General features: G+C 33.7%; 5 protein-coding genes across 6 annotated transcripts; all 5 read left to right on the forward strand.

Moving 5' to 3' along the window:
- Positions 1-8,660: 8,660 nt before the first annotated feature.
- LOC127074334 (uncharacterized) lies at positions 8,661-13,161 on the forward strand. The gene is made up of 10 exons (XM_051015642.1): positions 8,661-9,136; positions 9,210-9,396; positions 10,143-10,276; positions 10,387-10,499; positions 10,610-10,733; positions 11,797-11,946; positions 12,084-12,239; positions 12,338-12,417; positions 12,695-12,744; positions 12,828-13,161. The coding sequence occupies exons 1-10, from the start codon at positions 8,744-8,746 to the stop codon at positions 13,022-13,024; spliced, it is 1,584 nt and encodes a 527-aa protein (XP_050871599.1). The 5' UTR covers positions 8,661-8,743; the 3' UTR covers positions 13,025-13,161.
- A 10,612-nt stretch (positions 13,162-23,773) lies between these two features.
- Positions 23,774-24,976, forward strand: LOC127136531 (glutathione S-transferase T2). Its single transcript, XM_051063078.1, has 2 exons — positions 23,774-24,184; positions 24,269-24,976. The coding sequence occupies exons 1-2, from the start codon at positions 23,927-23,929 to the stop codon at positions 24,974-24,976; spliced, it is 966 nt and encodes a 321-aa protein (XP_050919035.1). The 5' UTR covers positions 23,774-23,926.
- Positions 24,977-25,222: 246 nt separating this feature from the next.
- LOC127136532 (uncharacterized) lies at positions 25,223-26,524 on the forward strand. The gene has a single exon (XM_051063079.1). It carries the CDS (start codon positions 25,223-25,225, stop codon positions 26,522-26,524), a length of 1,302 nt encoding a protein of 433 aa, XP_050919036.1.
- A 5,007-nt stretch (positions 26,525-31,531) lies between these two features.
- Positions 31,532-37,522, forward strand: LOC127074335 (protein CROWDED NUCLEI 4). The gene is made up of 9 exons (XM_051015643.1): positions 31,532-31,957; positions 32,926-33,135; positions 33,236-33,489; positions 33,640-33,910; positions 34,006-34,089; positions 34,179-36,028; positions 36,488-36,859; positions 36,947-37,046; positions 37,149-37,522. The coding sequence occupies exons 1-7, from the start codon at positions 31,772-31,774 to the stop codon at positions 36,795-36,797; spliced, it is 3,165 nt and encodes a 1,054-aa protein (XP_050871600.1). The 5' UTR covers positions 31,532-31,771; the 3' UTR covers positions 36,798-36,859; positions 36,947-37,046; positions 37,149-37,522.
- A 13,568-nt stretch (positions 37,523-51,090) lies between these two features.
- On the forward strand, positions 51,091-52,221 carry LOC127135312 (transcription factor RAX3). 2 transcript variants are annotated; one of them, XM_051062054.1, is made up of 3 exons: positions 51,091-51,314; positions 51,386-51,518; positions 51,613-52,221. In XM_051062054.1, exons 1-3 carry the CDS (start codon positions 51,179-51,181, stop codon positions 52,121-52,123), a joined length of 780 nt encoding a protein of 259 aa, XP_050918011.1. In that variant the 5' UTR covers positions 51,091-51,178; the 3' UTR covers positions 52,124-52,221. The 2 variants fall into 2 exon arrangements, with proteins under 2 accessions (XP_050918011.1, XP_050918013.1); XM_051062056.1 differs by having other exon boundaries at positions 51,389-51,518.
- Positions 52,222-72,089: the final 19,868 nt, after the last annotated feature.

A 72,089-nucleotide genomic window follows, 5' to 3' on the forward strand; every position in this document is an offset into this window, starting at 1 on the left:
CTGGCCTTGGTATCCTGTTCAAAAATCCTGCAACAGTCAACCAAATCAGAAAACACTCTAATCCGCTGATATCCAATAGCCTGCTTGATCTCGGGACGCAACCCGTTCTCAAACTTCACACATTTCGAAAATTCCCCAGTAGCCTCATCATACGGAGTGTAATACTTCGACAGCTCTGTGAACTTAGCAGCATACTCCGTAACAGACCTGTTACCCTGCTTCAATTCTAAGAACTCTATCTCTTTCTTTCCTCTGACATCTTCTGGAAAGTACTTCCTCAGGAATCTCTCTCTGAACACAGCCCAAGTGATCTCAGCATCCCCAGCAGCTTCCAACTCAGAGCGGGTAGCAACCCACCAATCATCTGCTTCCTCTGACAGCATATGCGTACCGAACCTGACCTTCTGGTTATCGGCACACTCAGTCACTCGGAAGATCCTCTCGATCTCCTTCAACCACTTCTGAGCACCATCTGGATCGTATGCTCCCTTGAACATTGGAGGATTGTTCTTCTGGAACTCACTCAGTTGACGAGCAGCTCCCATTCCCGCAACATTCGGATTCCCTCCAAGTACTCCAGCTAGCATACCCAGAGCCTCAGCAATCGCAGCATCATCTCTACCTCTTCCAGCCATCTCTATTCTGAAAACCCAACAAGCTAAACAATAAGTACTGATAGGGTTACACAACACCTATCCCGTACAGGGGAAACAGAATAATTACGACTCGACTCGACCGACTATGCTCTAATACCACTAATGTAACACCCTTCTAAAATACCCCAAATATTTAATTAAAATAGCAATATATCAATCAGAGTAATTATGCAATTAAGGGTGTCACACAATCATTTCACACCATTCACCATAATAACTGTCATGCTCTTTTATTAATTCAAAACATAAAGCATTTGCACAATACGCAGCGGATAGAAATCAAATCAATCATGCAAAACATGTAACACATTACATGTAAAATTATTCAACAAGGTAAAACATCCCGTCCCGATGTTACATCTATCAGAGCATGACCCACTAAGGAGACTACACTAGACTCCAAGCACTAGCTTCTACTCAATCACTGCTCGTTACCTGAAAAATAGTTGTAAGGGTGAGTTCCTCAATCGATATAATAAGCATTATAAAATATCATGTAATGCTAAGTAAATAACACATTAATCACCCTAATCATATCACACATTCGGTAACGGCACATCAACTCAAACATCATAATCATGCTCAACATAAACATCAAAACACACGTATAATATTGGAACACATCCATTCATATTATACACAATACATACATTATGCAATGAGACTCCATGCATGCGGTACCGACTATTCGTGAACATATAGTTCACCTCACCGATCAAATCCAGATACGGCTACCAAGCCCACTAGTCCCACTCATTTGAGACCTAGTGACTCACTCACTAATTCCTCACCACAGAAATTAGCTACCACCAACTCACTAATTCCTCACTATGGGAATTAGCTACCACCATACAGACTACAATATGCATGCTAAATCACCTAGCAATGCAAAATCATCAACAATAATCCACAATGATTTACTCACTAATTCCTCACCATGGGAATTAGCTACCACCATAAAGGCCACAATATGCATGCTAATTCACCTAGCAATGCAACATCATTAACAACAATCCACAATGGACATATGCTCACACTCTAAGCCATAAAACAGTCCATTCACCAACACATGCATAATATATACATTCACAACATTATGCATATTTTCACACATCATCAGCACATGTATCAAAACATCATATCATGTCAAATAATTAATCACAGTATTAGCACACTCCACTAATACCTATACTGCTCAAAACAGCGGGAATTAATCCCTATTACATCATACGCCAATATAGGCCAAACACCAATTATGCACACATTATTCAAATATTAACTTTTCCAATTTCCAACAGTGTTAACCGGTTAACGCCCTGGGTTAACCGGTTAACGCAACACAGAACACGCTTTCTGGCAAAACTCAACAGTGTTAACCGGTTAACGCCCTGGGTTAACCGGTTAACGCAGACAGAACAGCAATATTTTCACAACTCACAACAGTGTTAACCGGTTAACGCCCTGGGTTAACCGGTTAACGCAAGCAAAACAGCAATACCTCACAATTCCTAACAGTGTTAACCGGTTAACACCCTGGGTTAACCGGTTAACGCAAGACAGAAAGCTGTTCCTGCGCTAACACGAAGCAGAATGCAGAATTATCCGCATTTTCCGCCGTTGGAGGACTTCCGGACCTCCGATTCCGATTCCGTAAAAAGCTATACGTTCGGGAAATCACAACTCACACAAATACAGATTCAATTACAGTTTTCACATCATCTATTCATCACAATTTTTCAACATTCATAATCCAATTAGGGTCAAATCAACGGCTTATCACTACCCATTACATGTTAACCCATAATATCCATTAAACGACGATAAACCCCCCTTACCTGAGTTAATCCGGCAATCCTTTAGCCTCAAGCTCTTCTCTTCTCCAACCTTCTTCCTCTTGCTCTGCCTCTTTGCCCTTTTCCTCTTTTTGAGCCGCTTCTCTGTTTTCACGTGAAACTCTTTTTACCAAAATGGAACTCTTTTTCCTTATTTCCAACTTATATATTTTCCAATAATTATTATTCCAATAATAATAATAATAATAATAATCCAAAAATTCCAATTATTTAATTAAATTAATAAATATAATATTAACTTAAATTAAATAATTATCTTATTTTTATCGGGGTGTTACATGTGTGACCCTATAGGTTTTCGCGGCATTGGCAATTATATTAAATCATGTATTTAACATAATAAACAGTTAGCGGTATCTAGCAACACATCACTACTACCCAAGACACGAAAATGTCATGTGATCTGACAAATCCTTTTATGATAATACTTATGTGTATAATTACCCTTTTGCCTTTATGTCTATATTGAACACAAGGCATAGACCGTGTCATCCTTGTCCAGTTCAATATTGGGCCCATAGAAATTTATACTGTTACGCAGGATGGGCAAATTCCATCTAGGTCACTCATGTCCCTTAGCATGCTTCGTGGAGTACCCATCAACTGTCTTTATGGTCGTCCAGTTACGGACAATATTTGATCAGCAATAAGGCACTCGACTCTACATCTAGGGTCCATAGTGGTTTCAGGTCGAAGGGTGGTATACACCATTATCACCATGAGAATAACTTATGACACTTTGCATAACATTCTATATAGTATTCTCATAGCGGGTCAATCCAGTATAAATATTACTCTTAATATTCATACATATATTTAAGACTTGATAACTCCTTATCCATGATCCATGAGATGTGACCATCAGTCTATATACATAATAATCTTAATGCTTTAATATTATCCCACTTCACAATAAAGCTCGACTATGGATACTTTAAGAATAGTGTCCTTATGTTTAATGTGATCTCATGATTAAGTCACACTTGATACATTAAATGGATTATCTATTCTAGGGACTTTATTAGACAAACATAATAAAGAAAAAGCCTTTTATTATTAATAAATAATTCGATACAAGTACCAAAAGTATTGGCCTTTAGGGCTTACACCAACATAAAAGTAGTGAGTTTAACTTGCCTATCAGGTGTTTGGGGACTTAGTATATTCTTGAATCCTAGGAGTAGGTGACCTAGAGACATTATGGCACCACACTATAAGATTCGACAAAGAAGCTCTTCGACAAGGGTAGTTAGAATTTGTAAATACATTTTCAATAATAGGAGCAGTTTATAGGCAATTCAACGACCAAAGACATATGGAAACTTATAAGAAAATAAGAGCCCATGTAGTAGGATACATGTCGAGTCCGAGAGAAGTAACCTTTTATCGACGGTTATTGGTGTATTTAGTATATAAGTGTGTTTAATTTATGTAATAAAGGTTCACAATTTTTCATTAGTATTCTCTATAAAACCTGAGTATCCAAGTCACTGAGAGAAAAAAACTTGTGAGAAATGTACGAATTTGCGTCCCTATTCTAATTCTTTAATTCAAGCATTGTATTCAATTGATCTTTATCATTTATTTTCATTTACTTTATTATTTGAGAAATTATGCACTTTAATTTTGAAGCTTCTATCCAATTATCCTTCATCATTCTTGTTGTGATTTCTAACCCATTTCTCTACATCAAAACATCAAACATCCAAGCATAAACACGTTTTATCTAAGTATTTTTTTCGCACAATATGTCCTAGGATTTTTTTGAGTTTAATCCTTTAAGTGAATTAAAACTTGTGATTGTTTACCAAAAAAACAGGTAAACAACAGGGGTGCTCACTTTCATCTATCTTGGCTCCGAGTTAGGTATACGGAACTGGTGGGGCAAGCTATGTATGAGGCAACGACTAGGGTATACATGCTACATCTTGTAGGATTTACAATACTAGCGGATAAATATCACGTATATATTGATTCAAGGTACATGCCTCTGTTTACTAACTTTAACCATGTGAGTTGTTGGGCATGAGGTTGTGTTACATTGACTTTGGTATATTATGCACTTGGAAAGGAGATTATCTTTGAGACGAGGAAACTTGTTGGTTATATGAGACTATTTCATGTATAAAAATTTATCATTTCTTATTAGTTTAGTTCTTATTTACGACATTTGTTGAATTGCCTATGTTCTTGTTGGTGGTGGAGGATATGGGGATTGAAACAATCTAGAGGAGGGTGAATAAACCATTGCCCTAAAATCATTTTCAAAAACATTTCTTTTTATAAAATCAGAGTTTTTCCAACAGATGTGTAGGTTTCTCTGAGGATAATTACTGTTACCATGGGATCATATAACAAACGGAAGCAAAAGATTGCGAAGGTTCTATAAAGCATATGATTAAATGGACATTATAGTTAACGCAGATTATCAAAAATCAAAACAACTGAGAAAATGAATTTGCTTAAATAAACAATTCAAAAACTATCATAATTCAATTTTCATACAAAGCTCAAATCGAATTTGATTAATTGAATGATCAATCTAACAACAAGAGTTCATACAACAATAATCTCAAGAGATAATGTTCAAATGACTAGATCTATCACATATATAAACTTTAATCATGAAATCACTATAAATGGATAAATCCTAACTTGTTATTCTACGAAAGTGATACAAACCAAAGCATGCAAAACTATGAAGAAAACTAGAGAGAGAGAGAGAGAAGAAGAAGAAGAAGAAGAAGAAGAAGAAGAAGAAGAGTACACAAAATATACAATGGTTCAGCTCCTTCGTCCTCCCAGGAGCTTAATCCACTCTTTAATGGCTTCCCATTGGAAATTTGTTAGTCTTCCACTCTAAAACAATATGACAATTGTTTTACATAAATTATACAACCACTTGATACAATATACTCCCCAAAATAACTAGTCTTCTTATCTTGATCCTCTCTTGTTGCATACGGCGTCTGCTTTGCCGATCTTGCAAGATCCACCTGATCTTGATATAAATCTTCCAGAATCACCAACCTGCTCCAAGTATTAGTATGTGGAAATCCTCTGATCTCACTGATTTCTTGAGTGATGACATGTATGAAGAACACAGAAACTACGACTTCGTCTATAGGCTTCTACACAACTATACCAGAGTAATTATGGAGAAAAGACTTCTTATTTTTCCTACTAGATTGCCAAACTCCAACAACAACACACAATCCGAATCTTGACCTACAACTCAAGAACTTCACAAACATCAACATGAATGAACCTCCTCTACAATAGATCTCACATTCCCTAGAATTGAGAAGCAGTAATGATGTTAATCTTACCAGAGGTTGAGGATGAGTTCAAATGCTAAAGATAGATGCGAAAAAGTGTTCTTTTGAAATTGTGTTTCCAAGTTTTTAGAAAGACTTTCAAAGAGATGATTATCATCACAATAAGCATTCTCATTATTATAGTGAGAAATGATAAATGATAATTTAAAAAATTCATGTGAGGGAGAGATAAAAATGATTTATATAGGTGCTTGAGATTATGCACAAAACGAGTGAGAAAAATTATGTCTGATTCAAGTCTAGAACATTTGTTGATTTGAGTCAAGTGAACAAGTAGAGTGGAACAAAATAAACATAAAAGAAGTGACCCAGTTTCCTGTGATTCAAGTAAAGTTAAAACTGTGATTAGAGTTAAGCTAAAACTGTGATTCGAGCCACGAAGGGTCATGATTCAAATCAAGTAGAAATTTTGATTTAAGTTAAATTGGACAGGGATAACGGGAAAATGTGTGAAACTGTGTGATTCGAGTAATGTGTAAGTTGTGATTCGAATCAAACTGAGTAGTGGCTAACATAAGCTTGTGGGGTTAGAATTATGAGTAACTTGTGACATGAGTCACATTGTTGCATGATTCGAATCAAGTGTAAACTGTTATTCAAATCACAGACTTAAGATTCTCATGTTTCCCCTGTTAGATTTGATTTGAATAAGATATTTTGTGTGATTTGAGTCACACATGAAATCTCAAATTTTCAAGTTTTTAAAAATAGTTTGAGATTCCAATTGCTACATGACTTGAACCAACCTCAAATATGATTCTTGTTCCATTAACTCAACCAATTGACTTAAAGTAAAATGATCATGCTCATATACAAAAACTTTGATTTATGCATGCAAAACACAATTTAATGTAAAATACCATTTAAAAATTAATGCACTAAATTCTAAGATATTTGCAAATATCTAACTAAATGAGACTCAATTACAAAAGCAATAAATGATAAACGATAATAAACGAGACAAATAATAAAACCAAATCCCTGTAGGGAAGGGAATTCCATGTTCATTTGTGATAGATGGGTTACTTCTACCATTGTTGGATCCATACGAGCCAAGATATGGAAGGTCAAGCCTTCACACCCAGGTGGTGTTCTGGAGTACATGAAGAGGAATGATATGCTGACTTTAGACGATGTCATAAGGACACCCTACACAAACCATATAGTGCATCAAGAGTTTGATGACACTTCCCTTTTTTCTAGTTATCTATGAAGGGATACCTCAGTGGCTATCCACTTACCTGAGAGATGTCTGCGCCAATTTAAGTATGTCTAAGATATCATATGACCAGTGCCTATTATGCCAGCTGAGGGAATTGGTAGATGTTTTATGTATAATGTTGTTTGTTATGCTCGTGCTATTATAATTCACGCAGGGGAGGTTCAATTCCCGATTAATGTGTGGATGGTTACTTAGAGTGGTACGTTATTGTGTCACACCCTTGCTCATCCTACATGATAAACATGCAAATGATGTCAGGCCTTTCGATGTTGGGGGGAATTATGATGACTTATCACCGCCTCCACTTTGTGTTGGTGACCAGTAACGTCTGTAGATGATAACATTCATTATAGTTAACCTCATGAGTTTGGTAAACTCATATGGTGAGGTTTATACTTTGCCATCACAGACAGCCCACATAGCTCGTCTGGGGCCTTGTAGATTTTATTATTTTTGTATTATTAGTAGATTATTTGTATTATGAGTCAAACATTTGAACCATACAGTTTATTAGATAACACTTCATTGCTTTTATTATTGTGGGATTAACATAACTTAACACATGACAATTAATTTAACTTAACAAAACAATAATAAATAAATAAAACTTAGGCAACACTAGATGATTTTGGATGTTTCAACATCTTAATTGTATCATCAACATATCTAGAAAATGTTGCATCAAACTCGACCATTCCCTTTGTTTGCTCATGGTGATATGTTCTCCACATAACCTTCAAATTTTCTTCAGCTCAACGTTGTTGTATTTCATATTTCCTTATGTCTCAATTTATGGTGCACGAAATTCGATCTTACTCACCTTTTTGTTCTATGTATGGGGCAACAGATTATCCAATAATAATCTTATAACATAGAGACTGTTGTGTCCTTGGGGAGTCAAAAATCAACAGGAGGTTTCACAGTGTTGAAGGACACAACTGCCATAAATGAATATTGAAACATTCTAAGATGTTTTTTTAACAACACATGATCATATTTATACAAGTTTGGATTCACTATGGACTATGCACAATTGTTGGTGCAATCACAATCGTACAAAACTATCGACAAAATCTCAATCGTGGAGATTTAAACTACTACATTTTTTGTAGCCCATCTAAAAGTCTGGTAAATGCACGAGCTTTTAAAAAAAATCGATAATTTTAAACTACCATATTTTTCAACATTTTAGGAAAAATCCGGCAATCCCTAGTGTTTTTTATACAAACGGTATGTTTTTCAACAAACTAATTTTTTAAAAAAAACTGGTAAAATGCTAACCGAACATTTAGAATAGACTATTAGATTTTTTTTATTCCTACTGAATTTTTAAATTGTAATATCAAATTTTTTGTACGCTATTTTATTTAAAGTAAAAATTTGACAAGGATGTCTTGAATATATGGAAAATTGAGGGGTGCTAGGTATGAGTGAAGGGTGGCAGAACAAAATCTCGAATATTGACAATTTCAGATCATAACGGAAATGGATCAAATAAGATACTGGACTCAAAAAGAACATCAAGGCCCAACCAAAAACAAAGCCCGCTGGATCTCTAACCCAACTCGGAATTTAATTAATTAATTGTCAGGAAAATAACGGCTAAGATAAAGTCCACCAAACTTACTCATTTCCATTTCCCAGTGCGACTTTCCTTGACTAAACTTGCCAAAAATGGCAAGAAACAGTTTCACCACTTCACTCCTTCTCACTCTCACCATCTTCATCACCATCACCATCTCTTCTTCACATCAACCTCTAGCATTGAAGCCCAAACCACAATTCTTCGGCAAATTCGCATCTTCAACCAACCACTCTCACTCCCATCAACAATCAAATTTCCACTACGAAACCAGATTCTTCCAACAACAACTCGACCACTTCAGCTTCAAAAAATCCCCCAAATTCCCTCAACGCTACCTCATCAACACCGATAATTGGGTGGCCGGATCGGGTCCCATCTTCCTCTACTGCGGTAATGAAGGTGACATTGTGTGGTTCGCTCAAAACACTGGTTTTGTATGGGAAATCGCGCCTCGGTTTGGAGCTATGGTCGTTTTTCCTGAAGTAAGGGTTATACTTATTCTCTCTGCGTGTGAGTATGAAAGCTATGTTAATTTGTTTGGTTTCTGTTTTGCAGCATCGGTATTATGGTGAGTCTGTTCCTTTTGGAAGTAAAGAAGCAGCGTATAAGAATGCTTCCATGTTAGGGTTTCTTAATGCTGAGCAAGCTCTAGCTGATTTCGCTGTTCTTATTACCGATCTGAAGCAGAATTTGTCTGCCGAAGCTTGTCCTGTTGTTTTATTTGGAGGATCCTACGGTGGAAGTAAGACATTCTTTTGCTTCTTGTTGTTATTTTGATCTCTATATGTGTGAAACACTGTCATTATAGTCTCTATGAATGTATCCAAATTATAAAAACATCTTATGTGTATGTTTGGTTTCACGGTTAGAGCATTTAGAATGGATTCTGGATGTGTAGAATTGATTTTGACTTGTTTGGTTGCTCTAAGGAAGAATTGATTCTAATTGAAGATAGGATATGTAGCTTTTGAATCTAAACGTGATTTTTATATGGAAGTTTACGATTCAACTCACTTTTGCAAGAATTTGTCCAGACATAAATCACTTTACCTTCAACTCACTTTTAACCGGAATCAATTTTACCACATTAATTTACTCAAATTCAATTAAAAATTTCCACTTTTAGGAATGTTATGAACTAAATTGCCTAATGGGACACTCGTTCAAGGCCAAAACTAAGTATTGATAAATACATTCGATGACGGATGTATGTTTTTATAATTTTGATACATTCAAAGACTATTTGAAAATATTGTAATCTATGATCAAAATATTGTGATGAATTATAATACAAATTTAAATATTAAAACGAAAATTGCATACTGAAAAATGCTGTTATTATTATTATAACGGTTTTGATTTGATAATGTGAAATGTTCATAAGAACCTGAAGTTTTTCATAAGGGTAGTTACTACTTAATATGAGGCGTTATGCTGATGAGGGTTTGTTGGTTTATCACCGAGTCGTCTGAACATTCTATGAAACAGTGTTAGCAGCATGGATGAGACTAAAGTATCCTAATATTGCTATTGGAGCACTAGCATCTTCAGCTCCAATTCTTCAGTTTGAAGACATTGTGCCACTAGAAACTTTCTATGACATTGTTTCCAATGGTTTTAAGGTTAGTTAGTCTGCAAGTGAGATTGTCGTTGTTCATTGTTCTGTTAGATGTACATGCTATAAATTTATTTATTGAACTAACGATTTTAGTCTCTTTGTTTTTATCAATAGCGCGAAAGTTCCACTTGCTTTAACTATATAAAACAGTCATGGGATGAAATAGAATCTAAGGGTCAAACAACTGATGGCCTAGATTTTCTGACCAAAACATTCAACTTTTGTCAGTAAGCCATTTTTTCTAAGAATTGTGTCTCTATTTCTGCATTACATGACTGTGAATTGTAATAATATCTAAATTGTTTCAAGTGTGTTGATTTGGTTAAATTGCTTGTAGGAAACTAAAGAGCACTGGAGATTTATGGGGTTGGTTGGAGTCTGCATACAGTTATTTGGCAATGGTTAACTACCCTTACCCTTCTGAGTTTTTGATGCCTTTGCCTGGAAACCCTATCAAGGAGGTTCGATTGATTTCATCCCAACTTCCTTGTCTGATTTTTATGATGCTACTGATAAATTGACTTGACTAGTGGATGTTTCTAGGAATATGGTTAATCTTATAGCTTGGTTAAAGGAATTAATTTGTGTTATGAACTTTGTGTGATATCGAGTCATAGCTCTAGGTGTGGTGGAATCTTTCTTTTGATCTTTTGTGAAAGTAGGAAGCGGATTTGTCCTTGACAAACCTTGATAAATGACTACCGCAGTTTTTTTTTCTTCATAAAATGACTTGCGTGTTTATTCCAATACCAGACTACCTTATTAGAGGCTACCAACAATGAAGTGGTCCTAATCAAAACTACTAAGTGTTATGCAGAATTTTATCAAGATAATGAAATTAAAATCAAAACTACTAGTCGTAAGAATTCTTTTATGCGGAATTTTATCAAGATAAAGAAATAAAAATCAAAGCTAGTACTGATAATGATTCTGTAATGCAGAATCTTATCAAGATAAAAATACTTTAAATTCAAAATTTGAAAGAGATATATAATCCTTATAAGCAAATTCTAATTAACAAAAATTTATAAAGATGAAATAATTCTAACTTTTAATTCAAATTTATTTATGTTGTTTTCTTCTTCTTTCGATGGTGCTAGTCTCATATCAGTTTGTTTCCTATTCTAAGGCTCTATTTGGTAAAGAGTAGCACACGGTGAAAATTTTAACGTATGTCAGGTAACTAGCTGATTGAACTTGAAGTGTTTGTTAATATTAACAGTTGAACTAACTGACTAATAAAAAATGACAAAAGAATATATTTTTAATTAATATTTAAAAATTTTCAATTAATATAATGAAGGTAAAAACAAGAGAAACTATGACATGATATAATCTCAAATGCTACTTGAAGTAGCATCTCAAAAAATGCTTTAAGCTTGTGAAAAAACGCTGTAAACTCATGAGAGAAGACTGTTAGCTTATACGCTATAAGCTAGCAGCTTAGCTTTACCAAACATTGCCCAAGTCCAGAAAGGAACCTGACTATCTATGCTAATCAATATCATATATATTCTTTTACAGGTTTGCAGAAGGATAGATGGAGGCCCGACTGGGACTAGCATTCTGGAGCGCATATATGAAGGAGTGAATGTCTACTACAATTATACTGGAGAAATTAAGTGTTTTGAACTGGATGATGATCCTCATGGCTTAAGTGGTTGGGACTGGCAGGTTTACAATAGTTAACTGTTGTTTTTTCATTAGTTGTTGGATAAGTATTTATTTTCAATAGCATAAAATGCCTTGACCTATAAGTTCTTGTACTAATCTTTGGTTCATTCCATCTTTTCTTGTTCATGATGATGTAGGCATGTACTGAAATGGTTATGCCAATGTCTTGTAGCAAAGAGTCCAGCATGTATCCACCATATGAGTATAATTACTCTTCTTTCGAGGAGGATTGCTTCAAGAAGTTTGGAGTGAAGCCAAGGCCACGTTGGATTACTACAGAATTTGGAGGGCATGTAAGAGAATATTTACTCTTGAACCTTACTTCCATTTCCATTATTGTAATATTTCTTTCTTTTACCTGATATTTATGTTTGGAAATCTTGTTTTGAAGAATATCCATAAAGTTTTGAAACACTTTGGAAGCAATATAATTTTCTCAAATGGCCTCTTGGATCCATGGAGTGGCGGCAGGTGATATATTATTTATTCTCCAAATATCTTCCTTAGTTTCGGTGAAACACAGACACTCTTTATTGAATGTGTCTGGCTGGTGTCCTTTATGTGTCAATATCCGACACCAACACATGTAAATCTATTCAATTAACTAACTTTTTAAAATTATTATCGGTATTGACGTGTCAGTGTCGTAATTGTGTCTCTTCGCGGTTATATGTTTTATATTTTTCAAACAAGCGTATAATCTAGGTAATGTAAAATTCTGATAATCAAATTGTTCCATCCGTTGCAGTGTTTTGCAGGATATTTCAGAAAGTATTGTTTCTCTGGTCACTAAAGAAGGTAAAACATTTTATTATTTAGAATTTGTTACATGTATGCTGCATGAATTCTGTACTGATTTTGTTCCCTCCTTATATTCTCAGGTGCACACCACATAGATTTACGTGCTTCAACTAAAAATGATCCTGATTGGTTGGTTAATCAAAGGGCCACTGAGATCAAACTAATACAAGGGTGGATCAATGACTATTACCAGGAAAGTCAAGCTGTTTATGAAGTTAAGATCCCATCCTCGCTAAGCAAAATCTTATCCTCACTTAGCAAAATCATAGGTTTTTAAGTTTGAACAACTGTTATGAAGTTAATATCTCATCCTCACTAAGCAAAATCATAGGTTGTTCGATGATTTGCAGGAAACGTAACAAGTAACAAATGCTGGTGTTGAGTATATATATATAAATTCCTGAATTTTAGTTATTATTTTCTTAACTTTGACAGAGAATTCATATAGGGTATAGTTCTGAGATTAATTATCTGACTGGGAAAATTGGTAAAAGATGAGACGAAAACCAACAAGCCATGTTAGGGGACTTCGTAGAAGGAGAAACAGGATCTTAGGTAAGTAGTGAAGATCATGGTCACAATCCAACTAAAGCACAGCGCATAGCAAAAGCACCTTTTTTTCTTTTCTACGTGTATTTATTTATCCATATAACTTACCAAACACTTAAATATTAACATTGTTCACTATGAGCGATTAAAACAACCATTTATATACTTGATAAATAAAGTCCTATGAGGAATAACAAAATATGGTCTCTATCATAACTCTACAGGATTCTAGCAAATCATATAATAATAAATAGTTCTGGTCAGATATGCAAGTTAAATTGGAACTTAAAAAGAGATTTAGTAAATATATAGGTAAGATTTTTTTCTTTAAAACAGAACTGAACTTTCATATTTCAATTAAGGTTACATAGAAATAACATATATATTATGATAAATGATTTTTATATGTTTTGTTCTCTTGTGAAAAGTTAAATTGGAAGAAAGGTATAAAATTGTGTTGTGAAAATGATAAAGGAACGATAAAAGTACAATCGGTTTTTTGATCGGCAAAAAATTTATAAGGATAGGAAAAGGAAAGCAAGAAGAACACAACAAGTTGGTTATAAATTGTTATTATTTACTTTCTCTTTGAAACAATATTACAAGTGTTATAGAATAGCAAATAACCTCTCTCGTCCTAATTAGGATTTGCGTTATACAATGATGAAAGACTAGTATGCTATTTGTAAGAAAACTAACATACTATACTAATAGGATTTTACACACAGACTCATTACACAAGTTAACATAATCAATTGAGCATAACAAACATGTCCAATTCAACATGTTAATAATCCTAGCATACTTCAACTACAACATGTGAGCAGACTTCGACGACATGCTAATGATCTTGTCGGATTATCGAACCAAAAAGTAACCCTTCGAACATACTAGAGTTCGATTCAATATCTCACAAATCTCCACCTTGGAACAAACTCTATAACACCGAGGGAACAAACTAGCTTTCTTCATGCAGCTTTAACAACTGCATGCAGTGGAAAAACTTACAACTTGATAATGTCTTGGTGATCATATCAGCAACATTGTGATATGTCGAAACCTTCAACACTTGGACTTCTCCACGTTCGATTATCCCTTTGAAGAAATGCAGCCTCACATCGATGTGTTTGGTTCGCTCATGATAAGCTGAATTCTTCGACAAGTGTATAGCACTTTGACTATCACATTTAACAGTGATAACTCGACCTTGAAGTTTCAGCTCCTTAGCAAAACCTTTAAGCCACAATGCTTCTTTCAGAGCTTCAGTGAGGGCGATATATTCCGCTTCAATGATCGATAAGGCATCAACCTTCTGTAGTGTTGTTTTCCATCTGATTGTTGTGCCAAACATAGTGAACACATATCCAGAAATAGATTTTTTGGAATCCATTCAACCTGCATAATTAGAGTCGACATACCCTTCGATTTCTGCTTTACTATTTGCACCACATGCTCCACCATAAATCAGGACTCTGTTCAGAGACCCATTTATGTACCTTAGAATCCTCTTCAGTGCTTTCCAGTGAGCCTTTACAGAATTCGACACGTACCTGCTTACAAGACTTACTACATATGTTATGTCGGGTCTAGTACAAACCATAACATACATCAAAGAACCTACTGTATTAGCGTATGGGATGTTATTCATATAAGCTCTTTCAACCTCAGTACTAGGACACTAATTTGTACTCAGCTTGAATTGAGGATTTGTCGGAGTCACAACAGGCTTTGATTCGATATACCAAATTTATCGAGAATCTTCCGTAGGCGTGTTTCTTGAGATAAGCATAATTTCGACTGCTTTCCGTCTCTTTAGATGTCAATCCCAAGAATCCTGAATGCAGCTCTTAGATCCTTCATATCGAACTCCTTATTTAGTCCAGCCTTCACCTTCATTACATCCTCGACATTTTTGCTTACTATGAGAATATCATCCACATAAAACAACAAAGTAACAAATGAATTTTCAGGTTGAAATCTGAAGTAAACACAATGGTCGAACTAACTTCTAATAAAACATATGTGTGCCATGAACTTGTCGAAGCTCCTATTCCACTGTTGAGGAGATTGTTTCAGTCCATATAAATATCTATTTAACTTGTACACGTAATCTTCCTTTCCGTTTTCTGCATACCCTTCAAGTTGCCTCATCAGGATTGTTTCATCTAGATCTCCATACAAGAAAGCAATCTTCACATCCATTTGTTCCAGTTCTAGGTCGAATTGTGCCACCATGGCAAGTAGCATTCGAATGGACATGTGCTTCGCAATATGAGAGAACACATCATTGAAGTCGGCACCTTCTTTTTGAGTGAAACCCCTTGCGACCAATCTTTCCTTGTATGTCTTCGATGTCACTCCTTCGATTCCTTAAATATGAAAACACTTGGGAACTGATTTTATTGATTCCTTCCTTAACTTCGACAACATACTAATGATCCTGTCGGATTGTCGAACCAAGAAACTACTCTTCGATCATACTAGAGTTCAATCCAATATCTCACAAGTTGATTGTTGATCACATACATATTATCACTACTACGGAAAATACTTCTCACAATGGTTGGTAAAGGGATACAATTACGGTTGACCAACCGTTGTGAGGTTGGGCGTGATTATAAGTGTATAGTTTACAACAACGACCTATTGTCTGTTGTAATGAATAGGATAACATGCTACATATAGCAACGGTTGTTATAAATAACCATTGTGACATAATTTATAGGTCCTGGGTTCGATACCCAACAATGTCATTTTTAGAGTTTATTATTTTGGATAACACGCTGCTTATAACAACGATTTTATTAAACAACCGTTGTGAAATTTTTGTTTTTTGTATACTACATCATAGCCAAAATTACATTAAGAATCCAAAATAGTATATTACATCAAAACCAAATTGTCTCAAAACAACCTACAATATACACATCATTACATCAAATAATAGTACCTTGGTGTCTTGGTGAATTGACTTTAAACACCTATAATTTCAAATGATAATACTTGTTAGTAAATAACCTTAGAAATTATAACTTACAATAAATTATGAATGAAGAATATAAAATACTTACTTGTTAATTTTCCCATATGTCTTCATGATGATCGTTACAAATAACATGCACATCATCTTTATCAACATCTTCATATGAAGTAGGCACTTGTGTTGCATAAGAATACGTGTAATGAATATCCAAATTTTCATCACTATGAGGAATGTATTTTCCTTGAAGAATAATTGACTATCTCCTCAATAAGTCTACAGGGTCTGTCACATAAAAAATTTGTTTTGCTTGAGTAGCCATGATGAATGGTTCAATCATATAAGTTGTCTTGCCAAAGTCAATCCATGTGAATCCTAAATCATCAGTTTATACACCATTGTTATAGGGAATACACTTGCATTTAAATAAATAAACTTTAAAAATAACATAATCAATCTCCAAAATCTCCTTAATGACACCATAGAACGCGCTAGTTGCCAAAATAGAAATCTTATCTTTCGAACTAGAGAAATACATGGATTCGACCTCAACCATAACCCCACTATTTTGCATTGTACTACAATCATCTTTTTATTTTGTATAAAAGGAAAAATTAGAAATGTTGTATGTTATCCAAGTTATCACATTAAATTTTGGCAAGTACGACAACCATTTAATTATCTCTGATGCATTTTCATCATTAGAAATCCTCTTATTAAAGCAACTTATGAATTTCTTGTTATGCCCTATCAACAAACACTTGTCATTCATCCGGGGATATTTTTTCCTTTATAATTGTTTTGTGAGTAGCTATGTAAGGTTAAACTTCACTAAAATTATTCAATATATAGAAATGTGCTTCAAGAACTACATCTCGAGCCGTTGACTTAACATTTAAACTTTGAGTACCTTTACCTCCAAATATGTTAACATGATGAGACTTTGGAATTCCTATAGACTCTGTTTCCGAAAAATAGTTTGAGCAAAACTCAATAACTTCTTATGTGATATATCTTTCAACAATCGAGGCTTCCGGTTGGTGATGATTCTTCGTATATCCTTTAAAGATCTACATCCACCTTAAATAAACTGGACCATAAAATCTGATTTTTCTGACTAGATGAACAAGTAAGTGAACCATAATGTCAAAAAATGATGGAGAAAATACATCTCTAATTGACACAAGATTATTGCAGTTTCGTCTTCTAATTCATCTAATATTTTGAAATCAATAACTTTATTACATATAACATTGAAGAATAAGCACAATCTGGTTATAGTTACTCTTGCATTTTTTGGAAGGATGCCATAGGTAGCCACAAATAGAAGTTGTTGCATCAAGACATGACAATCATGAGATCTTAAGCCAATTAAATTGAGATCTTTAATTAATATAATTTTCTTTATGTTTGATGAGTAATCTTGGGGAACTTTGATACCATACAAACACTCACAAAAACTTTTTTTTTCCTTTTTAGATAGAGTGTGACATGCCAAAGGCAAATAAGTTCTTTTTCCTCTATCTTTTGGAGTCAACAGTTTCGTATAGCCATCTCCACCATATATAAACGAAATTATTATTATCTTTAGTCTTGCTTGGAATGTTAAGAAGTGTTCATATCAAACTATCACACACATTTTTCTCCACATGCATCACATCAAGACAACGTCTTATATCGAGGCTAGATCAATATGGAAGATTAAAGAACATCAATCTCTTTTTCCAAATATTTCTCTCAACATGACATTTTTTATTCTTTCCAAATACAACAATAAGGTATTCTTATAGTTGATAAACTTCATCGTCAATTAAAGGTTTATGAGCGATTTCAAACTCCAGCTCTCCGTTAAAAGCCTTCCGCAATCTACAATAAGGATGATTGAGTTTTAGAAATTTTCGATGCCCGAGGTAAACGGTCTTTTTCCAAACTCAAGCTGGTGAAAACATGTATTAGATTCACATATAGGACATGTTTTATGTCCTTTAACATTGTATCCAACCAAATTACCATATGCAGGAAAGTCTTTGATAGTGCAAAATAATATTGCACGCGTCTTAAACTTTTTACCAAAATATGCATCATCAACATCAACACCTTCCTCCCAAAAAATTCTTAAACTTTCAATTAATGGACTTAGATAAACATCTATGTCATTTTCAGGTTGTCTTGGTCTAGTAGTCATCATACTTAACAACATATACTTGCGATTCATGTTCAACCATGGAGATAGGTTGTAAATCGTGAGAAGAATGGTTAGTACTCCGATTACTAAAGGGGGTTCATTCCATCTGTGGCAAGCCCAAACCTAAGGTTTCTTGGCTCATGATCAAAATTCAGAAACAACGAATCAATTTTTCTCCATTGCAAAGAATCACCTACATGGTGAATGTTTCCATCATATTTTCTTTCATATGCATGTCATCTAATATTCTTTGCATCATTCGCATTAGCAAAAAGTCTCTTGAACCTTGAAATATTGGCAAGTACCATAACATTTTAGCAGAAGGACCCTTCTTACTAACATTGTTATTGTCATCATCATTGTTGTCCTTCAACTTGTAGCGCGACTCACCATATTCCGGACATTTATCCAAATTTTCATACTATTTTCTGTATAATATACAATCATTAAGGCATGCATGTATTTTGAAACACTCCAAACCAATTGGACACAATATCAGCTTGGCCTCATAACAAAAATCCGAAAAATTGTTATCTTTTTGGTAGAATTTGTTTAAACAAATCAAACAATTATATGAAACTTTTACCTAACCATCCACTTTTTGCCTCCAGATTAAATGATTTTAACATAAGAAGACAATTGTGTAAAACATGTGCACCCCTTATATAAAGGTACATCTTTATCACTACATAAAGTATCACAAATATGAATTTTCATATAAGACGATTCTCAAATATCATGAATCATATCTTCTAGTCGATCATCCATATATTCATCATCTTCATCCATTTGTGACGTCACATTTTGATTTTTATCCTCTTCTTCATGCCATGTCCATGTTGTATAATTTTAGCACATTCCATCACAATATAGGTGATGTAATATTTCTTTATTTGAACATTTTTTTTATATTCCAGAATTAACACAAGGACAATAAAAGACACCATTATTATCGAGAATATTTTCTTCGACGAATTCAAGGAATTCAAGAACTCTTTTCTCATACATCGGACCTAATCTATCAACTTTCATCCAATTTTGATCCATAATAAATTTTGAAATTTATATCAAAAGACTAATGTGAATGGCACACTAATGCTATACACATAACATCCATCACAACAATATAACACCAAAACCTAAAGCATATTCATAAGCATATTTATTTCTTCATTTACAATAGAGTTATAACACCAAAACGAAAACAACAAAAACATCACAAAATCATTACAATAAAAACATCACAATGCTAGAACAAGACATATGACAACAAAACATAGCTTTGAAACAATGAAAACATCATAAAATTTGAATAAACACAAAATACAAAGTAATCAAATTGCAATAAAACAAAAATCCACACCACAACGCACGAGAGAGACCAAGAAATGAACAATGACCAATGACCAATGAACAATGAACACAGAAAGATAACTTACCTTACTTCGTAGAGGAGAAAGAGATCAAGAAATGATATTCGTTCTAAGAAATGAATGAAGATCGTGAAGATTTCGCTATCGTTGTCGTCTCGTTCGCTAGGGCACCCTTGTGTGTTATGAACGAAATAAAAAACCTGTTATATTTTAACTTTGTAGAAAAGTATTTCACAACGGTTGCAAACATCAACCGTAGTGAAGTATGAAAAATATAACCACAGTTAATTGACATAACCGTTGTTATTCTACTTTCAATTTTTATATGACAATAAATGTTAAGGAACACCGGCTTATTTTATTAGAAAAATAGAAAATATTTATACTGAAATTCCAAATTTGTTACATATACTCTATGATCACATATGATACTGAGAATCATAATAAAAAGTATTTTACTAAAATAAATAAAGAAACATACGCATTAAAAATGAGATATTACTACGATTTACAAAATAAATATAATAATAGTGTGTTGCTATAAATATATTTTATAGTAGTGTATTTGTGATGAATATCACAAAATGTGGGTTTCTGTCTGCAGTAAATATGAATATTTCAAACACATGAGCCATGAGTCATAGTTCTATACTCGATCGGGCAACAGCGAAATATTTTTCGGTATCAGTGAAATGTAAATAACCTTTTATATACATGAAAGATATAATCTAAATAGAAATACAATCCTATCATAATTTTAAAGGATCCTAACAAATCATATAATAATAATTAATATCTCAAATTAAAGTGGGGCATATTTAGCATATGCATTCATCTTATGTGAGAATTACAAAGAGATTTAATAAAAATATCAACAAGTTGGACTGTGTTAGTGACTCTAGTGGGAATATTTTCCCTAATGCAAAGACAAACAAAATCTATGGATTTTATCCTCATGAAAAATTGGATTCAAAGATATGAATAAAGTTGGTTGATTATAATATCACAAAAAATTTGTTTTAATAAATGTTGCAATCCCATAAAAAGTTTGTATTGGAAAAAACAATTAAAAAATTAATTTTATATTTTTATTAAAATCAATACACAATTTTCAAGATAATATTTCTTCATTTGATTCTTAACTTGTGCCTCTAGAGCACAAATTAACATTAACCATATATTATTTCCACCTTCATCCAGTATACTTTTATTATTAGTTATTTTGATGCGGTGAAAATATTTGTGTACTAATTAAATAGAGAATGAAAAAAATGTGAATTAAAATAGATTTTTTTTTAAATAACCATGTTTTTAAAAAAAAAACGAAAATAACCAACTTTTCAATTTTTTTTACAAAATAACCATGTTTGGGGAGGATGCGTCGGGGGAGTTGGCGCACCCAAAAAAATAAAAGGAGACGCCAGATGCATTGGCGCACATGCATTGGGCCTCATGAAGAGGCGCCAATACAGCTGGCGCCTATGTGTTTCTTTTGAAAAAAAAACACAACATTTGGATCAATAGTGAAACACGTTACCATTGCACCAGAGACCCTTCATGTTAATTTGTTTCATCATATATTTAATATACCGTGTATAATTACAATAGATTAATAAATTAATTAAACTTAGATGGACCACGTGCATGAAAATCTGAAACAAGACAAACAACAAGTAATTATTTTTATTAACTTCCAATATTCCAATACTATCTCATACAAATTGCTATTTCCATTTTAAATTATATGTTACTCCTATTTTGTAAAATATTTTGTTTTATATTTTAAGTTGTTTTGCAATATAAATTAAATATTAATAAGTTTTTCTTATCATACTATCTACTATTTATATTATTCTTTTATTTCATCATCTTTTCATATCATTAATAAATGATATATAATTTATTTATTTATTTAGGACGAAGAAAGTATCTCATTTAAGTTATGCACGATTTTTAAAAAATAATTGATAGTATTTATTTTATTATTAAAATAAATCTGATTTATTATAATGTTTTATTTTTAAAAATATGTTGTTCTTTTTTTATTTTATTAAATTTTATCTCTATTCTTTAATTTTTAAAAATATTATATATTAATATATTCAAATTAATATTCAATTATTTTGTGTTTTATTTTATAATGTATTTATATTTTATTAATTTTTTATATATTAAATATTTAAGTATTATTTTATATAACTTAGACATGTATTAATATATTATATTATTTATAAAAAGTAATATAATATTTAAAAATATATTATATTTAAAATAATATAATTTTTCAATTGTATTTATAATAAATATTATGAAGTTTTATTTGAATTTTTGTGTAAAAATTAATATAAAAAATAATATGTTTAAGGTTGAATAATTCAAAAAATTTAAAGAGGGGTAATAATTTTTAAACGCATAATACAATGTAAACAACCCTATAAAATCCAAGATAGTTTGAATTGGTGTATTTAATATCGAATAATTTATTTTTGATGTATTTAATATCGATTAATCCGTTTTATCAGCTATACATACTCGGTCGAAAGGTGTTGGATAGTTTTATATTGATTATAAATAAATTATATAAATATTGAAGAATATAATTCATATATTTAAGATATTAAAATTTAAAATAAAAATTTAGTGTCTTTCTCTTATGATCTAAGAACAATGGCTCATTAAATATATGATGAAACAAATTAACATGAAGAGTTTGTGGTGCAGTGGTAGCGTGTTTCACTATTGATCCAAAGGTTGTGTGTTTGTTTCTTGGTGGCTGCATTGGCGCCTCCTCTTATTTTTTTGGGGTGCGCCAACTCCCCCGGCGCATCCTCTCCCAAACATGATTATTTTGGAAAAAAAATTCCCCCGGCGCATCCTCTCCCAAACATGGTTATTTTGGAAAAAAATTGAAAAGTTGATTATTTTCGTATTTTTTTTGAAAAATATGATTATTTTAAAAAAAAAAATCATTAAAATAATTGTCATTCATTTGGTATTTTTTTAAATGATAAATTATAATTTAGTTGAAATTTGGTATTTCTTACAAAATAATTGTTTTTATCTTGGTAAGTCCCAGTTATTGTGACACTATAACCATGTAAAACATAGTTTTATTTTATTGCGGAAGTTATAAGAGATATAATTTTTAAATATAAAAAAATAAAAAATAATAATAAAAGAGATAAAAAAATTTAAAAAAATTTAGATTCATAAATCTATCATGTATCTTGAATGTTTATGTTATCTTTCTCTTCTTTAGTGTCATAAATTAAGAAATTCTTTCTTTCTACTACTAAAACACCATCACTATCCATCTTTCTTCATAATCCTAAAATTAAAAAATAATAATAAGTTTCAAACTGTAAGAGAGAAAAAAAAAATTCAAATGCATGTTAACCACACAATACATAAAACATATGATAAACAACTGCTTAGAAGAAATTGGATAACAAGTAAAAGAAAAACAATATGAATCATTGAAACTTTAGAAGCATTAAAAAAAAGAGTTAGATTTAATCTTTACATCAATAATGAAAAATTATATTGTTGTTGTCTGATAAGTACTTTGTGATTATGAAAAAATCTAACTTTTTTTTTTTAATGCTTCTAAGAGCATCTCCAGCGGCAGCAGTACTATGGTTTTTCAGCCAGTTTGTCAAGTGGAAGCGGTTCTTTTACTTTTCAACGAATGGAGTTCGCCATGTTGGCAAGACCGATGCTTCATGAAGCAACGGTTACTTTTTTTTTCTTCTATTTTTTTATTTAAAAAGTAGTCTGCCATGCAACGGTTACTTCTTTTATTTATTTATTTATTATTTAGAAAGTAGCATTCAACGGCTACTTATTTTTCTTTTTATTTATTTTAACATATTTTTTATTATAAATATAATTTTGGTTTCCAAAAATTTACCAACACAAATTTCTCTCACTTTTATTTTCTCTTCAATTTGAAATTTCTCTCTCACAATTTCATCATTTTATTCCTATACTTTTAATTTTTTTACAACAATTTTTTCTCATTAGCATTTTTTTTACAAAATATTTAATTCAAAATTTCATCTTTTTACTTCAAATTACAATTGTTTAGGCCAAATGGATCCTAATCATTTTCATTATCAACAAGCTTTTTTCAATTACATGCAAAATTATCAAAATCATAATCCTCAAAATTCTCAAATTCCACCGGTGCCAACAAACCCCGCCATATTTCTTCCGTCACCAAACAATCCAAATATGTATCCTATACCTCAAATGAATTCTAATAGTATGGAATTCTCTACTCAAGTTCCACCATTTTCTACTCAAGTCCCACCATTTTCTACTCAAGTTGGTACTGAAAAAGAAGAAAGGGTTGTCGTTAAAAAAAGATCTCGAGAGCAATTTACAAGGGAAGAGGATATACTACTTATCCAATCATGACTCAATGTTTCAAAGGATCCAATTGTGGGAGTTGATCAAAAGGCTGAGAGTTTTTGGTTAAGAATTGCTGCTAGTTATAACCAATATCGTGGGCAATTGCGGGAAAAGTTAGGGGGACAGTTAAAATGTCGATGGCATAGAATAAATGGCATGGTTCAAAAATTTGTTGGGTGTTACAAAATTGCTCTTAAAGAAAAGAAAAGTGGGACATCCGAGACCGATGTCATGGCAGATGCACATGCTATTTTTGCTCAGGATCAAGGTACAACATTCAATCTTGAGTATGCATGGCGATTGTTAAAAGATGAAGCTAAATGGCGCATCGTCGAAGAATCGATTGGAAGTTCTGCAAAAATAACAAAGACTTATGCTAGTGGGGCATCATCGGAGAACCCAGATACAACTTCAAGTTATGAGTTTAACTCATCATCACCAATGGAGCATCCAATGGGACAAAAAGCAGCAAAAAGGAAGGGTAAGGCATCCGAAATTCCAAATGCAACGCAAGATGCAAAGAATAAAAGAGCAATAACAATGGACAGACTTGCGCAAGCTAAGGAGGACGAGCTAGAATTAAGGGTAGTGCAAATGGTGATGAAAGACACTTCTACTATGAACGATAGTCAACGAGATATTCATGAAAAATATTGTAATAAGATGAAGAAAAAAATATGGAATGTAGTTAGTATCACTTATGTAAAATGGTCATTAGTACCACTTTAATTTATCAACACCTATGTAAAATGGTCATTAGTACCACTTTAATTTAAACTAGCCGTTATTCAAACTACCACTTTAATTTAAACTAGCCGTTATTCAAACTAGCCGTTATTCAAACTAGTCGTTATTCAAACTAGCCGTTATTTAAACTAGCCGTTATTTAAACCATTATATATACTACCACTTATGTCATTGTTCTCTCATTCTCATCTTATTCTTCTCATTTTTCTCTCATTCTTTACTCACTAAATGGATTCAGACAATTCAGATAATTACGATCAAGAATTTTGGGAGTTGGTTGAAGAAGAATTTATGGACGACAGTGATGAAGAAGAACAACTTCAGAATGAACGTCGATCTGGAAGTTCCTCTAGGCCAAAGAGAAGAACAATGGTAGATCGAGGTCGTGAAGAAGGGCACAATCGATTATTCAATGACTACTTCTCGGAAAACCCAGTATACACAGATGTTCAATTCCGAAGAAGGTTCAGAATGCATAGGCATGTATTTCTTCGAATTGTAGATGCCCTTGGAAATCATGATGAATATTTCCAAATGAGGGTCGATGCAACTGGTAAAATGGGTCTTTCACCATTGCAGAAATGTACATCTGCTATTCGTATGCTGGCGTATGGGTCTCCTGCTGACCTTGTAGACGAATATGTTCGAATCGGTGAAAGCACTTCAATTGAGTGCTTAGAAAGATTTGTTAAGGGTGTCAATGTTGTATTTGGCGCTGAGTATTTGAGAAAGCCTAACAACAATGATGTTGAACATCTTTTACAAATGGGAGAGTCACGTGGCTTTCCAGGTATGTTGGGTTCCATCGATTGTATGCATTGGGTATGGAAAAATTGTCCTGTTGCATGGAAAGGACAATTTTGTCGAGGTGATCATGGTAAGCCCACAATCATGCTTGAAGCAGTGGCATCACAAGACTTATGGATTTGGCATGCTTTTTTTGGTATTACAGGTTCAAACAATGACATTAATGTGCTAAACCAATCCAACGTGTTTAACGATATTTTGGAAGGACGTGCTCCCAATGTGCAATATACAATCAATGGGACACCATATAATATGGGGTATTATTTAGCAGATGGTATATATCCCGAGTGGGCTACATTTGTCAATACTATTTCAATGCCACAGGGAGAAAAGAAAAAATTATTTGCTCAACATCAAGAATCGGCTAGAAAAGATGTGGAGCGAGCATTTGGAGTGCTTCAATCTCGATTTGCAATTATACGTGGCCCAGCGCGTGCCTGGCACATGGACACTCTCAAGCATACCATATATGCCTGCATCATATTGCACAACATGATTGTGGAAGATGAACGCCATACATATGGAGGTAATTTTGATTACTCTTATGATAATGTGGATATCAATAACTCAACAACTGAAACATTTAGCGGTCCTCATCCGAATCTTGCAACAAGACTACAAAGAAGAGCAAGTATTCAAGAAAAACAAGTTCATCGTAAACTTCAAGGAGATCTAGTCGAATATATTTGGGAACGCTTTGGACATGAAGATGATGAAATTTAAGTTTGATTAATTATGTGATGTTATTTATTTTTATTGTTTTTAATTATATATCATGTATTTGAGATTAATTTTAATTATCATTTTAAATTATAAGTTTAATTTAATTTTTTTTTATATCAAATTTAATTTAAAACACTAAAATTATTATTTTAATTAATATAAAATTTAATATGAATAAAATATTAATATATAAAATAAAATTATGAGATTCAATCTGAGTTCTTCAGAGTTGCACCATTGGAGTGAAAAAGTAGTTGAGTTACTTCAAGCTGACGTGGCTTAATAGGTCCCACAAAGAACCCAAAAATGGGTTCACGGTTGGAGATGCTCTTATATACATGAAAGATATAGTTTAAATAAGAATGTAACTTAAGCTTTTATATATTAGATCGTTTGGAGTGAATCAGGATTGGATTTGGCCTTTGACTTTTTTGGGCCACGCACTAAAGCTTGAGGGGTGAAATTATTACCACTTAGAAAAAAAGGATTTTGTTTATATACTTTACATACTAATTATATATAAGCACATTTGACTATATAAAAATAAATTAATACTAATTTACTATTACCTTATTATTAGTATTAACACATTAATAATAAATTAAAATTATTAATATTAATACATTATCAATGTAAAAATATATTACACATATATCGATCAAAATAGTTTAAAATATTAAATCATATAAGTAAGCGGAATATATAATTGACATTGGTTGATAGTATAAAAATAATTTCCACCGTCAGTGCACCATCATTTTTCTCTAATAATAAACTGAAATTATTAATATTAACACATTAAAAGTAAAATATAATTTACATATATATTTACATAGTATATATTAATAATAAACTAAATTTTTTAAATAAAACATTTTTAGTTTATTAATTATTTTAAATTAATAAATGAAAATATTAAATAGAAATTCTTATTTAATAATTTTAGTTTATTAAATAATATATTTATATTAATAAATTAAAATCTTTTAGTTTATTAATTAATTTAAATTAATAAACCAAATTATATATAGAAATTTTTATTTAATAATTTCAGTTTATTAATTTATATATTTATATTAATAAACTGAAATTTTTTAGGTTATTAATTATTTTAAATTAATAAACTAAATTATTATATAGAAATTTTTATTCAATCATTTCAGTTTATTAATTTAATATATTTTATTTAATAATTTCAGTTTATTAATTTATATATTTATATTAATAAACTGAAATTCTTTAGTTTATTAATTATTTTTAATTAATATACTAAATTATTATATAGAAATTTTTATTTAACAATTTCATTTTATTAATTTAATAATTTTTATTTTAAAATTTCAGTTTATTAGTTTATATATTTATATTAATAAACTGAAATTTTTTAGGTTATTAATTATTTTAAATTAATAAACTAAATTTAAGAGTGAAAGGGTTTGGTTGGAAATTTAATTATTTTAATTTAATAAACTAGAAGCCATGATTGGAAATGGAGTTTTGTTGAAAAGGAAAAGAGTGAAAGAGTTTGGTTGCTCTGCGCGAGAAAATAAAAATTGTAAGAAAAGTTGAAAGGAGGATGAAAAAGAGAGGAAATGAAAAATGTTATTTATAAGTTTCTCAATGCATGTAATGGATCAGACACATGGCGTCCATGTAGGGGAGATTGAAGCATTTTTGGGGTTTACAAAGCACAACATTGATGTGAGTGTGAGCAATTATGGACGACGTGCAAATCCACGACTTTCTAGGAAGTAAGAGTAATGATGAGATTCTAAGCGGATCTCATGGAAAATGACAATGCGCCGTAAAAAGGGTAATGATGACGATGACATCAGAAAAAGCAAAAACATCGTCGAAAAATGTGATAAAAAGGCCACGTCTCTTTTCTTTGATTCAGATCGAAACATTACCTTTTGGGGGGCAATTTGTTACCTTGAATTTTTTGACTTGGCTATAAGTAGCAAGTATTAATGGGACAATAATGAATATGCTAGGTTGAAGGACAAGGTAAGCGAAGTCGAAGGGGAACCGAGTTGATGCCAGGTCAGAAGTCACATATAGTGGTGCCGGTCGAAGTAATTACACGTCAAAGGACATTGTAAGAGTTCTGGGACTTAGTGAAATTGAATACTATGCTATGTTGGCTAAGGTTGGAATTCATCATTACAATGGAAACAATGTCAAATTGGGCATTGCATGTGGAAAATGATGGAGTGGGTTGTCGTAGCATGGTTGACATTAAAGACTTCGATGAGGGAAGTCAGTTCCTGACGACCAGTAAAGGTAGTTAAGATATTTGAATGGTGTTACAAGAGCGGGAACTGGTTTGATATGGGCGGTTACTCGAAGATACGTGGAGGCTCATCAGATAGAACCATGCACGGGGATGAAATGTGTCGTGATATGGTTAGTCGACCGTTCTTAGGTAGTTATTTTATAGTAGTATATAAATGGACTTATGTTCATTTGGGAAGGGGCCCACAATTGTACACATATTCTGTAAACTCAAAGTATCTGTACGTTTGAGAAACAAGTGAGAAAAATGTATGTATGCGTTCCATAATTTATAAATTTCGTCTTTTCACATTTAAGTATCTTTTATGCATTGAACTATCTTTCAATTTCACTTTACAGTTCATGCTTCTACTTCACCTTGCATTTTGTTTTTCAATCTTTATTTTGAAAATATTTTATTCCGAATCTTGTTTCAAACATTGAAATAAATCGAAGAAGTTATCCTTCGATTTCAACACAATGTTGTTCAAAATCATAAATGCACACAAATATGTTCCGGAAGATTTTCAAGTTTGACCCCTTAAGTATTAATAGAAACTTGTATTTGTTTACCAAATTTCACAGTAAATAGAGGGAACCAAGCACATTGATGTTAGGTTTCATTTTGTTAGAGAGAAAATCGAGAAAGGAGAAGTGAAAGTGCTTAAGGTTTCGACTGAAGATAATATGACTGATATGACCACCAAGTTATTGCCTAATAACAAGTTCTTTCAGCGTATGTAGCTGAATGATGGTAACTAACTTGTTCCCTTGATGTTTTAGAGTTTATTTCAAGGTGGAGATTGTGGTATTTTGGATCAAACTCTAGTCTCGACAAGGTATCCTCTTGGTTCGACTGGGTTGTGGCATGTTGTAGTCGAAGTCTGATCTAACATGCAGTAGTCGAAAAAATGCATGCAATAGTCGAAGTCTGATATAACATGTAGTGACTTAAGTTAGTTATGGTCTATTGTTATGTATGTCATGTATGAGTGTTATCGTCATAGATGACATACACATACTAGGAGTTTATATATAGATTGTACTCTAGTTTGTTAGATAAGGAGGTTAAGTTTTTATTCATTTGTAATCTTTTAACCCTAATTGAGAAAGTTAATAGAAAAACCATTTTAACCAACCCTGTTTCTCAGTATTCTCTCTCTCTCTCTCTCTCTCTCTCTCTCTCTCTCTCTCTCTCTCTCTCTCTCTCTCTTCGTAGCTGAATCTTTTTCTTATGTTTGTTCAAGAAAATCTATCTTTATAATAGTATTGCTTCGTTCTTGGTGCGATGATAGTCACAACACAAATCATCATTGAAAGAATGTTTTTTCTAACATTATGAAAGGTTGAAATATGAAAACTATTTATAGGTGCTGGAGATGAAGCACAAAAAGAAGTGAAGAAATCATGTTTGATTCAAGTCAAGAGCATTTGGTGATTTGAGTAAAGTTAGCAAAGTAATGAGAAACAAGATCAACACTTAAAAGAGAGACACATTCCTCTGTGATTCGACTCAAGGCTTAATGCACGATTCAACTCACAATGTCATGATTTGAGTCAAGACATGACCATGATTCAACTCAAACTAGACAATGGATGGAAAATGATACGTGATTCAACTCAAGCATAGACTATGATTCGACTCACAGGTGCATGATTCAAATCAGAAGCTGGTTGTGATTTGACTCACAAGCTTCAACCAAAATCATATTCCTCTCTGCCTCGTTTGATTCGACTCATGGGAATGTGTGATTTGAATCACACGTCAAAAACCTAAAAAATCAAGTTTTCAACTATGTTTTGAGATTCTACCTTTAACATGACTTTAATCAATCTCAATTAAGGTTCTTGTTCAACAAAACCCGACTAATTAACCTAAAAACATAATGTTCCAACTCAAACACAAATACTTTGAATTATGCATTCTAAAATACAGATCCAAAAACCGATCTTAAAAGATATGCAATTGAAGAGGAGACTCAAATATAAACTGAATTCAAAGCAAAGCTTAAAAACCAAGTAACAAAATCGTATGAGATTCTCCCTCTCAATGTAATAGAGACATGAAACTTCATATAAACTGCATGAATATGGGTGCATGAGTTCGACTTAGATGAGTAGACTTTAAGTTAGACTCTAAAAGTGTAACAACTAATGTGAATAACCAACAATTGAGTTTATTAGAGTTTGGTGAAGTTATCAAAGAATGTAAATATTTACTAGCTTATTATTTTATAAAATTTCAAATTAAGTTCCTTAAAAAATAAACTAATATAGTTGCTCATATCTATTTTTTTTCCTCTCTAGTTTTCACAATTTTTTTTCGATAACTCAACAAGTATTCAAATATTTCTTATTAATGATATGAATAAAGTATATTCTACTTAAAAATAAATAATACTAAGTATCTAATTAATTCCATCAATTTTTAAAATGTGTGAATTTATATAATTTATATAGTATAAATATCTAATTAATTTCATCAATTTTTAAAATCTGTGCATTTATATCATTTATTCCCACCAAAGTTATAATAATAACTTGAAACTTTTTGGGCGTCATATTTAGATATTTTTGATTTAGTTTACCTTGTTCCGCCGCTATAAAATTTCCAACTCACTAGATTCAACAAACTATAAACAAATTTTAACAATATACATTAAATTTCCTTTGTTAGAATTAAAAAAAAGAGCCTATAAGATTCGAAATTTGTTTTCTCATATAAATCGATAAAGTCAAAACGAGGTCGTCACGTCCCAAAAAAAAGTGTCGCTGTATACCCTGTGATTTGAGCAGTAAACAGCGCACTCACCGCATCCACTTCTCATAACCAAAAAGCAAAAGAGAAAGAAAAGAACAAAGTGAGAACAAAAACACACACTCAAAAGAAGCGATTCCAAGAAGCTAATATTCAACGCAGAGAGTATCGAAATTTTAGAAGCGCTTTTAGGAAAATCGATTCTGGAGTCGGAGATGGAGATTTCGACTCCCACCTCTTCCAAGCCGCTGTCCATTACGCCGCGGTCTAGGGTTTTGAGAAGCCCGCTCTCCGATGATCAGATCTGGAAACGCTTGAGGGACGCTGGTTTTGACGAAGAATCGATTAAACATAAAGATAAGTCTGCACTTGTAGCTTACATCGCAAAGCTTGAAGCTGAGGTTCGTAAATTTCTTCTTCTCTATATGCCTTCCTTTTTCACTGTAATTTTTCTGGTTTTTGAATTGGGGAAATAGGGTTTTTAATTAATGTGTTCTCTGTGAGATGGATTATTGATGGCTCCTATGAATAATTTGAGATGGCTTAGTGGATATTGTATAGATCATTGATAGTGATTAGCTTCTTGTATTGCTATGATCGAATAAAATCATTGTTTGAAACTTTAGAGTATTGATGGGAGCATAGCCATTTGTCCCTTTATAGAATGGTTTGAATTGTGTGTTTAAACTGATAGTGGTTGGTTTTAGTGGAATGGAACCACAGCCATTTGTCCCTTTAGAATTGTTTGAATTGTGTGTTTAAAGGTTTAATTTGATTTGACAAATCAGCACTGCAGTGCATCAAATTCAGCTTAGGTGGTTTGGACACGTAGAGAGAAGACATGTAGATCATGTAGTAAAGAGAGTAGATTCATGTTTATTTGATAGAATAGAACATAATGAAACAGAGGAAAACCTAGAAAAACTATAAGAAGAACTATTAAGAATTTCTAGAGATAAATGAGTTGGATAGAGAAACATGTTATTTGATAGAATAGAACATTAGGACGACGTTTGATCCATGTAGCTGACCTCACTTAGTGGGTAAGGCCGGGTTGTTGCCGTTGTTGTTGATTCATGTTTATTCAGCTTAATTTTGCTTTGCCTCTATATATGACTCACATGTATCGGAAGAATAACCATGATTTAGTTTTTGTGGTCAGTTCACTTGCAAGGTCAGGTGAGAAAGTTGAGTTTGATACTGGATTTGCTAGAATTGTTAAATAGTTTGTTATAATACAAACTTATAATTTTCTTCCATCAATCAAATTGCATTTTCAACTGAATACTCTGAAAGGTTTATGTGTTTCAGCAAAATTTATTTTTAATTTCTTGCTTTACTTTGTTTCTGACTTAAACGTTTTATGTAGATATATGATCATCAGCATCACATGGGCCTTCTCATATTGGAGAGAAAGGAACTGGCTTCCAAGTATGAACAAGTTAAAACCATGGTTGAATCATCTGAGTTAATGCATAACCATGATTCGTCCATGAATAAATCTGCATTAGCTGAATCAAGAAAACGGGAAGAATCTTTGAAGAAAACAATAGGCGTGAAAGATGCATGCATAGGAAGTGTAAGCTTGAATAATATCTACCCTTGCAAAACCATATATTCCATTTTCCATTCCATTTTTTATTCAAAGTTTGAGATAGCATTTTTATTGCTTTTTGTAGCTTGAGAAGGCCTTGCATGAGATGCGTACTGAATGTGCTGAAACAAAGGTTGCAGCTGAGAGTAAATTAGCTGAAGCACACCAATTGATAGAAGAAGCACAAAAAAAGTTTACGGAGGCTGAAGCCAAAGTGTGTACTGTAGAATCTTTGCAAGCAGATGCTACTCGATATAACAATGTTGCAGAAAGGAAGCTTCGTGATGTTGAAGCACGGGAAGACAACCTCAGGCGGCAAATTATATCTTTCAAGTCAGAGTATGTGATTCTTATAATATAATTAATAAGTGAATTCATGTGATCTTGAGCAAGCAGGTGATCTTAATCGACCTGTAATGATATAAAATTTTGATAGGTCGATGTTTTCAGAATGTATGTTGATATCTCTTTCTTTCCCTTCTCTCACAGTTGTGATGAAAAAGATAAGGAGCTGAATCTTGAGAGGCAGTCCCTCTCTGAAAGGCAGAAGGTTTTGCAGCAAGAACAGGAAAGGTTACTTCAATCGCAGTCCTTGCTCAACCAGAGAGAGGATCATCTTTTTAGTAGATCTCAGGAACTAAATCGTCTTCAAAAAGAGTTGGAGGACACAAAGTTTAAAACTGAAAAGGAACATGAGGCCCTCCATGACAAGAAAACCAGCCTAAAACTACTGGAGGCCACCCTTATACAACGAGAAGAGGTTTGGATTTTCTCAGTTGGGTCAAGATGAAACTGTTACTAAGTAGTTTTTAATTTCTGTCTTGTTCACCTGTGGATATGTGTTTGTCAAAACAGGCACTCACCAAATGGAAAACCGAGCTTGACAAGAAAGAGAAAGTGTTGCTTGAATTTGAAGTGAAACTTTCTAATAGAGAATCTGTATGTTCTCTTCTTATGCTCAATGGTTCATTTTAATTTTTCAGTCTTTCTTTGTATCGTTATTATTTTAACTTTGTTGAATAATGTAGGATGAAACTCAGAAGGTTATGGCAGATCAGGAAGCCACATTGAGAGCAAGAAAACATGATTTGGAAGTTGAGCTACAAATGCAGCGCAAATCGGTTGAAAATGAAATTGAGACAAAGAGACGGGCTTGGGAATTAAAGGAGGTTGATCTTAAACAACGGGAGGACCAAATCCTTGAAAGGGAACATGAGTTGGAAGTCCTGGCAAGATCACTGACCGAAAAGGAGAAAGACCTAGTGGAACTGTCAACTTCTCTTAAAGATAAAGATCATAGCCTTAGATCTGCTGAGAAGGAGTTTGAATTAAACAAAAACATTTTGCAAAAGGAGAAAGATGATATTGAACAAGCTAAGCAAGATCTGCAGGAGTCTTTGATATCTTTGGAAAATGAAAAAAGACAAGTTGATAACGCAAAGAAGAGATTGGAGGTCATCCAAAGTGAAACAGGTGACTTGTCAGTTTTTGAAGTGAAACTAAAGGAAGAGATTGATCTTGTAAGATCTCAGAATTTGGAGCTTTTGGCTGAGGCTGATAAGTTGAAAGCTGAAAAGGCCAAGTTTGAAGCTGAGTGGGAGCTTCTTGATGAAAAAAAAGAAGAGTTGCGAAAAGAAGCAGAATTTATAGAAAATGAAAGGAAGGCGGTTTCCACTTTTATTAAAAATGAGCGTGATAAGCTAAGAGAAGAGAAAGAAAATTTGCGTAATCAGTACACCCATGACTTGGGGTCACTTGCTAATGAACGGGAAAGTTTCATGAAGAAGATGGCAGATGAACATGCTGAGTGGTTTGGCAAGATGCAGCAGGAGCGAGCAGATTTTCAGCGGGATATTGAGATGCAAAAAAGGGAGTTGAATAACCTCATTGAGAAGAGACGGGAAGAAGTTGAAAGTTATTTGAAGGAAAAAGAAAAGGCTTTTGAGGAAGAGAAGGATAGGGAGCTCCGGTGTGTTGATGCTCTTAAAGAGAAAGCGGCAAAGGAATTGGAACAAGTTTCCTTGGAGATGAAAAGGCTTCAAACTGAGCGTACTGAGATAAGTTTGGATCGTGAACTAAGAAACAAAGAATGGGCTGAATTAACTGATTGTATTAAAGAACTTGAGGTTCAAAGGGATAAACTACAAAAACAGAGAGAACTGTTGCACGCAGATAGAATTAAAATTTATTCTCAGACTGAAGAACTGAAAAAGCTAGAAGACTCCAAAGTTGTCTCTGATGACCTTGCTATTGTTGAAATGCTGAAATCTGATATGGAGTATAACCTACAGAAAATGTCTTCAAGGAAAAATTTGAAGCATCAGGCTCTTACACAAAGCCGTCTGAGCAAGGACTTGGATGTTGATAACATCAGCAATGAGTTTGGTACTCCATTTGTGCAGAATTCATCAGCTGTTTCTCCTCCTAGTGCGGCTCGATTCTCATGGATAAAACGATGCACAGAACTAATATTCCGAAATTCTCCTGATACGCCACTCATGAAAAAAGAAAATTCGCCTCTGCTTTCTGATAAAAATAATGTTAGTAATGGGCAAACACACTTGGATAATGACAAACCACTTGGTAATTTTAGCAATGGACAGCAAATGGAATTTTCTTTTGGAGAACCAAAAGTAATTGTTGAAGTACCATCTCGAGATGGAAATGCTAGTAGGACAAGTGAGTTTGAATCTGTAACTAAAGATGTTAATGGGAAAACTGCTTTTTCAGATGAACGCCAAATGGGCAGAGGAAAAAGAAGCAGGGGGAACTTGATTAATAAAGTTGGTGATCCACTTGTAGATGTTGTGCAGAATAAGAAACCAAGAGCATTAGAACAGATGGCCAAAAATCCTTTAGATCAGGGCACTACCTACTGGTACAAATTTGCCCTCTGAAACACATTTTTAGCAGGATTTTTATGGATTTGATTCATAAGCACGGACTGTGTAAATGTTTTTTACACTGTCAGTCAATCATCACCGTTCAATTACTAAAAAAATTTGACTTTCATCATATTTTCTTAATGATCACGGATTGTGTAAATATTTTTTACACTGTCAGTCAATCATCACCGTTCAATTACTAAATTTTTTTGACTTTCATCATATTTTCTTAATGATGAATTGTGATTGATTGACTGTAAAAAGTTTTACACCGACAATACATCAATTTATTTTTCTTAATTTATTAAAAAGGCCAAGTTTATTGGTATAATCCAAAGAAAGAACAAGTGTTGCTACATTTATTTTTGAGCATATAGGTAGTTTTACTTTAGTAATATATGATTCATAGGTGGTTTATTGATTCACAAGTTTTTTATTGATTTTGTTTTCAGTGTGCTTTCAACCCAGTCAGATATATCAGAGATTCAGCAGGTGTCAACGACTTCAAATCATAAACACGGGAACACTGAAGAAACTCGTGTAGTAACGATTGACAAGGTGATTCATGTTTCAGAAGTGGTTTCTGAGAAAGTTGATACTCTCAGCATTCCCAATCAAGAACCTGGAGATAATTTGCAGAGTCCTACGTTGGGAGTGTGTCAATATAATCTTCATAGAGAAACAATTGATCAGTCAAATTCTAGTGTATTGGAAAACAAAGAAGGAATATGCAAAGAAAACAATGAACATGTTTCTTTCTGAATACTGTTAGGTATTCACAATTAGTTCTGCTTCTACTTATTGGTATTTCATTTCTAGACTAGGTAACCTCAAAACTTGTTGTCTTTTGTTTCTTTTTCTGCTTAAACTCCTCTCAGTTCTTAATGCAGGTTTTGTTTGGCTGTGTACAGGGACTATGGACGTGTGCATTGGTACTGAAAATTAGTTGGTTAAGACATAAATATATATTAGGAGTGTGTGGTGTGTGTCAATACTAAATCATGTCTAGCCGTAAATTCCTCTATACTTTTTCTCACATTCAATTTTACTTAAATAATGTTACATTCGGAAATATAACGCATTGATTTGGCTTTGTTTCTTCTTGCAATGCAGGATATCATATGTCGGTTTGTTGGAGCCTGGTTATTTGTCTATACTATAGATAATTGGCTATATCTGTTTTGTATATACATCTCATGGATGCAGTTGCAAATTGCATTTAGGATGAGGGTAGAGTGCTTATATAATGTTTTCATGAAATCAAAATGTTTCGTACTTCTAAAAGAATGGAGAGATAGCTAGAAACATCATATCAGTTTTCTGATTTGATGAGTTCTTTCTCTATGGTATTTTTTGGTCGCTTTCAATTCAAATTTGCTTTTGGCGCAATGTTGGGTTCCGTTGTGTACATTGATAGTAAATTTGTCTCTCGGAATAGTCTTTGATTGTTTTGTTAAAGAGTCATAAGTATCTGAAGCTCTTATTTACATTTTGCTGGTTCTTACTATGCGTTTGTATTATGTTAATGGTTAGATCACTAAATGTTAATTTGATAGTCTTTAAGGGTTAAATCTACTTTTGATCTGTGAAAAATCTTGTTTACGCTGCATTGATTAGTACTATACGAATCATTCCAGACTCAGAAACTGTACATTGTATTTTGATAAAAAAAAAGCTCATTGAACTTTTCATGATTTGAGGGAAAATAGTTGCGGGAAGAGTTAGGGTTTCGTTAGTAAAAGGTAGGGGATAGTCGGTCGATATTTATTGAGGATCAATAATCTAATTGAGTTTATAGTATTTATTAAAAATAATGGTTAAAATAGTTTATAAATACTATAAGATAAAGTTAAGAAAATGTATTTAATTGTAAGTTTATTCTTCATATTTGATGTTTTGATGATGGGACCATTTTAGGAGGGATTTAGAGGAGATGGTTAAAGTTCTTGACATCATTTGCGAGACTAGTCTAGGATTAGGTATTGAGTTAAATATTTATAAAATTGAGATTTTTTGATTTTCGAGTGATGATAGTAAAATTTGTGGGGAGTTGTTTTCATCAGACATTTGGAGATTGATGTTAGGGATGGAGTTGTTTGGAGGGGCTGTTAGTCGAGATGAAGACTTTATTGAGGAGTTGTCCATGAAGAGAGCGATCAAGGCAGTTGAGCTAATGTAACTTTTGTCATAATTAATGAATTCTCATAGTGGACTTCTTCTATTTCGTTCTTGCATGGGTGTTACCAAACTCTTTTTTGACCTTAGAACGTGTCGACCTCATATGGAGAAAACATTTATTTGGTTTGATAAAGAGTTTCAAATGGCGGGTGAAGACATCGTGGTTGGTGGAGGTCCTTTCTTCGGAGACCTTCAATGGATGACGACTTTTTTACATATTAGAGTTGGGGATTTGAGTTTGTACTTGGCAGCAGATGCTGCATCATATGTGTTTGTGCCTTCTAAGGTCCAATATTAGGTATAAGATCATATATGGAGAGACAATGAGATACATACTATGGTCCTTGATTTCGACATAACTTTGGATGATATTAGTGTTGTGATTCCAAATTTTGACCCTAACAGTTTTACTAGAAAAGACACCGTCCCTCCTAAAGCACGACGTGTTTTGGCGAGTGCCTTTTTAATAAAAGTGTTCATGATATGGATATAAAGTTTGACATGATCACAATGAAGCAGAAGGGCGATCCAAAACACAGCGGAATTTAAACTTTCTCCTTTAATGATCCTTACGAATGGGCATGATCAGTGATAGAATCGTTACCTCTTGTGGCGATCACGAGCGTTGAACGATGACAACGCCTCTACTCAGTCCAAACGAACGGATTCCTTCAATCTCAGTGCTAGCTGCTACGAATGAAGGCTTTGAGTGTGAGAGAGAGAGAAGCGAAATTGCAAGTGTCACAATGCTTCTACACAAGGGTTCTATTTATAGAACCACTTGTGTGGGCTGCAAGCTAAAAATCCCACTCAAGTGTATATGACCCATATCTTATAATATGCCAAAATCACTTAAGCGCGTGGTACCTTACCATATTTCGTATTCTACTTAAGTACACCGTACCTTACGATGTTCTATAATTCACTTAAGGGCACCGTACATTACAGTATTCCTTAATTACTCTATCTCTTATCAATCCGTTCTTTGTGTGTGACCCTATAGGTTTTCGCGACATTGACAACTATATTAAATCACGTATTTAACATAATAAACAGTGAGCGGTATCTAGCAACACATCACTGCTACCCAAGACCCGAAAATATCATGTGATCTGATAAATCCTTCTGTGATAATAATTATGTGTATAATTACCCTTTTGCCCTTATGTCTATATTGAACACAAGACATAGACTGTGTCATCCTTGTCCAGTTCAATATTGGGCCCATAGACATTTATCTTGTTACGCAGGATGGTCAAATTCCATCTAGGTCACTCATGTCCCTTAGCATGCTTCGTGGAGTACCCATCAACTGTCTTTATGGTCATCCAATTACGGACAACGTTTGATCAGCAATAAGGCACTCGACTCTACATCTAGGATCCACTATATCAGCAATAAGGCACTCGACTCTACATCTAGGGTCCATAGTGGTTTCAGGTCGAAGGGTGGACACCATTATCACCATGAGAATAATGACACTTTGCATAACATTCTATATAGTATTCTCATAACGGGTCAATCCAGTATAAATATTACTCTTAATATTCATACCTATGTTTAAGACTTGATAACTCTTTATCCATGATCCATGAGATGTGATCATCAGTCTATAAACATAATAGTCTTCATGCTTTAATGTTATCCCACTTCACATTAAAGCTTGACTACAGATACTTTAAGAATAGTGTCCTTATGTTTAATGTGATCTCATGATTAAGTCATACTTGATACATTAAACGGACTAGCTATTCTAGGGACTTTATTAAACAAACATAATAAAGAAAAAGCCTTTTATTATTAATAAATAATTCGATACAAGTACCAAAAGTATTGACCTCTAGGGCTTACACCAACAATCTCCCACTAGCACTAGAGCCAATCAGGCATACCCCTAATTCCCATAGATCTAGTATGGCCATCATGCTTCTGCTGCGCAAGAGGCTTTGTCAGTGGGTCAGCAATATTGTCAAGTGTAGGTACTCTGCATATTTTCATATCTCCTCTATCTATTATCTCTCGAATGAGGTGATAACGCCTAAGTATGTGTTTGGATCGTTGGTGAGATCTAGGCTCCTTAGCTTGTGCGATAGCACCATTGTTATCACAATAGAGACCAATGGGATCCACAATGCTAGGAACTATGTCAAGTTCACTAATGAACTTTTTGATCCAAACAACTTCCTTTGCTGCACTTGAGGCAGCAATGTACTCGACCTCGGTTGTAGAATCAACAACTGTATCTTGCTTTGAACTTTTCCAGCTCACAGCACCACCGTTTAAGCAAAACACATAACCAGATTGCGATCTAAAGTCATCCTTATCTGTCTGGAAGCTAGCATCGGTGTATCCAATTACAGCCAGTTCTTCCTGACCTCCATATATCAAGAATGAGTCCTTAGTCCTTCTTAAATACTTAAGGATATTCTTGACAGCTACCCAGTGAGCATCACCAGGATCAGATTGGTACCTACTCGTTGCACTTAAAGCATATGAGACATCTGGTCGAGTGCATAACATGGCATACATGATAAATCCTATTGCAGATGCATATGGAATCTTATTCATGCGATCCCTTTCTTCCTTAGTTGAAGGGGATTACGTTTTTGATAGACACAGACCATGTTGCATAGGTATGAATCCTTTCTTGGAATCATGCATATTAAAGCGTCTTAGCACTTTGTCTATGTATGTACTCTGACTTAGGCCAAGCAGTTTTTGTGATCTATCTCTATAGATTATGATTCCTAATATATAGGCTGCTTCACCTAGGTCCTTCATAGAAAAGCATTTCCCTAACCAAGACTTTACTTGTTGCAGGGTATGGACATCGTTTCCAATGAGTAATATGTCATCTACATATAATACTAGGAAACCGATCATGCTCCCACTAACCTTCTTGTAGACACAAGGCTCATCTCCGTTCTTGATGATTCCATATTGTTTTACGGTTTCATCAAAACGAAGATTCCAGCTTCTGGAAGCTTGCTTCAATCCATAGATTGATCTTTGTAACTTACATATCTTTTGGGCTTCTTCTGGTATGTCAAATCCTTCAGGCTGTGTCATGTACACATCCTCAAGAAGATTTCCATTAAGGAAAGCAGTTTTGACATCCATCTGCCATATTTCATAATCATGATATGCAGCGATAGCAAGTAAAATCCGAACAGATTTAAGCATTGCAACTGGTGAAAAGGTTTCATCATAGTCAACCTCATGAATTTGTTTATATCCTTTTGCAACCAGTCTTGCCTTATAGGTATGTACCTTACCATCCATGTCAATCTTCTTTTTGAAGACCCACTTGCATCCTATAGGGTTAACTCCTACATGAGGCTCTACCAAGGTCCAAACCTGGTTTGTGTACATGGAATCCATTTCAGATTTCATGGCTTCTAGCCACTTCTCAGACTCGGGACCAGTTATGGCCTCTTGTTAGGTCACAAGCTCATCTTGATCCATGAGTAATACATCACCTTGATCAGTTATGAGATATCCATATCTCTCAGGTATGTGACGTATCCTGCTTGACCTACGCTGGTCTTGTTCTACTTGAGCAGGTTGCTCTTCCACAACTACTTGTGTTTCCTGCTCTAATTCCTCCATAGATGTATCGATGCTTTGTGATTCTTGAATTTCTTCAAGCTCTACTTTCCTCCCACTGATTCCTTTCGAAATAAAATCCTTTACTAGGAAAACTCCAGTTCGAGCGACAAACACTTTGCCCTTAGAAGGATTGTAGAAGTAATACCCTCTTGTTTCTTTAGGATACCCCACAAATAAGCATTTGTCAGATTTGGGCTCAAGCTTAGTTGAAATTTGTCGTTTCACATAAACTTCGCAACCCCAAATCTTCATGTAAGACATATGCGGTTTCTTACCACTCCATATCTCATATGGTGTCTTCTCAATCTTTTTGGATGGAACACGGTTAAGTGTGTAAGCTGCTGTCAATAGTGCATGTCCCCAAAAGTAGTTTGGAAGATCGGCGTGACTCATCATGGATCGGACCATGTCTAACAAGGTTCAATTTCTTCTCTCAGATACACCATTCCATTGAGGTGTTCTAGGAGGAGTAAGTTGGGATATGATCCCACACTCTTTCAGATGGTCATCAAACTCTAGGCTTAAATACTCACTGTGACACCCCGATAATAATATGGTAATTATTTAAATTAAGTTAATAATATATTTATTAATTTAATTAGATAATTGGATTATTATTATTATTATTTTGGAATTATTGAATTATTATTATTATTGGAATAATAATTATTTGAAAATATATATAAGCTGGAATAAGTAAAAAGAGTTCATTTTTGGAAAATAAGGTTTTCACGTGAAACTCAGAGAAGCGGCTGAAAGAGGCAGAGCAAGAGGAAGAGCTAGAGAGCAAGGGTTGGAGAACGGAGAAGCTTGAAAGCTCAAAGTTGCCGGATTAACTCAGGTAAGGGGGGTTTATCGTCGTTTAATGGGCATTATAGGTTAGCATGTAATGGGTAGTGATAAACCGTTGAATTGACCCTAATTGGGATTGTTGAATGCTGAAAATTGTGATGGATATGTTGTGTAAAAACTGGAATTGAACCTGTAATTGAGTGTGTTGTAATTTCCCTAACGTATAGCTTTTTACGGAATTGGAATCGGAGGTCCGGAAGTCCTCCAACGGCGGAAAATGCGGAGAATTCTGCATTCTGCTTTGTGTTAGCGCAGGAACTGCTGTTTTGTCTGCGTTAACCGGTTAACCCAGGGTGTTAACCGGTTAACACTGTTGCGAATTGTGAAATTAGTGCTGTTTTGCCTGCGTTAACCGGTTAACCCCGGGTGTTAACCGATTAACACTGTTGCGTTTTGCCAGAAAGTGTGTTTATGCTGCGTTAACCGGTTAACCCAGGGCGTTAACCGGTTAACACTGTTGAAAAGTGAGAAAATTGACATTTTAATGTTGTGTACATAATTGATGTTTGGCCTATGGTAGCGTATGATGTGATAAGGATTAATTCTCGCTATTTTGAGCAGTATAGGTATTAGTAGAGTGTGCTAATACTGTGGTTAATTATTTAACATGATATGATGTTTTGATACATATTTTGATGATGTTGATAGTATGCATAATGTTGTGAATGTACATGTTATGTATGCATTGTGAATGGACTGTTGTATGGCTTAGAGTGTGAGCATATGTCCATTGTGGATTTTGTTGTTGATGTTGCATTGCTAGATGATTAGCATGCATATTGTGGCCTTTAGGGTGGTAGCTAATTCCCATGGTGAGGAATTAGTGAGTTAGTCATTTTGGACTGTTGTTGATGTTTGCATGCTAGGTGATTAGCGTGCATAGCATGGCCCATTTGGGGTGGTAGCTAATTCCCATGGTGAGGAATTAGTGAGTGAGTCACTAGGTCTCAAATGAGTGGGACTAGTGGGCTTGGTAGCCGTGCCTGGATTTGGACGGTGAGGTGAACTATATGTTCACAAAGAGTCGGTACCGCATGCATGGAGTCTCATTGCATAATTGATATATGGCGTATAATATGAATGGATGTATTCCAGTATTATATGTGTGTTGTGTGTTGTGTGTTGTGTGTTGTGTTGATGCTGAGTATGATTGAGTTGACATTGCTGTTACTGAATGTGTAATCTGATTTGGGTGATGAAATGTGTTATTTACTTAGCATTACATGATGTTTTATAATGCTTATTATATCGATTGAGGAACTCACCCTTACAACTATTTTTCAGGTAACGAGCAATGAGTTGAGTAGAAGCTAATGCTTGGAGTCTAGTGTAGTCTCCTTAGTGGGTCGTGCTCTGATAGATGTAACATCGGGATGAGATGTTTTATTTTGTTGAATAATTTCACATGTAATATGTTACATGTTTTACATGATTGATGAGATTTCTATCCGCTGCGGTTTATGCAAATGTTTATGTTTGGATTAATAAAAGAGCATGACAGTTATTGTGTTGAACTGTGTGACACCCTTGATTGCATATTACTCTGATTTACGTATTGTTATTTTAATTAAATAATTGAGGTATTTAGAAGGGTGTTACACTCACCACCTCGATCTGATCGAAGAGTTTTAATATTCTTACCTAGTTGGTTTTATACTTCATTCTTAAATTCCTTGAACTTTTCAAAGGAAACTGATTTGTGTTTCATTAAATACACATAACCATTGCCAACTCGTAGGTCAACTTCACATTTTTCCAAATCTCTACTCCTTTTTATCCCCTGCATATTGGTACAAATGTGAGAATCACATCCAATATCTAATACCCATGATGCAGAAGTAGATAGATTAATTTCAATAACAAAAATACCTGAAGTTGAAGTCTCTACTCCATTCTTCTTATCTTCCAGGTACTTTGGGCAGTTTCTCTTCCAGTGTCCGTCTTACCGCAATGGACGCGAGTGCCATCCTTTTTTATGCCTCCACTAGGCTTCGAAGATGGAGCAGTGGGTTTGAGTTTGACAACTTCCTTGCCTTTCCCTTTACCACCCTGCTTGGTGGGCCTTTTGTTTTGTTTCTTTCCATTTCCGATCATCATAATGGACTTCCCTTTTGACTTCAAATTCTGCTCAACATTTCTTAACATGCCTAGCAGTTCAGGAAGAGTTTTGTCCATATCATTCATGTTGAAATTAAGGACAAAGGACAAATTGACTGAAGCTCACTGGCAACGATTGCAAGATCAAATCAGTCACAAGTTCCTTTTCGAGGGGAAAACCCAACCTCTCAAGGTTCTCCACATGCCCAATCATCTTGAGCACATGTGGACCTACAGGGACTCCCTCAACTAACTTGCCTTGAAAAAGGGAACTTCAAATATTTCATGCCTTGCCTTCTCTTGATAGAGCATCTTCAGGTGTCCGATCATATGAACGCTGCCATGTTCTCATATTGCTTTTGCAACTCCGAGTTTGTGGTAGGTAGCATGAAGCAAGCAACTTCATTGGCATCATCGACATGCTTCTTATAAGCATCTCTTTCTGCCTTAGGTGCAAAACTAGGAAGTTCCTCTTCAGGAACAAGTTCCTCCAAGACATACAACTTTTTATCATGCTTGAGGATAATCCTCAGATTTCGATGCCAATCTAGGAAATTGTCCTAGACAATTTTTCCTTATCAATGATTGATCGTAAAATATTGTTAGATGTGTTTGTTGTAATGGTAATCTACATGAAAAATATGAAAATATAAGTATCATTAAAATAACATATTCAATTAGACCTTTAATTAAATATGCTCCCACTATTTTACTCAAAACAAATGACCCTCACCATTTGATTTTGAAAATCCCGTTGGAAGATTTTCTAGTGGGTTGAGATCCATATTTCACTTTGTTTTAAGTCCGCTTAGACAGATTACACAAAACTAGGTTATTTAGGTAGGAACTCATTTCAATTGTATCTAATACAACTCTCGAATATTTTAGTTGGATGAATAACTCCTTATTGCAATCCATCATATGGATCATTTCCAACTCTTGCTTCTAAATGTATATAATCTTATTATAATTTGTTTAGTTAAGTTTGACCAATTATTTTAGCAATTGGATATTACAATTATCCCATCGCACCTTACTAATATAGAACATGCACCTCGTGTAGGCGAAACCTACATTGTTCGATACTAGTTTTGATGAGTGCTAAAACTTGGAAAGCATAAACTTAATATTTAATTTGAGGTAATTTTCAATTATTTTGATCTCACCGGCTTATTTATCATATAAATCGTCTCTCACATGCATCAACATACATTCACATGCATCAACATACATACAAAATGAAACAGTTATAGCCCCTAGCGCAATTGTTCTCCCAATGAGAGAACCTAAGCTAACCTAATAACGATCTAAGCTTTTCCAAGAAAGATCTTCAAAGTTGTCCTCCTTTGATATTGTATCCTTCTCTTTCTTCATAACATTACATTACATAAAATAAACTCGTTTTACATACAAGGGAGTGAGATGAGAAAATAAGTTACATCAAGAGATTAAAAGAGAGGCACGACACGCAGACCGTATTTTAAAATCCTAAAAACAAAATAAAGGAAAACTAAGGCCATAGATGATCACCACACGACAATAATAATAAACACATTATTATTATTAATTTAAATTCTGTTAATTAAATAAACCAAATTAAATTTTGGCGATTGATCACACTACGCAGAGTTAGCCGGGGGTTCCGCTGCCCATTCAGCGGACGGTGGTTCCGCTGACCGTTCAGTGGACGAGGGTCAATGGGGCAGCGCCCCGAAGCAAAATTTTAATGAATAATTCATTTGAAACCGATGTCATTTTTCACATCAACACATGATACTTTAAAGCACAACTCTTGTGCAGTCACAACCCTTGTACCGTCACGAACCCTAATGCATCAATTTCATACCGTCAAACACACCTAGATTGATAATTCAATGTGATTGATCAGCACATCATTGCTTCACCATACTAATGTCGGATTTCGAAGCAAATGGCCATTGATTGCTCAAAGGAATAACAATCATTAAGTGTCTGAGTGAACAAAATAGAAACATTATATCATATATACCATATTTTGCATCATAATTACTTATATCATATATAGAAATTGATCGATCTCATTTGTGTAACCTATGGACGATCGATGTATCGCTGCTTCACCATACTAACATCGGATTCCGAAGCATAGTCAACATCAATCATCCAAATCATACACACATGATACCAAATTTAATTACTCGTTTATTATTTAATTCATTATGTCTTTTAATCGTATTAATAAAGAAAATAAACACCTATAAGATGCATGGTTTTGTAAGTGGCTCTGATACCACTTAAGGAAAATTGCGATCCAAAACACAACGAAAATTAAATTTTTTCCTTTAGTGATCCTTACGAATGGGCATGATCAGTGATAGTTATCGTTACCTCTTGCGGAGATTGAAACCTTTGATGCAGATCTAAAGAGTGATCACGAGCGTTGAATGGTGACAACACCTCTACTCAGTCTATATGAACGGATTTCTTCAGTCTCAGTGCTAGCTGCTATGATGAAGGCTTTGAGTGTGTGTGTGAGAGAGAGAAACGAAATTTCATCAAGTCAAATGCTTCCGCACAAGGGTTCTATTTATAGAACCACTTGTGTGGGCTGCAAGCTAAAAAGCCCACTTAAGTGTATGTGGCCCATATCTTATGGTATATCGAAAATCACTTAAGCGCGTGATACCTTACCATATTTCGTATTCTACTTAAGTGCACCACACCTTACGATGTTCTACAATTCACTTAAGTGCACCGTACCTTACGATGTTCCTTATTTACTCTATCTCTCATCAATCCGTCCTTTTGTGTGTGACCCTGTAGGTTTTCGCGACATTGACAATTATATTGAATCACGTATTTAACATAATAAACAGTGAACGGTATCTAGCAACATATCGTTGCTACCCAAAACATGAAAATCTCATGTGATATGATAAATACATTTTTTTGTGATAATACTTATGTGTACAATTACCCTTTTTTGTCCTTATGTCTATATTGAACGTAAGGCATAGACCATGGCATCCTTGTCTAATTCAATATTGGACCCTTAGACATTTATCCTGTTACGCGGGATGAGAAAGTTACATCTAGGTCACTCATGTTCCTCAACATGCTTCCTGGAGTACCCATCAACTGTCTTTATGGTCATCCAGTTACGAAAAATATTTGATCAACAATAAAACACTCGACTCTACATCTAGGGTCCATAGTGGTTTCAGGTCGAAGGGTGGTATACACCACTATCACCATGAGAATAACTTATGACACTTTGCATAACATTATATGTAGTATTCTCATAGCGGGTCAATCCAGAATGAATATTACTCATGATATTCATACCTATGTTTAAGACTTGATAACTCCTTATCCATGATCCATGAGATGTGATCATCAATTTATATACATAATAGCCTTAATACTTGAATATTATCCCACTTCACAATAAAACTCGACTACAGATACTTTAAGAATAATGTCCTTATATTTAATGGGATCTCATGATTAAGTCACACTTGATACATTAAACGGACTAACTATTCTAGGACTTTATTAAACAAACATAATCAAGAAAAAACCTTTTATTATTAATAAATAATTCGATACAAGTATCAAAAGTATTGGCCTCTAGGGCTTACACCAACAAAAATACCCCCAAATATAGAGGCCCTCACTCTCGTGATCTTGTACTCACCTCATAGAAAACACCATCAAAATAGGGTTCCTCATAACCGTGAACTTTCCCCTAAACTACCATAAACTCTAATGTCTCTTGCCACCCCTACATGCATAGAGGTGCCACACATATGTACTTTTTTAGCTAGTACACACACACACACACACACACACACACACACACACACACACACACACACACACACACACACACACACACACACACACGCACACACACACACGCACACACAACACACACACATACGCGCACACACACACACACACACACACACACACACATATATATATATATATATATATGAAAGAAACCAAGTAACTAACGTACATATATGATAACATGCTCTGATATCATGTTAAGAGTGATGCAATTTCATGTATTTCATATCTTAAAACTATAACATAATTGGAAATGAAGTATAGAAATGCTCACTTGAGTAAATTGATGATAACTAACATGAATATATACAAATATTGGGAGTGTATTATAGGTAGCATGGTTACTCAAATTAGTTAATAAGGATATCAAATAAAAACTGAAGAAAATTAAAGATTGACTATTAATTATAATATTGACAATGAAATGCATGTAATGTTAGAAAATTTTATATTTAGGATGTTGATATCATAATTTTTACGGTGCTCTAATTTATATGAAAAACATTAGAAACATCCCGAATCCATGACGTCGATTCTTGTCCAGTTCTTAGTTTTTGATCCGAATTGTTTCCTCCTCTCTTCCTTCTTCCTCATGTATCTTTGATGATTAAGATAATTTCATTTCTTTATTTGTGGGATAACCAGAAAGAATGAGAACAATTGTTGTTGCTTTCCTAATGGTGCCTATTTATAGGCATCTTATTCCAACAATCACATCTCATCCTAACAGTCATGTCCCAATAGCCATGAAGAAAGAGAAGAAGGATTTAAATTTTATTTTGAAATTCAAAATAAAAACCCCATTGAATTAAGTATCCATCAACCTAAACAATCATCACATTAAGATATATTTTATTTAAGTCAATATTTAATTTACATGAGTCATATTTAATGGATTAATAATTAATCCAACAATCTTCCACTTGACTCACGTGACAACTTGATGTTTAAATCTTATACCATAATTATGCACCATTCATTATAAGCATCAAGTCATTATCTTTAATGAATTAAAATGACCAGATCATGGCGGTCACAAGTTATTCATCAACTTGATTCCTTCCATGTACCACAAATCAATCTAATTCAAATATTTAAGGGATCGAATTATGTGTCTTTCATATCTCTTCAAAGACACCCTTGCCATTAAATATTAACAATAACATATACAACATAATATGGATAACAAACTAAGAAGAAACATATCCTTAATTGAATTCACAAGTGTGATAAAATATGAACATTAAATTATACATGTATATATACCAATTATATTATAATATTAACAAGTATTTTTACACAATACCCATCTTTTCTACATGGCCAACAAATCTCTTGGGCGGTAAACCTTTAGTTAATAGATCCATTATCATTAAACATTTACCAATATGTTCAAATGACACTTTTTGTTTCTTCACTTATTCTTTCACTAACAAGTACTTCAATTTCATGTGTTTAACATCCTTTAAATACTTATCATTCTTAGAGAAGAAGACACTTGCAGAATTATCACAATAAATTCTTAGCGGCCTAACTATATTGTCGACAATATCAAACCCCAAGGTAAAATTCTGCAACCACAATAATTGAATTTTGGCCTCAAAGTATGCCACAAATTCAAATTTTCCATAATATTTCTCCTCCAGTAAGGAGAAAACATTCTTAAATGTGGATTTCCTTGAGTCCGTACATCCTACAAAGTTTAAATCTGAATAGTCAACCACTTCAAGGTAATCTGACCATTTATATGTGAGCTTGTAATCTTTGACGCCTTGTAAGTACCTAAGAGCCTTCTTTGCAGCTTTTCATGTGATCCATTCCAAAACTACTATGATGTCGACCCAACATACCAACGACAAAACTGATATCTGATCGAGCACATGTTTAGGCATACATTAAGCTCACAACCACTGATGCATAGAGAATAAACTCCATTTCTTTTTTGTTCTAATTATTTTTTGGGGACATTGCATTTGACTAATCTTGTCCCCTTTTTGAATAAGAACTATCCTAACAGAGCATTTATCCATTATCGATCTCTCTAATATTTTACGAATGCTTATATGAAAGAAACCAAGTAACTAACGTACAATATTATTTCATTCTTTAATTTATTGGACATTGCATTTGACTAATCTTATCCCCTTTTTGAATAGGAACTATCCCAACATATGTGATAGGAATAGAAATATTTCGTAGTAGATCATAAGCATTGTTGGGATTGTCTCAAAAAGGCTATATAAATAAAATATCTTAAACGACATTTCATCTTAAAACGGAGAGAATTGTTTATAACAACATCCCATAAATATCGAAGAAAGTTAAAGATAGACTATTAACTATAATATTGACAATGAAATGCATGCAATACTTAAAATATATTATTTATTTGACTGAGGAAAGAGTTAAAGACAAAAAAATAAAATATAAAGGAAAACATGGAATTCCTTTTTCAATTGATTATTCCAGTCAATTGTCTATCTTATTCTATTTGTTCATACATCATTCTCTCCTTTCCCTTTAAATAATCATTCTCATCAAAATCTAATAAGCATTGCCTTTACGAAGAAAACATGGGAAGAGCACCTTGCTGTGACAAAGCCAATGTTAAAAGAGGTCCATGGTCGCCAGAAGAAGACTCTAAACTCAAAGCTTATATCCAACAGCATGGTATTGCTGGCAACTGGATAGCTCTTCCCAAGAAAATAGGTACATATTGTTATCATATACTAACACTCTTATATATGTTGCTGAAGCACTAATTAATTTCTCTTTTGTAGTAGGCCTTAAAAGGTGCGGAAAAAGTTGTCGTCTTCGATGGCTAAATTATCTTCGTCCAAATCTTAAACACGGAAGATTCTCCGAAGAAGAAGATAACATTATTTGCAGCCTCTATGCCAATATTGGAAGCAGGTAATTTTTATTTTTTTTCAATTTTAAGATTATATATAATAAATTTTATACAGGAATAAAAGACTAACGAAACAATATGTTTTTATACGGGCAGGTGGTCTGTTATAGCAGCGCAGTTACCAGGACGAACAGATAACGATATAAAGAACCACTGGAACACAAGGTTGAAGAAGAAACTTTTAACAAAGCAAAGGAATGAGGAAGAATCTCAAACTCGCCAAGTTTTCAGCATAAATCAAAAGATCAAGAGAGAGAATGGTTCTTCTCTCCAAGAATATAATAGCCTTAAGGAACTTGAGTTCTATGATGATAACAATCAACTGCAGCCAGTGAATACTAACATTTACTTCCCACAAGATCAACTATGTTATCCATCCACAATGAATAACATAACCTCTGCAGGGTTGACCTACGTGAACCAGCAAGAAAAAGACAATGGATCAACGAGGATTAGTGGTAGCACGGACTTGAGTTCAATAGAAAGCACTGGTTGGGGGGATATGAGGTCTTTGATTTGCTCACCTTTGGTTTCTGATTATGAAGCTTGTCAACAAGATGTTACTTTCGATGAGTCTATGTTCTATGGAATGATTCAAACGCAATAACAGGACTTTGACTGTATATATGTTGTTTAAAGAGTTCAGTTTTGATTAGAGTTGTTTTCCTTTACATGCTATGGGGAAGGTTTTTGTAATTTACATGAATAGCTTATTGAAAATATAAATATGAAAATTTGATTTCTCCTACTTCAAAAAAAAATCGCAATATAATTTGATGTTTCTAAAAAAAATTGATTGATAGTATTATTTTTTAAAATAAAATCTATGTTCATTTTCAAAGGAATACACATTCCCCACCTTTTTACTTAAATGGTTAAACACATGTATAATTAAAACTTAAGTATGCTAAAGAGACTTTTATGAGTATTGTCTTGGGTTTGAATTCAATTCTTATGGAGAAATATTTAAATAAGATTAATTTATTTATTTTATTTATTTAAGTGGAGAAGATTAATTTAGGATCGAGAGATAGACCGAAAATAAAGATTAAAAAGAGATAAAAAAAGGAGAGAAATTTATTATCGTTTGTTGATATATATATATATATATATATATATATATATATATATATATATATATATATATATATATATATATATATATATATATATATATATATATATATATATATATATATATATATATATATATATATATATATATAAAACATTTTGTCCAATATAAATGTGAACTTAACTATTGATACTTAAATCCAATAAATTCTAACTCAAGTGCGAGTCTCCTTCCTCCTATATCAAGATTCAATACTAGAATCTAACTCACATTCTCCACCAAACCGAATCAGGATATAAATACCATTTGTTGGGGAGTCTAAGGGTGAGTCAGGAACAACAAAGTGTCTATAGTATCCCAATTTTGTTTTGATATAAAATTCTCTTTCAAAAAATATTTAGATAGGTTTTTAATTTTTATTGTTAGCATTTTTAGAAAATAAAAAAATTTAATAACAAATAAAGAGGTTTATTCTGTTTTTATCATTGATTAAGAAAATTTCCAAAAAAATATGTAACATTAAGTTTTAATTTATTTTATCATTTTTATTTTCATTTCAATTTTGAATATCCAATTCATTTTTAGTTTTTTTAAATTTTTTTAAAAAAAGCACAACAAATATCATTTTTATTTACTAGCATTATGTTAGTTTTAATAATCAATTTGATACAAAGGAAAAGTATAATTCAGTAAATAATGGTGAAAATCTCACCTTTTTCCTCTTTGGAGTAAGACTCATCTTCTCCTTGCTCTATGTCTCTTTGGAGATACTATCATTTTTGTGATTCAAGCTACAAATATTTCCACACAACAAAATCTAGAAGCTGCATTTTTCAAAAAAATGAGAAGTCTATTTCTCCTAACTTTGAACCAAGCAAAAAACCCTAGTTTTGTGGGTGTCAAAGAGAACTTTGTCATTCTTGAGAATGAGACTTTTGGAGAGGGTTAGAGGCTAGAAAAGAATCAATAGAAAACATAGAGAAAAAAGAACACAAAACCACCACTATTCATCATCTTCAACCTCACAACAACCACCATTTTTCATACAGTTAAACCATCACCTTCATAATACATAAAACCTTCATTCTTGTCTTCTTCACCAACAACAAAAATACCATATTCAACTTCTTATCATTCATCTTCAACTCCATCTCGCCTAGGCAGTGTGTTTTCCTATCATCCAGTGTAATTACAGTCACATGAGTTTGCTCTCTGACGATCTTATTATCACTCAGTGTGACAATCGTCACTCGTCTTCATGTCAGAAGGTTACCCGTCATGCACCCATGACGACTGTCATTTGGGTAGCTATAGTGGTGGTTTGTCCGTCACCCACGATGATGATCGTCACGTGGACAGATTCCGCCCCTTTCTTGTTTTTCCTTAGAAATTAAAAAGAATGCTTCTTGTTTTTTTTAAATATTTAGTGTTGATCTTTACTACCTTACCCATAATGGATGATTTTTATGTGATTTTTATTAATAATTAAGTCTCAAAAATAATTTAGTGTATATGTAAACTTTTCTCCGCCAGATTAAAAAGGGATTAAATGAGTGCACATTCATCTATCCTTGAGTAAACGACCACAAGACGCACATCATGTTTGAATTCGAATACTCGTCTTCCTCATAAAAATTGATAACTCGTATCGGGTACCACTTAGTCGTGTTAAGATTTGTTTGATATTTTTTAATAAATTAAAAATTAAATTGCAAAGAATAAAAAACGGTAGATAAATGTACATCTATTTTAATCGTTGAGTTTACGAGACGGGAGTTTCACAACTTAGTAATTTCAATTCTCATTTTTTATAAACCAATCAAAATTGGATTAAAAGGGAATATTTGGATGTGCATCATTTTATCCTCGAGTAAGCGAACACAAGTCGTATAATTTGTTCTAGTTCAGTTGCTCGTCTTCCTTCAAAAAATAGCAACAACCAACAATGTTTTATTTTCTACCTTAGCGCGAGTAAATGCCTTTTATTTTCAATCAACAAACTTTTTTCCATCTCTACGCGAACAATTTTTTATTATCTAAAATCAACCAACGCACAAGTTTTTTCTACCCAGAACTATGTATCTTTTAATTCTCCATCGCACCTGAGAATACGCAGAAGCAAGATTAGCACCCTAATAAAAAACTTTTTTCTCTTTCCTGTAAATATGTCATAGTTATTATGAGAAATCAAACACCTTAGACTAACACTTTTATTCCCAAAAATCAATTAAAGGTAACTGTTATTTACAACAGATATCGATGGGTGCTAATAGCTTCTTCACACGTAACCGACTCCTGAACCTGAATTTGGTTACGATGACCATATTTTATTCTTTAAGAGTTTTATCGATGCTTCTCTTTTAAAAAATAAACTTTGGTGGCGACTTTATTGCTTTCGAGCATTTTTTATGCTCAGGTATTTTTCGTGCATCGACAACTGGCAACTTCATTAGGGACAACGAAAGGGTCAAGCCTAGTTTAATTAGTTCTGCAAACAGCGTAGGCCTTTGTTTATGCTTTCTTCTATTGTCTTTATATTTTATTATACTATTTATTTTATTATTTGTTTTCGTTGATGATATTTTGTCTATATATTTATGTATTTTGATTGCTTTATGGGTTTAGGATTGACATTTGCTTTCATGCATGCATGATTTCGAGTGAGGCTTTATACTCGAGTCTAAAGAAACCTAAGTTTAAGTGTGGAAGTTGCGTAATGTTAGCCTTCGGGATGCACATCTCTCCTGGTTAGCATGAAGAATCCATCTAGAGTAAATCCTTTTGAGATATTGTCGTAAAATAGCTATCCTGTTTTTATGGAAAAATTTCAAATAGGGTATGTGACTCTAGGAACCTTGTCTAAAACCTTTGTCAAGTATGGTGTTTCCTAGTGTTGGCCCTCGAGATGCACATCTTGCCTTGTAAGAGCAAAGACCCTACCTATGGGAGATCCTTTTGAGAACACTGTCGTATAACGACTAGCCCATTAGAGTCCGTGACTCTAGCAACCTTACCAAAACCCTAGAGCCATCCCTTATGAGTTTCACTATTTAGAAAGTACTTAGAACCTTTTCCATCATAATAAACCTCCATATAGGTTGTTGGGAACCCAATTACCTATACCCTCCTAAATCCATACATGACATGTCATTGCATTCATTTTCATAAAAATTCTTTTAGCATATCACATTCACATAATATCGAACAAAAAACTAAAATTTCAAATTTAGCATATTCCATTCATACTTAACATATTGCATTCCTAAAACAAAAAAAAAAAGCATGCATCACCATTCACCCACATTCTCATCATCACCCGCATGTATCCATGTTTTCATTCACAAACTCATTTCATTTTCATCATCAAAAAATTAACTAAACAAAGCTGATCCCCTGAAACTTACCTGGAAGTCGAAATACCTCCAGGAGAATTATTAATGAACTTGAAGGAGGCCAATAAAAATTGAGAGAGGATGTCAACAATTTGAAAATCAAGATGGATCAAGTATTGGAAACTTGTAAACTTTAGTAAGGAGATAAGACAACCCTCCACCAACCGTTACAACAGAAATGGATACCCCTCTATATTCACCCGGTTTCACCCCAAATCCACGACATACCCATATGACAACCTCCCATTTCCAAATGTATGTTTTTCCTTCTGGATATCCTCCATCACAAGCTAACTTCACTGGAAGATCTTACCGTTCATTGTCAATATCGTTATGTCCCCCGATTTCCAGCAACCATCATCTCTTATGTCATATTATTCATACTCGTATGTGGCAGCGACATCACTAACTCAATATCCAACACCTTTGCCTCCAAGGCCTCCTTACCAGTGACCATTGTCTATCCCTCAACAAATTCAATGGAACTAGGCACAAAACCAAATTGGTACAAACCAAGGAGTAACCAGAAAATAAGGAGTCACCATTAATCTATAATTGAGAGTATCATGTTGGGACAGTGTGGCACTCGATTGAAGATTGTAGAGCTTTTAAGATCAAAGTCAAGAGCTGATTGATGTAAAGTCAATGATCTTAAGGAAGATGGCCCAAATGTAGATGTTTTGACTCTGGAGGCATGTAATGAAGAAATAAAGGGATTCCTAAAACCCCTTGATATCCTTTATCACAGGGAAAATATATCACCGATTTTCATCTTAATCCCGTCACCATTTCCTTGTGAGAGCACTAGGGAAGTGCCAAGGAATTAAAGCATCACAACCCACACAAGTGATAGTAAGGAAGGCGTGGAAGATGATCCTGCCTAAATCTTTGATACCAACGCCATCGATATCCCGGGAGCCAGTTGGTTGAGCCAGAGTGGTCAAGTTTTTGCTCCAGAATAACTTAGAGAGAGAATTGATGAGGCAGTAGTGGGATTCTCGAGTGGAAAAGAGATTATGAATCCTAGCGAGGGGGAAGACCTATCCAAAAAGGTCATGTTTAATAAGGAGTCTGAAGAAGAAAACTTAGATGATCATGTTGAAACCTGAAACTTTGTGTCAGCTTGGACAAACACGTCGACCTCAACCTTTGAGTGAGTAAAAGAAAAAAGATAAGAGTTTCCCTCAAAGCTGATGATCATTTGGCTTTGTAATTTCCTTATTTTGTAAGTACTCGTTTGATTTTAAACATATTTTTCTTCTAAATGGTAAGATTAATGAAATGATCATGCATCTTTTTGAACTAGTCCTTCGTGTTTACTCTTTTTATTCATTCTTTCCTTTTTTTGCAAAATAATAATATCAATGTTCCTCAATTTACTTTTTATTCGTAAAAGTTTTGTTTTAACAAAGATTAGATAGAGGATGATGTAAACAAAAGTGCTAAAATATGCTTTTTAATAAAACTTGGCTGATGATGTAAGATATTGTTTCACTTCCCAAATACGTAAGTCCTAATTAAGTGCAATCCCTAATCACCCCCTTTGATCCTAGAAGTTGGGTTTCTTTATGTATTAAACCTTTAATCTTGACCCGAGGCAGAGTAGTTTTTCAATTAGATTGGATATTTATTCAATTTCAAGAGAATCATTCCATTTATACACTCTAAACACCTTTTAATAAAAGGTTCAACCACATGTTCTTCCTCACACACATAATATAGTGTCAAAGTAGCCATGGAAAATAAAAAAGTTTATAGTGGTTGTTCCTCACTAAACATCGTCGTGGATATCACCACCCTTTCAAAAATCAAACCAAAAGAACAAATTTCATAAAAAAATTGTTCCACAAAAAAAAAGAAGAGAAAAAAAAGAGATATGGAAAAGTTAAAAAAAAGAGATAATCAAAATACTTAATAAAAATAGCTGACCACCATAAAAAAATCTCACTAGTTATTAAGCCATTATATCTCCCCATTCTTAAAACTTCATCTCACCTTTATAACCTTCATAATTCTCTTGAAAATTGAATGCATGTGTTGAGTTAATTGAGTGTAGGAATGGAGATAACTAGAGGGAGAAATGAGAGGTTAAAATTGAAATTTGAGCTTTATAATCTTTTTATTCAAAAATCGTGAACGAAGCCACGTTACAATCCTTAAAAGACCTAATTGAAGCAAATTTTACGTGAAGCATATTATGAAAAAATTGTGGTAGAATAAGTTGACTCCAAAGATACTTGCTAGTCATCTTCAAAGTTTATCGTGCTCTCGCATAATCATCTTTTTCCACTTTAAATGACTAAACTAACATTGTATTCTGATATTGATTCATTCTTCATATATCACAATATTATCCCAATAACAACTTTGATTTCAAAACATGCATGGACATTGCATTAGAATTACCATCTTGAAGAGACAAATTTATTTTGCAAGTCAACATTTGGGGACAATCGATTCAAGATTCAATAGATTAGGGAAAACCGCTTCAAGAATCAATAGATTGGGGCAAACTGCTTCAAGAATCAATAGATCGGGGAAAATTACTTAAAGGATAAAAAGTACTAGGGCAAGATAAGCTGCATAAATGATGGGGGCACGCTTTTCCATACCTCTAGGTGCTTAGGAAATTCCTACAATATATCAACAACCATTGACTTATATTAATTCAAAGCGAGTGCTGGAAGTTTGAGGTAACATAATATTGTGATGTGTACCTTCTCTCTAGGTGCAAAAATTTTGCAAAAGAAAATGTATTGGTTTTATCCATCCATTACACGACATATGTAACCTTCTTGGAGTATTCAAGTCATTGTATAAATAAACGAGGGTACATTCAAATCATCATCATGCATTAATCATGTTCGCATCAGCCTACATCGACTGTGTTTGCATTAGCTTGCATTTTCGATTTTTACATTGCTCTAGCTTTAAAACCATGCATCTCATAACATGAAAACATGCATGAATATGACATCATGATTGTTATAAGATCCAAAAAATCTTATAATACAAGCTGAAAAAATTAAACACCCGAAAGCCTAATTTCCATTGGCACCCAATCATTTAAATATCAAAGCTCAATTTCCATGAGCACCCGATCATTTAAATTCCAAAGCCTAATCTTCATTGGCCCCTACCTGAAAGCCCAATTTTCATTAGCATCATTTAAAGTCAAATTGTCATTGGCACACTGTCATTTAAATTTTCAAAGCCCACTCATCATTAGCACTTGTTATTTAATTTTAAAAGCTCAATCTTCATTTAAACCTACCGAAAAGACTAATCTTCTTTGGTACCAATCAAAGCCCAATATTTATTCGCACATCCTTAAAGCCCAATTATCATTGGCACTCTGTTATTTAATTTTAAAAGTCCAATATTCATTGGCACCAACCAAAACCCAATTTTCATTGGCACACTCGAAAAAGTCCAATCTCCATTGGCACCAACAAAAGTCCAATATTCATTTCCACCAACCAAAAAGCCTAATCTCTATTCGCACCAAAAAAAGCTCAATCTTCATTGACACCTGCCGAAAATTCCAATCTTAATTGGCACCAACCAAAACCCAATCTTCATTAGCACACCCCAACGTCTAATCTTCATTGGCACATTGTCATTTAAATTTTCAAAGCCCAATCATCATTGACACCCAATCATTTAAATTTTCAAAACCCAATCATCATCGACACCTATTTTTTAATTTTCAAAGCCTAATCATCATTATCATCTGTCTTTTAATTTTAAAAGCCCAATCATCATTAGCACCTGTCTTTTAATTTTCAAAGCTCAGTCTTCATGGCACTTGTCTTTTAATTTTCAAAGCCGAATCATCATTGAGACCTGTTGTTTAACTTTCGAAGGCTAATCATCATTGACACATATCCTTTAATTTTTAAATTCCAATCATCATTGGCACTTGTCTTTTAATTTTTCAAAGCCCAATCGACATTGGCACCTGTGTTTTAATTTTCAAAACCCAATCATCATGGGCACCTAGTCATTTTAATTTTCAAAACCCAATTTTCATTACCATCCATCACGTGATTTCTTCCCTAGTGAATCATTTACTTTTGGTATCAATGTATGCATCAGCATTTCGATTGGAGACGATCTTTTAATGTTTTTTCGATCTAAGCATCGATATTTACGTTGAATACGATCCTTTAATTTCCTGCCAATCTAAGCATTAACATTTCGATTGAAGATGATCTCCCACTTTATCGATGATCTGAGCATTAACATTTTTGTTGAAGACGATCTTTTAATTTTTTATCGATCTAAGCATCAATATTTCAGCTGAAGGTGATCTTTTAATTTTTCTGTGGATCTAAGGATCAACATTTTAGTTGAAGAGGATACTTTTATTTATTGAGGATCTAAGCATCAACATTTTGGCTGAAGATGATCTCCTACTTCATTGTCGTTCTAAGAACAAACATTTTGGTTGAAGATATGCGTTTAATTTCCTGTCGATCTAAGCATCAATATTTCAGTTGAATATGATCTTTTAATGTTTATGTCAATCTAACCATCAACATTTCAATTAAATACGATCCTTTAATTTCCTGACGGTCTAAGTATAAACATTTCGGATGAAGATGATCTCCTACTTAATTATCAATCTAAGCATCAATGTTTTGGTTGAAGACAATCTTTTAATTACTTGCCAATCTTAGCATCAACATTTCGGCGGAAGATAATATCTTACTTCATTGTAGATCTAAGCATCAACATTTCGGTTGAAGATAATCTTTTAATTTTCTATCGATATTTCAGTTGAAGAGGATCTTTTAAACTTTCCTGTCAGCTAAGGACAAAATTTGAGTCTTGTATATTTAATTATAATTCAAAAAGAGAATATAAAGACTATCGTCGTTCATATTTTTCTAGTTAAAAAATAATTAAATATGGATAGTTGTAGAATCTCAAATTTGTCTGACCATAAAATTCTCTTTAAAAAAATATTTAGATAGGTTTTTAATTTTTATTGCATGCATTTTTAGAAAATAAAAAAATGTAATAATAAATTTAGAGGTTTTTTTCATTTTTGATCCTTGATTAAGAAAATTTCTAAAAACAATGTTTTAATTTATTTTATCATTTTTATTTCAATTTTAATTTTGAATATCCAATTTAATTTAATTTTTGAGAAATTAAAGAAAAGGTTCAACAAATATCACTTTTATTTCCTAGCATTATGTTAGTTTAATGATCAATTTGAAACAAAGGATAAGTCTACGTCACCAAATAATGGTCAAAATGTCACATTTTCCCTCTTTGGAGGAAGACTCCTCTTCTCCTTTCTCTTTGTCTCTTTAGAGCTACTATCATTTTGTTGATTTAAACTATAAATGTTGCCACACAACAAAATCTGAGCTGCATTTTTTCAGCAAAATGAGAAGTCTCTTTCTCTCAACTTTGAACCTAACAAAAACCATAGTTTTGTGGGTCTAAAAGAGAACTTTGTAAATCTTGAGAAGTAGGCTTTTGGAAAGGGTTAGAGGCTGGAAATAATCAAAAGAAAACAAAGAGAAAATAGAGTACAATACCACCACTATTTATCATCTTCAATCTCACAACAACCACAATTTTTCATACACTCAAACCATCACCTTCATAATACACAAAATGTCCATCTTTGTCTTCTTCACCACCAACAACATCACCATATTCAACTTTCTATCATTCATTTTTTGAAGTTTGTAAGTTGTTATTGTTTATGAAAAGTGTTTATGTTGTTGTTGTAAGTTTATTATTATTCCAAAATACCCATGTATGATATTATAATCCTAAGTGTTGTTTAAAAATACTCATGTATGATGTTGTTGTAGTTTTAGGAGATGTTTTAATATATATTATTGAAGTAATTGTATGCGTTGTATATAAAATATTTATGTATGACATTGTTGTGTTGAATGAGTGAGAGAGGAGGAGAGTTGGATGTTGTAAGTGAAAAAACATAGTTTTGTAACTATTGACGGACGGGATGAAGACCGTCATTTGGCCAGTCACCCTCATCTGGGAAATGCGCTTGCTTGTCACCCCGTGTGAGGAAAATCACATGTGTTTGCTTTGTAGCGGTCTGACTATCACCCAGCTTGAAGACCGTCACCCGTCTTCGTGTCAGAAGGGTACCTGTCACGCATCCATGACGACCGTCATTTGGGTAGCTACAGTGAATGTCTGTCAGTCACCAACGGTGACGACCATCACCTGGATAAATTCGGCCCTTTTTTTTGTCTTAAAAATTTAAAAAATTCTTGTTGTTTTTTTTATTAATATTTAGTTGTTTATCTTTACTACCTTACACATAATGTATTATTTTTATGTGATTCTTAATATTAATTAAGTCACGAAAATAGTTTAGTGGATATGTAAACTTTTGTCAGCCGATTTAAAAAAGGAATAAATATATGCACATCCATTTATCCTCAAGTAAATGATCGCAAGACGCATGTCTTATTTAAATTCAAATACTCGTCTTTCTAATAAAAACCGATATCTCGTCCTGAGTACCACTTAGTCGTGTTAAGCTTCATTTTTTTAATAAGTTAATAATGAAAATGAAAATAAAAATCGGTAGATAAATGTACATCTATTTTAATCGTTGAGTTTGCGAGATGCGAGTTACACAACTTGGTTGTTTCAATTCTCATTTTTTATAAATCAACCAAAATTGGATTAAAAGAGGATAATTGGATGCACATCCTTTTATCCCCGAGTAAGTAAACACAAGTCGTATGATTTATTCTAGTTCGGTTGTTCGTCTTCCTCCTAAAAACAATGACAACCAATAAACTTTTATAATCCGCTATAGCGCGAGTAAATGCCTTTTATATTCAATCAACAAACTTTTTTTCCGCCTCTGCACGATCAATTTTTTTATTTAAAATCAACCAACACACAAGTTTTTGCTATCCAGAATTACGTAGCTTTGAATTTCTTATCGCACATGGAGATACGTAGGAGCAAGATTCACATCTTCTCAAGCACCATAATAAATTTTTTCCCTTTCCTGTAAATATGTCATAGTAATTAGAAGAAATCGAACACATTAGGCTAACACTTTTATTCGTAAGAATTAATTAAAGGTCATCATTGTTTATAATGAATGTCGTGGGGTGCTAATACCTTCCCCACACATAACCGACTCCCGAACCTGGATTTGGTTACGATGACCATATTTTTTAAAGAGTTTTATCGATGTTTTCCCTTTTAAAAAATAAAGTTCGGTGGCGACTTCATTTCTTTCGAGTTTTTTTTGCTCGAGTAGTTTTTGTGCCACGACAATGTTAAATGCTCAAAAACTATAAAGAATCTACTCATCACATCTCAATCAAAAATCTTAATAAATTAGGCATGAGTGTCATCTCTTTTGTATATATCTAACATTGAACTCATTCATAGTTGATTTGGAGATAAACTATTCATACTTAAACCTAATAACCTCTTTCGCATTTCCTATACTTGATATAATACTATGATTCATTCCCACTCTCCCATCGAGACAAATTAAAACTCTAATACTGCTTATTGGACAATTAGAGAGTATAGGGAGTAGCAACATGTCAATGCTTCAAGACTACATGAAAATAATATATCACATCTTTATCCAAAATCTTAATGCATTATGTATATGAATTACTTCACTTATATATCTAACATTTCCCATTCATAGTTGGTGTGAGGCTAACCACTCGCAATTAAACCCAATAGTCTCTCCTCAAGTGTGAGTATCCCACATCATTTGCTGGGAAGTCCGAAGGAGTTACGAGAGCAATAATAAACAAATGTTCCAAAATCAAAATATGGAAAAAGAGATAGAACTTATTGGAGAGTCCAGGGGAGCTCTAAAAGGATTAATAAGCTATCTCATTCAGGATTACAAGAGAGAGACATCATATCTCCATTAAAAATCTTAAGACATTAGGTATATGAACTACATTTGTTATATTTCTAACAATAAAGTCATTCATAGTCGATACGTGACTTAACCACTCACACTTGAATCCAACAAGATCATCTTTATATAATAATAACTTGGAAATATCTTGAAACTCATCTAAAAAATCATAACTATGATGGTTTTGATGTGGAATTCCTCATTTTCAGCTTAATCATAGTTCCTTAGTAATTAAACTTTTAACAACTTAAACACACTCTTCAAGTTACAATTTAAGTTTAAACATTTATACTTAACATAAATATACAAGTTTCAAACATCAACAACTATCTTTAGGTGGTTGTAAACTAGAATACCTTATTCGAAGCATTTACTAATTTTACTTCCGATTCACAAAGTAAATTATAAATCAATTTATTGGTGATCAATCAACAAAAGGATTAAACATAAATATATAAACATCATAAGAACACTACATTAAACTAGTAATTGCATCCAAATGTATAAGGTTATTCCTAAGGTCAAATACTAATCTTCACAAAAGAGATAACTATCTACTCATAATGCAATTAAAAATAATTTAAAAAATAGTTCAAGAGAACAAAACATGAATCATATAAGAAAGTGTGAGATATTGGATCAAACTCCAGTATGGTCGAAGGATAGCTTCTTGGTTCGACAATTTGATAGGACCTTAACATGCCGTCAAAGTTTGTTCACATGTTGTAGTCGAAGTGTGCTAGGATTGTTAACATGCCTAATTAAGCCTATTTGTTATGCTTAATTGTTTAAGATAGCTTGTTCTCTAAGTTATCTTGTGTAATGACCCTGTGTGTAAAAGCCCATTAAGTTAGTACGTTAGTTTTCTTACAAATAATATACTAGTCTCTCATCGTTGCATAATGAAAATCCTAATTAGGGTGAGACAGGTTATTTGCTATTATGTAACACTTGTAATCGTGTTTCAAAGAGAAAGTAAAGAACGACAGTTTATAACGAACATATTGTGTTCTTCTTGCTTCCCTTTTTTTTTACCGTTGTGGGTTTCTTATGATCAAGAAACCAATTATACTTTGTAATTCAGACATCATTTTCACAATAAATTGGTGCGGTGAGCATGGAGAAGATGCCGTAAACAAAGTATGAGATTGAAAAGTTCACCGGAGTAAACGATTTTGATCTGTGGCACTTGAAGATGAAAGCCCTACTGGTTTAGTAGGGTTTTTTAGAAGTGTTGAAAGGAGTCGGATCCATGGGCAATGCATTAAAGGATAGAGAAAAATTGACTATGGTAGAGAAAGCCCACAACGTCATCTTATTGAGCCTTGATGATAAGGTTCTTCGACAGGTTTCGAAGGAGACGACGCTGCCGGGTCTTTGGGAGAAACTCGAAAGTTTGTACTTGACCAAATCATTTGTCAATCGCCTCTACCTGAAGCCAACTCTGTATTCATTTAAGATGAGTAAAGACAAAGTTCTGGCTGAGCAGTTGGATATGTTCAATGATCGGGAAAATAGCAAATGTACTATTTTTCCTTTTATAGTAATAATGAGGAAATTCCCTGAATGTCGATCTCAAGGATTGCAAGTTAATATTGAGTTTAACTTATCATTCAATTAAAAAAAAGTATTAATTTGGTTTTTAAGTGTAACAATATAATAATAAAAGTAAAGATAAAGAAGGATGAAACTAAGGGTTTATAGAGAAAAAGGAACAATGCCAGGGAAGGTGTATGATTTATCCCTGTAATAACTCTGAGTTACTATTGCATCAACAAATATCAATTATTACCAGTTCTCAAGGGTATTTTTTCCCAAGTCCTTGGTGAGAAAACCTTTAATCAATCTACCCTAATTCCTATGTCCATAGTCAATTAGGGTGAAGTTAAGTTGTATAATATCAAGAATACTCTGGTTCATACAGGGTATCCCTAGTCCTAGGTGATATCTACTGTAGAGTAACCTTATGAAAACCTTATCAATGACGGTCCAGCCTAATTGATAACCACAAATCAATCTCAATTGGTCCGAAAGAGAAAGCAATAAACACATCAAAAGGTTACCGTAAAAACAATATTATAAATGCAAATGTAAACTCAAATTCATTACAATTCTAAATCAGGGACACCCCCTAGCATTGGGGGGTTTAGCTACTTATATTGTTCAAAACAAATTTAAGATAAAAATTACACATTACAAGTAATTGGATGACTTTGATCTTCAATCGCTCCCGCTCATGAACACCTTCAGCTCTCTGAATGCCTTGATCTCTGTAATACTTGATTGCTTCACAATACTGTGTTTTGCCGTATTCCAAGATGATTTTTCCTTTGGCAGAAGACCTTCTTTTATAGTGAAAATTCCTAGCAGCAGTTGGACAGGTCCAAAGATATCTCTAAAAAGCCCGACGAACAAAAAGCCCGAGAAAAACTGGATTTTTGGGCTTGAGCTGACACGGCCCGTGTCAGTTGACACGGGTGGCCGTGTCAGCCTACTATTCTGGCTGACACGCCCCTGGCAGGGGGTGACACGGTTGAGGATACTGCCTGACACGGCCCGTGTCAGCTGACACGGGTGGCCGTGTCAGGCTACTGTTTTCTTCACTTGTCTTCTCTTGTCCTGACACGGCCCGTGTCAGGTGACACGAGTGGCCGTGTCAGGCCTCTTGTACCGGGGTTTTCTGCTCCTTTGCCTGCCGGAATCTCGTACTGTCTCGTTCTGAGTTCTCTGGTTCTTCTATCTGGACCCGTTGGACAAAAACACAGCTATCCCACGCATAAAATCACGAAAATAAAAAGTAAAACGTAACAAAGATTAAAAATGCTTAAATAAAATAACGGAAGTAAAACTAACTCGAAGTGTACCATAAATGCTTGTACAGTGTGTCAAATGCCTCTGTTTCACGTCGGATCAGTAATGAAAACTCAATGTAAATGGTGACTGATCATTCAACAAGCTGATTCTTGATATTGAAAATATCGATGTAAAAATTGAGGATAAATATCAAGCACTGTTATTGTTGTGTGCTTTTCCCAGAGCACAAGCTCACTTCAAAGAAACTCTCTTGTATGTAAGAGTATGATGTTTGAAGAAGTTCAATCAGCCTTGTGCTCTAAGGATTTGAATAAGCGAAAAGAGCACAAGCCATCTTCGATTGGTGAAGCTATGTCAGTTAAGGCAAAATTCACAAAGAGAGATGGCAAGTTTGATAAGAAGAATGGTAAAAGTCAGCATCATTCTTATAATGGTGATGCATCTGGTATTCAATGTTATCACTGTAAAAAGGAGGGTCATACAAGGAAAGTGTGCCCTGAATGCCTGAAAGATCATGGTGGGAAGGATAATGGCAACACAACCATTGCTCAAGATGATTTTGACTCATTTGATGTTCTTGTGGTTTCAAGCGGCGACTTAAGTAAAGAGTGGATTATGGATTTAGGTTGCACTTGGCACATGACTCCAAACAAAGACTTGTTCGAGGAACTGTAGCGGTAAATTCATGACCATCAAGCTATGGGTAAACTTGACGTCAATAAAACCAGAGTACCTATCCCACTTTTCTTTTTTCCAAAGGAAAAGGGAAAAGTACGAACAAAACCCAAGGATAAGAAGTTTTCAAATCAAAACTAATAAAATACCAGAGATTACATGTAAGGGGGTTGGTTACACAGAGGGAAGGCGTTAGCATCTAAAGTGTCCTAGGTACTCATAAGGATCCATTTTTATGTGTGCATATGTTTTGGTATAAAAGATGTTTGAGAAAAAATAGAGTGTGGGGATGAGAAAAGAATTTATTGATTATATTTTTGTGTTTGACAAGACTTTCGGTCTTGTGCCTACGTACCAACATAAAAATGAGGGATTAAAACCTCGTAGTACATGGTAAAAATTTCAAAGAAAGTTGGTGAATTGATTTTAAGAAAAATTTAAGAAGAGGGCACAAAAGGCCAAAGATTTGAATATGGTTGTTAGTTCTTTTTGTCTTTTGAAATTTAAGTCAATATGGTTAAGTTTATTTACAAGTTTGATTAAGAAAAAGGATTTTAAAATTCATTGGCCTTAGTTTCTAATTGTTAAACTATGTCTAAGTTTGAAATCACAAGCAAAGGAAGTTTTTGAAAGGAGTGAGAGATTTTAAATTTAAGAAGTGGGAGGAGATGAAGAGACTACCCTAAGCAAAAATTAAAAGTTAAGAGTTAAAAAGATCTGATCAATCAGATGCAATCCAACAGACAAGAATGTCATATAGAAACCCATTTTCCCTTTGGACTTTAATCAAGCAATAAGCATAAGCAATGAACAATATCCATACATCATAAAGATCAATGCATCAAATAAAGATAGCCACATCCAAGCAACCATTCCAATAGCTAGCAGTCTTCAAATGTCTTCCAATGTATCAGATGAAATATTCCTTGATCAACTCAGAACAAAACATCAGACAAAGATCATAACAAAGTAACAATTAGGCACAGAGACAAGATAGCAGATGAAGTAAAGAGATCCAAAGTCTTGCATAAGATGAAAATCAATTGTCAAGAATAACTCAGTCTGAGTTGTTGGCATTGGCCAAGTACTTTAGCAAAGAGAATGTTGCCTAATTCTAAGTCCAAAAGTTCAGATCAAATCACAATAGTCCACCAAATGTTTTTTTTAGGGTTTTTGTTGTTATTAGGTGTTTTAGGGTCCTAAGACCAGAAACAAGATCAAAACACATGAACAATATATATAATCATAAGATATGGCTCAAATGAGCAAAGTGAAAATGACTTGAAACATAAACAAGTTATATAAAATGTAAATGGCAATGAATGGTAAATGATTGAAAATTAAAATTGCATAAAGTAAAGGGCTTGAAAATAAAAGCATAATGAATAAAAGTTAGTCAATGGTTAGTCAAAAGTTAGTGTTGAGTTTTAATTGTTTAAGTCATTCTTTGGAGAACATTCAACCATTCATTCACAAGTATGGATCCTTGAACCAAGACATCATCCATGAGAAGGGCTCTAACTTGTATAATTCAACAAGTATGCCACTAGCTCTCATGAAAGGAAAAAAGGTCAAGTCTCCATATAATGCCATGAAGAATAAGAGACTTACAATGTCACTTACTAGAATGCTATGCCTTGAGGGTCAAATTTAGCTCTATGTTAAGCAATCGTAATTGGACTTATGTAGAAGTCACAACTATTTGAGGTCGGGAAATAAAAATATAGGTGTTAATGCATGTTAGAGATTTGGTACAAAGAACCAAACACTTAAAACATACCGCACACTAAAAGAAAATGGGAGGGACCTATCTCAGTCATACTTGTATTGATTCATCTGACATAAGGTCATTGATGAATCAATTAGCCTTTAGACATTAGAGATTTCATTGGTCAATTGAGGGAATGAGAAAGAGTAGGGATGAATATGAAGAGGAAGGGGGGGGGGGGGGGGGGGGGAGATAGAAACACAAATTGATCATGAGAGGAATTTCATCTGATAAAAACCATCCATTCATTTTGGGAGATGAAATGTACATTTCATCAATCCCCTAAATCGAATGGTTTTGATCCAACAAAAGTCAAATTAATCATGACCAAGACCCAAATAGAAAGTCAAACATTACAAAACCATAAAAATAGCTCAACATAATTTTTAAATATTCAATCAATTTAAAAATGAATTAAAATATATTTTAATTTGGACAAAACCTAAAATCCCTTCAAAACACCAAATAATTGGCCAAGAGATTTTATCCTAGATCAAATAAGGTCAAAGGACCTTAGACAAAAAAATTCACAATTTTTAGAAAGTCAGAAGTATTTTTAAACAATTAAAAATATGCACAAAAACATTTAATTCATGAAAAATACCAAAATTAATCCAAAAAATAATTTTAATTCAAAATATGGAATAGAAAAATATTTAAAGATTTTTGGTGAAAGTCCCATATTTTTGGGATTAAAAATGAAATTAATATGAATTAAACAAAATAAAGGGATTAATTGAAAAATCAGAAAATATAAATAAATTCAAAAAAACCAAGGGCCATCAGATCTCCCTCATTAATTGAGGTGGCATATCTAGGGACATGCGTGCGCTATACATGGTATACCAAGTCAAACGCGTCACAAAATTGGCAATCAGAACCAAGGGCTACGACAAAAACATTTTGAATAGATCAAAGGGTTGGGAACACGCCAACACACCATCGGAGCTAGTGCTCCGGTCAACTTCTCTGGTGAACCTCATCGGACTGGATGGCCACCAACTCTCACCAAAATGAAAACCAAGGACATGATTTTAAAGAAAAAATGTCCAGGAGCTCGAATCTGGCCTCAATTTTCTCCAATTCCAAGTATATTGAAAGATACATGTATTTAAATTTTGAGGATCATGAGTTGAGTTTCTTCGTTTGACCTCAAAGTAACTCAATCTTGTTGCCTACATTGGTAGGACTTCAACGAACCAACAATAAATTAAAATGGATGAGAAATGAGGGAGAATCGAATAAGAAAAGTTTCTGAAATCTCACCTTTGAGGAGCTTCAAATTAGCTTGATCTTGTTTCCAATTTGGCTTGGCTTGACTCTAGAAGCTTGCAGGAGATGATTTGGATGGTTAAAAAGCTTGGACTCTTGGAGTTTCAATTCCAAAACAGAATGAGAATTGAAACTCGATTTCTCAAGAAATTTTTAAGATTATCCTTTCAATGGTGTTTGGGGAAGAAGGGGGTCGAAGCTTGGGCAAGAGGATCCAACTTCTGATCACCAGGGTCATGTATTTATAGCCATGCTCATTGCTTTTTACACACATCAAAAATTGGCCAAAATTGGAAAGGTGAGATGCATGCTTGCATGGGCGTGTGATAGGCCCATGAGATGATGTAATTAAGTCCAAAAATGATCATAAGTGATGCTGAAAGTCTATCATGAAGCCATGCATTTGTAATTGATAAGTGATCATGATATTCATCCAAATGGAACCATGAAGAGTAACTATGCGTAAGTCATTCAAACCTTGTCCAAATGAAGTGATTTTAGACTTTTTAAAAAGGTGAGATCAAGGAGAGCAACTTTAATATTTGAAATTCTGGTGTAGTCAGAGTTCAAATATTCTACTCCAAGTAATGACATCTAATCCAACATTGTTACTAATACAACAAGACAGTTATACAAATTAAAACCCAGTACTGATAAGCACACATTCACAGATGTCACGACATCTACTACTATATCACCATAGAATGGAAGAACACCTAGTTCTGTCCATCTGGTACAACGACATAGCAGAGATCAAACATAGCACTTACTTCTGTTGAGCCTGCACAGTTAACAGCATGATGTCTCACCATTGATTTGAACATCACTTGTTACAGCATTACAGGTTGACCTTATTTTATAACAGACAGAATTATAACGTGCAGAAGGTAAAAACACAAGTAATTGTTAACCCAGTTCGGTGCAACATCACCTACTCTGGGGGCATACCAAGCCAGGAAGAAGATCCACTATCAGCAGTATTAATTCAGAGTTAAACTCCCCCGTTTACAACTCTTCACTTAATCCCTACCCAATGCAATCTATACCTAGGAACTCCTAGATAGAAACCTCCAGTTTCCATTCCTATCACTACAAATACATGTAATGCTAAACAACTTGAACTTGCTTCACAGCTTCGTTCAAGACCATAACAAACTCTTACCTACAGGCTTTGAGTTACAACTAATCTCAGCTTTGAGCACTGAGACACACATGGTAACCTTCCCACAGGTTGGGAGGTTTACCTCACACACCCCTAATTTTACATTATTTTGAGGCTTACAAAACCTAGGTTACACTATGCTATTTATAACCTAAGCACCCAACTGGATTTGGGCCTTCAGAAATCGCAGCAAACTTCTCCTTTGCTGTTACAAAGCCAGCAGAAAGTTTCTGCTACAATCAAGGTCTTCAATCTTTTAGTTCCTAAAATATCTCCATATTTAGTTCCTAAAATATCTCCATATTTAGTTCCTAAAATATCTCCATATTTAGTTCCTAAAATATCTCCATATTTAGAAACTGTTTATTCTGATTGAGTCTTCAAGACCTCCACAAATAACGCCACATAGGATTCTAACTAATCACAGAATATTAAATCAGTTAACACATAACAGAATTAACTAATTCAGTTTTATACACAGGCGCTCCTAAAATTAAGGTTAAGCA

The sequence above is a fragment of the Lathyrus oleraceus genome, chromosome 4 (assembly GCF_024323335.1).
Source record: "Lathyrus oleraceus cultivar Zhongwan6 chromosome 4, CAAS_Psat_ZW6_1.0, whole genome shotgun sequence".
Classification (NCBI taxonomy): Eukaryota; Viridiplantae; Streptophyta; class Magnoliopsida; order Fabales; family Fabaceae; genus Lathyrus; species Lathyrus oleraceus.

Coding starts and splice junctions, on each gene's coding strand:
- LOC127074334 (XM_051015642.1), top strand. CDS start 8,744: ATGGCAAGAAACAGTTTCACCACTTCACTCCTTCTCACTCTCACCATC. Junction 11,947..12,083: donor TAAGTGGTTGGGACTGGCAG/GTTTACAATAGT, acceptor ATGATGATGTAG/GCATGTACTGAAATGGTTAT. Junction 12,240..12,337: donor CTACAGAATTTGGAGGGCAT/GTAAGAGAATAT, acceptor CTTGTTTTGAAG/AATATCCATAAAGTTTTGAA.
- LOC127135312 (XM_051062054.1), top strand. CDS start 51,179: ATGGGAAGAGCACCTTGCTGTGACAAAGCCAATGTTAAAAGAGGTCCA. Junction 51,315..51,385: donor AGCTCTTCCCAAGAAAATAG/GTACATATTGTT, acceptor TCTCTTTTGTAG/TAGGCCTTAAAAGGTGCGGA. Junction 51,519..51,612: donor TATGCCAATATTGGAAGCAG/GTAATTTTTATT, acceptor TTATACGGGCAG/GTGGTCTGTTATAGCAGCGC.
- LOC127136532 (XM_051063079.1), top strand. CDS start 25,223: ATGGATTCAGACAATTCAGATAATTACGATCAAGAATTTTGGGAGTTG.
- LOC127074335 (XM_051015643.1), top strand. CDS start 31,772: ATGGAGATTTCGACTCCCACCTCTTCCAAGCCGCTGTCCATTACGCCG. Junction 33,136..33,235: donor AAGATGCATGCATAGGAAGT/GTAAGCTTGAAT, acceptor TGCTTTTTGTAG/CTTGAGAAGGCCTTGCATGA. Junction 34,090..34,178: donor AACTTTCTAATAGAGAATCT/GTATGTTCTCTT, acceptor TGAATAATGTAG/GATGAAACTCAGAAGGTTAT.
- LOC127136531 (XM_051063078.1), top strand. CDS start 23,927: ATGGATCCTAATCATTTTCATTATCAACAAGCTTTTTTCAATTACATG. Junction 24,185..24,268: donor GTACTGAAAAAGAAGAAAGG/GTTGTCGTTAAA, acceptor AATGTTTCAAAG/GATCCAATTGTGGGAGTTGA.